Here is a 69,965-nt window from a genome sequence, read left to right on the forward strand (position 1 = left end):
TTTTGAACTCCCGGCAGCAGCCGTATTTGAATCCCTCTGTACCAGCAGCAAAGCTGGGCAAGCCGCTGTAAGGCAACGTCTTTTTCCCCTGCTTACGACAAATTGTTCAACTGATAACATAGCTGTTTTTATCGAAGGGGAAAATCCTAGAATCCCTTTTAAGAGTATTTTTCCAGTATTCCCATGTAATTTCAACGTTGCAAGCACCTTACACTCATTTTGGGGGTGGGGGAAGAACTTCTCAGGCTCTGAATTACTAGCTGAGCATCTCCCCACGAGCAAGTGTGTGTTTCCAGTTTCCAGTTTCCGGGTGGCCATTAAGGAACAAGGCTGCTCGGGAAAACACAGCCTTTCCTACCAATAGAGCGACTGATGGCTGATTGACTTGAAGCAATGCATTGTGTAGCATCATCTCTTCTGTTCTCATCGGACCGATTCTGATAGCTGAGGCCTTAGAATGTGATTATAGTAACTATCAGGATGAGTCTTTTAATCAGCGACCTTTGGACGCACAAACTGTCGTATTTCACGAGCAGGAAGTGACAGCCCCATGCTGTTTCAGCTCATTTGCTTGCTCCTGTGGGGAATATTGCACGGAAAGGGCTATTTGCAGTCATCCTCTATGGTCACCTGTGGCTGGCTTCCAGCCGCGGTGGCTCAGTTAAGAGGGCTTATTTTGTTTTGTTTTACCAGTTTTTGGTCCCTGCGAGCACGGCGAGTGTCCCGTGTGGGACTCTGCAAATGCAAAGAAGAATCAGCGCGTGTGTCTTTGGAAATCCCAAACTGTGCATGCTCCGATACAAGGATGGATGGAAATGAGGCCCTAATCACAGCCATGCCTTGGAAATGATACAAAAGCTGCTAAAATAGCATCGTGAACTCGGCTGCCGCTTCAAGTCCGTGTTTTGTCGGATACACTCAGTTAAAAATCAGCTGCCACAAGGAGATGGGGTCGGGGAGACAGTCGATCCTTTGAGGCTCTGACTGGACGTGTCTGCCAGGGCTGCCCGTTAAAGCTGGGCTGCCCTACAGAAGGCATCCACAGGGCTGGTCGGTAAGCTTCTCAACGGTTATCAAAAAGCGTTAACATTTCTAAAAGAAAACAACATCCGGAAAAGAAGAGCTTCTTGCCATTTTCAAAAGGTGGGCGCTTTGGGTATGAACTGCTCCCGGCTCCCCAAACCTCTCAGTGACTGACCTGGGACGGTCTGCGGCATCCGCCAGGCCTTCGTACAGTAAGGCTGTTGTCAAACACTGTCGTAATCCACACACCCTTCCCCCAAACAGAGACGTTAAATTGTGCAAGAGGTGGGCATTCCAGAACGGTTTCCTGCTGGATCGCAAAACCGTTGTAAGGCGTTCCAGAAACGCAGAGCCCAGCAAAGTGGCCTCCTGCGCGACTTTTGTAAAGGCCCCTTCTCAGCCACCTGGAGGGTAAGAAATCCTCGCGCTCCCCTGCAAGTCAGACCTGCTTTTGGTTCATCGTTCTGCGTGGGACAGAATCCATCAAACTAACCGCCAAGGCTTTGTTCCACCTCCGTGTCCTTACCAGTCTCCAATAGCGGAAGTCTGTCCCGATGCTGGAAAAGAAAGAAATGCCTGCCCTCTTGTGGGGACGACTGTCCCTGCTCCTGCCGCGGAGATGCGCGCACTCGTGGTGCCCTGAGGACCACGTGAGCTTCTCCTTCTGTCGGGGTCTGTCTGGTGGGAGTCTGGGCACACAACCCAGTCAAAGCCAAGCGTACACACTCAGCCCTGAGTAGTATCTATCTCATCCAGACGTGCTGCGCGCAAAACACTGCGGATGACCTAGAAAGTACCATTGAAGTTTTTGATGGTGTTCAGATACTTACCGGGCTTGCGTTCTCGACCATGTTTCTTTCTAAATGAAACAAATTTAATTGTAGTCACATGCACAGTAAAGAAAGAAAAAGATGGGCTCTTCTAGCCATTTCTGTGTGCAGTCCAGTAGTGTTGAGTACATAACATTGTTTTGCAAGAAGTCTCCAGATCCCGATCTCTTACTCTCTTGCAAAGCAGTAACTCCCCATTACACGTGGACTCCCGGTTCCCTCGCTCCAGCCCCCCGGAACCACCATGCTGCTTTCTGTCGCTATGAATGGGATGATTCTGATGACTGCGTGGGCGTGGAATCATGCGGCATTTGCCCTTTGCGTCTGGCTTATCTCACTGCGTGTCGCGTCCTTAAGGTTCATCCCTGTTGTAGCTGGGGCCAGAGTTTCCTTCCTTTTTAAGGCTGAATTATGTTCTACGGTGTGGATAGCTCATATTTTATTTATCTGCTCGTCCATGGATGGACATCCGGGTTGTTTCCACCTTCTGGCTGTCATTCTGCATTGTGGGTCATTCTGCTGAGCCCACGGGGGTACAAGGCTCCCCCTGAGACCCTGCTTTCAGTTCTTATGGGTACATAACCAAATTGCCGGTTCAGATGGTAATTTCGATTTTTAATTTTTTGACGATCCCCACTGCTCTCCGCAGTGGCCGCACCATTTTCCAGTCCCACCCACAGCGCCCAAGGCTCCAAATTCTGCACCTCCTGACCAGGCAAAGGGGACATTTTTTAGACCCATCGTTCACAGAAAACAAAGACAGCAATTTAAGTCATTTCATTTTATTGAGTTATGCAAAACAGCTTCAAACAACAAAGATGGTGTTACAAAAAGTCCAACAGTCACAATAGCATACAATAAACTATAGAATTTAAGCCTCATTATGTGAACTCAGTTAATTGGCTCTGATGAAAAGAATATAATGCCCTTCCAGCCGGAAGGGCCTCTATGTGTTCACTTTACACGGGGCTGCTGGACTTTGAAGATCATCAGATCGGCATTTTAAGAATTTGAGTTTAGTTAACCGGATTGGGGGGTAGTCCTTACACAATGCACCTGTGTAGCAAATCATTGTGACGCACGTGTCTACTGTCTCACAACTTTATTGGTCAATACCATCTCAGTAAAGGCAAAAAACCAGAATTGGGGACCTATGGATGATTTTAAGCTGGGGGAGAGACGTTCAGAACAAACACAACTGCTCTAAGAGGAAAAAGATGGAAAAAATATATCATTATAAAGATGCGTACTAGTTAATTTTAAGTACTCGAGGCATTTTGCATGCTGCTCGGAGCTGAGAAACGTCTCTCCAACTGGCAAAGGAGAAATAACAATTATAGGCCATGACACGCTAAGTGTAATTTCTTCACGAGTAAACATTTCATTATCAGCAACATTTCATTGTGTTTCTTCTCACTCTGCCACTTATATAAAAAAGCATCAACAAAGTAGTTTTAGTGAAAGAAGAGGGAGATGAACTCTACCCTAGGAGGTGACAATGGTATGTCACCAGGAAATTTCATACCTGCCAGAAAACATAATTGAGGAAGACTATAAACTCTAAACGTGAACCTTGCTCATAGACCAAAGTAAAATAATTACGCACCACCATCTAGTCTAATCGAAAGGTTTTCATCTTCCACTCAGCTTTTTTTCCACCACAATAGTAAGATCTTTTTTTTTTTTTGCTGAATTTAGAACTAATTAAGAATATTATGGTAACTTTAAATTTTTATGGAAAATTCATCTGTATTCAAAAACGATATAAAATTCGTTTTTAAAAGGTTTAAAAAATCATATTAGAAATAGAAAGGGTGTGTGCAATTTAACATAAGGTATCTTAGCTTTGGCTGTTGGCTGAAGGACTAAATAGTCTGTACTTACAGCTGAAATAACCAGTGTCCCCCCCCAGATCATTGCCCATTCATGGCAGGTCAACCTGCCAATATCAAGTGAATGAATTCATAGGTTTGAGGTTTTATCCTCAAGATCTGGGCCTCTTATAAAAGACCGACAATGCTTTTTGAACTATCCAGGACCAAAAAAAAAGGCAAACAATTCCTGCACTAACCCCAAACTTTGGAAAAATCGAGACCCTCCAATGTCATGAACTTAGTTGCTTCAAAGACGACTTCACAGACTTCTAACTCGTTGAGCCGGTAACCGCTGCAAACGGGAACTCTCGATCTCCGCTGCTTAGCTGTCACAGGTCACTCCTTCAGGCGCGACGCCTCCGTAGGGGACAGGAACCACCTCTCCCGGGCACTGCTCCAGCCTCACAGCGGACACCTTCTTAGCGGCAACTTCTTGGGGGAAAAGACACAGGGTTTGGGCAAATTTAAAATAAAGATAAGAAATCAATGCACGTACCTTTTGGAAATAATCCCTCAATGTTTAACATAGCAAACATTTTTTTTTAAATTAAATTTATTTTCAGTGTAACAGTACTCATTGTTTTTGCACCACACCCAGTGCTCCATGCAATACGTGCCCTCCCTATTACCCTCCACCTGGGTCCCCAACCTCCCACCCCCCGCCCCTTCAAAACCCTCAGGTGGTTTTTCAGAGTCCATAGTCTCTCATGGTTCACCTCCCCTTCCAGTTTCCCTCAACTCCCTCTCCTCTCCATCTCCCCGTATCCTCCATGTTCTTTGTTATGCTCCACAAATAAGTGAAACCATATGATACTTGAGTCTCTCTGCTTGACTTATTTCACTCAGCATAATCTCTTCCAGTCCCGTCCACGTTGCTACAAAAGTTGGGTATTCATCCTTTCTGATGGAGGCATAATACTCCATAGTGTATATGGACCACATCTTCCTTATCCATTCGTCTGTTGAAGGGCATCTTGGTTCTTTCCACAGTTTGGCGACCGTGGCCATTGCTGCTATAAACATTGGGGTACAGATGGCCCTTCTTTTCACTACATCTGTATCTTTGGGGTAAATACCCAGTAGAACATAGCAAACATTTTAGACAATGATTTTTTTTTCCCATTTACACGACATTTGTATAAATATTCGGACGGCACCTGTGAGCTCCAGAGGATTCTAAACCTCGGCCCTCTATGCTTTTAAGGTTGGATGATTCTCCGCTGGGGTCTGTCCCATGTGTTGTGCAGTGTTTGGAGCAGCTGTGGTCTCTGCCCACTGGATGCCAGAACGTTCCTCCTCACTCGTGACAACCAAGAACGTTTCCAGGCACGGCCGCATGTTTGCTGGGAAGCAGGCTCGCCCCGGCTGAGAACCAGGGCTCTCTGCTGAATGCAGGTCCCACAGAGCTCTACCGTGGCGGAGCCGCTCACCTGTCTTGTTTCGGACCTCGGGGATGACGCCACTGGAATGGGAAAAGCCAGCTGCTCACGGGGCGTTTGTCCCTGCTGCCGGTGAACCCACACAGAGTCGGCTCGGGGTCGCACATGGTGCTGGGCCCACACCGCGGGCCACGCCGGGATCCGTAACCATCCCCTCCCACCCTCCAGCGATTCTTGTCGGCACAATTTTGGAACTTAAAACTAGATGGCTATAAATCTGATTATAGTCGTCCCTCTACCCAGTTCCCAAATGACTCCCCGAGAACACCCAGGGAACGTCACCGGCTGCCCACGAGAAGGGCCGGCACAGAACCCACGCTCACCAGGGCTTCGCCTGTTGGTTCCAGGTTGTCTGAAGGTGGGTTTGCTTGTGGTTTCCTGAAGCATTCTGGGGGGAGGGCGGGGAGAGCACTCAGACCGGGTCTTGCGTACGCAAAGGAACTTGGACTTGGAGAGACCTACCCCGAAAGACCGGGTGACCTACAGCTGACCCACCAGCACAGCAAAGTAGAAGCCAGACCACCATCCAGATAAGACAGGTTAAAACCCCCTGGAATGCAAATCAAGTACGTTTTGCTACTATAAACCGGGTTACTTGTTTCCATTCATCCTTTGCTTAGGAAGCTGACCATCCAAAATATAAGACATGCTTTAATATGCCCATTTTTATTACTGTCCCTTTTTAAACCTATGAGGGCCTTCCCATTTCTGCACTTCTGGAAGGCGAGCATTTGGGGCGGGCAGTGTTCCGCGTGCCCTTCCCGACCAGGTCCGGGTGATGCTCCTGTTTCAAGCGCCAGCATAAGGCCCAGCGGGAGAGGCTGTGGGTCCGGACCCACTTCTCATCCCTCTGATTTTGTTCTTCATTTAGGTCAGGGTCAGCGTCCAGGAAGCTCAGCGTTGACAAGGGCAAGGAGCTGCCACCCAGCCACAAAGGCCATGGCCAGCATGGAAGCAGGTGCACTTGAACTCGGCTTCACGGCCAACAGGTCACCAAGGGTGACATTTTCAAAGACCCTTCCATCCCCGATCATTCTTTCTTCTGGTGAAGAGAGAAGGTGGCCGAAAGTTTTTAGAGGCTTCAACAGATAATCCAAAGAAAATACTGCATTTAGGTGTCAAGTGAGCCGGCAGGTGTCTAGCCAAGAAGTCACACGTTTACATGGACGATCTGCAGTTCAACACAGAGTGTGGATCCGGAAGCCTGGCCCCTGGATCTCTTTAAAGTGGTCGAAAGATTTGAGTTGGGTCTCACTTGTTGCTCTTCTCTGATAAAGGGCTGGGTTCGGTATTTGCCTGTTTGATTAAGTGGGAATGAATGAGCCCTGCCAACGCCAGGCCTGGTGTGGGCTCACGGGCCAGGCTGCCTTAGGGGAGCTCGGCGCAGGTGAGAGCTGGCGCTTGGTAAACAATCAGACGGACGTGACGCCGAGTACCAGGTGGGGATGTGCAAAGCAGGGGCACAGTCCAGGGCCGTACGTGGGGTGGGGCTGACCGGGTCGGGGTCAGAACCGAGATCTCCGGGATCCAAGGTGAGATCTTGGGGATCCATGGGGGGGAGTCAGCAGGAATTCCAGGCAAAGGAAAGGGGGAGTCTGGCCTGGCTGAAACTGGAGGAGCAGTTTGGTTGGGGGTCCTAGACGGTGGGAGCGGCGAGCCAGGCCCGGAGTCCCGGTCTTCAGAACGCTGAGCGCACAGGGAAGGGGTTGAGGTAGTTGATGATGGGTAGCAGGGACAGAGGGAAGAGTCACTGAGATGGGGTTCCGGACATCTTGGGGAGACAGGGTGGACCCGGTCCCACGTCTGTGGCCTTGAGAAGTGGGCGAGGGCGCTGCCAGTGTGTCGCGGCCTCAAACACCAGCACAGATCAGGGTGGCAGGAGAGAACGAGGCTGAGGGTGCGAGGGACAGTGACCCAGTTGGAGACCACAGAGCGGGGATGTGCGCCAGGCAACGGAATATTTGCTCCCGGCCTGGGGAGGCTGCACAGGGGCTGCCGTTCCAGATCACCAGGGATTTGCCATGGGAGAAGGTGAGGGCTGTGCACGCAGGTGGGGGAGGGGGCGCAGGTGCAGAGACGGGCGCAGGGGCGGACACGGTTGCAGGTGCGGACTCGGGCGCAGGTGCGGAAGTGATAGAGGCGTGGCGGTGATGCAGCTGTGGACGCGAGGCGAGGTGGGAGCAGGGGTGGGTAGGAGGAGGAGGAGAAGTGGAGGCGGCTGGGGGAGCGGGAACACACCAGGAGGACGAAGGCATGTGGAGCAAGCAGGAGGGGGCCGGGTCAAGAAGGGGGTGACCCGTCAGCGGTGCCCCGCTGCAGAGCAGGGAGAGGCCGGTGGCTGTGGTAACAGGGAGCCTCAGGGGACTTCTGTGGCGTGAGGGGCAGAAGGCAGATGCAGGGGCCCGGGAGGGGCAGGAGTGAGCCCGCCGTGAACGTGATGGGAGTTTCATGGGCCAGGGAGGGTGGGCATCATGCGGGGGTTCATTTTTCCTTAGGACACCTGAGTGTGTTTAAGACTGGCAGGTGGGGGCAGGCTGGGTTGCGAGCGACAGGCTGGCGGGCAGGGGAGGGGACACGAGGAGGTAGAACAGGGAAGCGGGTGGCAGGCAGAGTCCCCACGGGGGCTCAGACCTCAGACGGGGGCGGGGGGGGGCGGGGGAGACTCCTCCGGAAAGCCATGGAAAGTGGCGTTTTATGACACTGTCAGTGAAAGGACAAATCTGGTCCAGGCTGGCTCCGCCGCTTTTATATCCGTCCTGGGGCGCTCATCTCTCTTCTGAGTGCACCGTGCAAGCACGGCGGGCCGGCCTGTGCCTGCGGACGGAGAAGCCGGGGAGCCGGGGAAGGACGGCCGGAACTCCGGTCCCAGCTCCATCCCGGGTGGCAAGATGCGGGAATGTGGAGGAAGGTCTGAACAGCTCGTAGTGCCCCGTTCAGAAGAACGCCAGTCCGACCACCGGCTTGCCCAGCACGGGGACTGGTCAGTACGAGCAGATCTCAGGTACCCCGTGGGATATACTCACCCTAAACAAGTATCCGTTGCTCATCCGAAATTCAAAGTTAGCTGGACAGCCCCGATTTTATCTGGCAGCTCCGAAGCAAGGAATAGGCTGGCTGCCACCCAGAGGAACATTCGCACTCAAGGACTGGGGCTGGGATCCAGACATAGGGGATTTAAGAATGAGGATGTCGGCCAAACATTTTCCGTTCGCTTTCGCCATAAGGTCGTGTGGTTTCCGGCCACGCTCTTCAGTTCAAAGACTCTCGCGGGACAGGAACGGAGAACATAAGAGATCGTGTCCATAAGAGTTAGGTCTGTCCCCTCGTGGAGCAGAACCTTTCACAGGGAAGACGGGACACAGGCCCCTTTTGCTCTAGCCTGGGAACCCACGTCTGCTCCCCTGAGGCCAGTGATAAAGACTGTGATGCCCACAGTGGCCCCAAAGGACAGAGGTCCACATCCTAACCCCCCCAAACCTGTGACCGTAACCTCATGTGAAACAAAGGTCTGTGATGATCTAATTAGGCTAAGGGTCTCAAGATGAGATCATCGCAGATTTTCCAGGCACTACATCCAGGGACAAGGGAAAAGGAGAGACAGAGAGGGAGGAAGGCTGGAGTGAACTGTCCACAAGCCAAGAGAAGCCCGGAGCCACCAGCAGGAAGAGGCAGGAAAGCATGTCCCCAGAACCTTCAGAGGGAGCACAAGCTCTTCTGACACCTTGAGTTAGGACTTCCAGGCCCCAGAGCTAAGAGAGAGTGAGCCTCCGTTGCTCTAAAGCCACTCAGTCTGTGGCCACCCCCGCAGCAGCCCCAGGACATTTACACGGCACCTGCCAGGTACAGGCAACAGCCCACCGGCTTGAGAGGGGGCAGCCTTCCGCCTTGTGAGCCAGTCCCGCCAGGAGCCCAGGGACGGGCGTGTGGAATCCACCAGGGGGCGCTCTGCAGCTCAGACAGGTGCAGAAGCCAGGGCACCCCCGGACCACTCCCACCTCTGGCAGGGAGGGGTGCAAAACGGAGCTCAAAACCTGCCTGAGGTGGTGGGGGAGGCCACAGAGTGGGCCCAGCACACACTGGTGCGTCCCCTGCACGGTAACACTCAGCGCCCAGGCCCTGCTCCCAAGAAAATCACTCTCATTAGAACCCAGGTTGTTGAAAAAGAGTTACCGTCTTCCTGGGCTGCCTCTTTTCGGACGGCCAGCTTTCTCTTGCTTCTTCTCACTTTCCCCGAGGCAGCCGGCTTTCCTGGCCCCGCGCCACACTTCGCCGAGTGTCTCTGCATGTTACTCTGTTGGAGGAATGACACGGGGCACACAGCGGGTCAGCAGCACGGACAGAATGCCATTTAGAATCCCACGGGTAAAGTCCCAGCCACTGGAAAGCAGGGAAACATGTGCCTGGTATATTCATTCATTCATTCATTCATTCTTCCTTCCTTTCATTCTTTCTTGGTATTTATTTATTCTAAATTGAGAGAGCGAGCGAGTGCGTGCAAGTGGGGAGAGGAGCAGAGAGAAAGGGACAAGCAGACACGACACGGGACTTGATCCCATGACCCTGGGTCACGACCTGAGCCAAAATCAAGAGAGGAAAGCTTAACTGACTGAGCCACCACGTGCCCAATGCCTGGTATATTCTCGTACAAAAAAGGTGGCTTTAAAAAAAGGGGACCCCTCTGTTGTGTTTAGGTCTAGCCAAAAGTGAGCTTATTTAATATATATATATATACACATATATATTTTATAAAATCTATATATTTATAACTATATATAGAAGTCTGTGAGAAGACATTTACTCTTCTGGAATCTGTCTACTCTCCCAAGTGAGGCTTGATGTGGACCCAGAAACTGAACGGACTGTCAGTTTTAGGAAAATCCATCCCACACCATGTGAGTGTCACTGTCCCGCCAGGCTCTCCCGACCTACCGAGCGAGGAGTCGCTGAACGTACACACAGCACTCAGAATCAAGAGGGCAGTCACGGGGCTCCCGGTCAAGACTCTTAACAGTGCATTCTCACACAGGAACACCCACAATGACGTAAGCTAGAGATCTTCACTGTTTGGGAAGTTCACACGGAAAGTGAGATCCTGGTGACGGGTCAGTCCACTTGCCGGTGAAATAACATTTCCCACCTAATTTCCTCCCCGCCCCCGCCCCGCTTCAGTGTGGTGCTCTGCCGGACTGTCCTGGTTTTTCTGGGTAAAAGGGGAAGGATTCACGTGCAAGCGGAGAGGGTTGGTACGGGTTATTGAAAGTTCTTCCATTTTGTGTTGGGAGACGATGGCCCAATGGTCAAATCCAGTCGCCCAACTGGTTTTGAAAAACAAGTTTTCTGGAGGTGCCTGAGTGGCTCAGTGGGTTGAGTGTCGCCTTTGGCTCAAGTCATGATCCCGGGGGCCTGGGATCAAGTCCCGAATCGGGCTTCCTGCTCAGCGGGGCACCTGCTTCTCCCTCTGCCTCTGCGGCTCCCCCCGCTTGTGCTCGCTCTCTCACTCTCTTGCTCTCAGATAAATAAATAAATTACATATGTATGAAATTTTCTGGAACACTGCCATGTCTATTCGTTTATGAGTTGTCCATCTGTGGATGTTTTTCTGTTACAGTGGTAGCTGGGACAGAAACCAGTTTGCGAAGCTGAAAACATTAGTTCCTGGCCCCTACAGGAGGAAGTTTGCCAGTCCCTGACTTAGATGCCGATTCTGCACAAACGAAGCCTTCTGGGACCAAGGATTCTTTGGAGGATAGGACGATCGCAGTGTCCTCTTCCCAGCAAAGCCCGTACTTGTGCCCACACACACACAGTCTCCCTCCCAATTCACGAAGCTCATGGCTAGTGGCTCTGGGCGTCGGCTTTGGAGTAATAAACAACCAAATCACACCCAGCCTTTCCAAGGTAAGTGCGCTAAGATATTAAATAACCCGAGAGGACAACGAGGTTATTTAGGACTCGGGGCAGAGTGATAGGTCAGACAGCCATGTCAGAGGACTGTTTCACAAGAGAGGAGGGACCCGGCATTCGGAGTCCAGAGCTGGGGTCCTCACTGGGGAGGAGGGACGCCCACAGCCCTTTGACATATTCTGGTGTGGAAACCACTGCGTGATGAAGAGTGGCAGCTGCTGAACGATGTACTTGCTAAAAGTTAAATTGCATTCAAGTATCCAGATATGCACATATTTCTTTATTTTTAAAGACCTCATATTTTAGGGCAGTTTTAGGTTCAGAGCATAATTGAGAGGGAGACATAATAAGATTTCCCTTATGCTCCCTGCCCCCCCACATGCACAGCCTCCACCATGATCCGCGCCCCCACCAGAATGGGGGGTACTTTTGTTACAACCGATGAACCTACATGCACACATCACCGTCACCCAAAGCCCGCGGTTTACACCGGGGTTCACTCTTGGTGTTGTTCGTTCCGTGGGTGCGGAAAATGCATGATGACCGTATCCGTCATTCCACAATCACACGGATTAGCATCACTGCCCTCAAACTCCCCCGTGTTCCACCGGCTCATCCCTTCCTCCCAACCCGTGGAAACCACCGTCTTGTTACTGTGTCCGTTGTTCTGCCTTTTCCAGAATGCCCTACGGTTGAAACAGTATATTGCAAACCCTTTTCCCTTAGTAGTAAGCATTTAAGGTTTCTCCATGTCTGCATGGCTTATGGCTCATTTCTTTGCAGCCCTGAATTCTCTTCCATTGTCTGGATGGACCCGTTTATCCACTCACCTGCTGAAGAACGTCTTGGTTGCTTCCAACTTTGGGCGATTATGAATAAAGCGGCTATAGACATCCGGGAACAAGTTTTTATGTGGATGTAAGTTTTCTACTCCTCTGGGCGAACAGGAGTGTGACTGCTGTACCGTATGGTAAGAGTATGTTAAATTTTGTAAGAAATCACCAAACCGTCTTCCAACATGGCTGTGCCATTTTGCACGCCCACCGGCAATGCCCACGCACACCCCGCTGCTCCCCATCCGGGCCGGCGGCTGGTGTCCTCAGCGCTCTGGATTTGGGCCATTGTTGATAGGTGTGTGGTGGGGTCTTGTTTTACGTGCATTTCCGGATGACGTATGACGTGGAGCACGTCTCATGCACTTACTTCACACCCATCCATCTTTGGTGAAGCGTCTGTAAAAGTACTTGCCCATTTTTTAATCGGGTTGTGGGTTTTCTTAGGGTTGTGTTTTAAGAGTTCTTTGTGCGTTCTGGATCCCCGTCCTGTACCAGATGGGAGTTCTGCCCATCTTTCCTCCCTGTCTGGGGCTGGTCTTCTTAGGTGAGAGGTCGTGTACCTTCGTGAAGGTCAGTTTCCGAAGATTTCTGTCCTGGACGGGGCCTTTGGTATTGTCTCTGAAAAGTCCCCGCCCTACCCTCGATTTTCTCTTGTTACCTTCAGGAGTTTTATAGTTTTGCATTTGACATTTCGGTCTGTGATCCATTTTGAATTAATTTTGGGGAAGGGGGTCAGGTCTCCTTCTGGGTTTTTTTCACGCAGATTCGAGTTCTGCCTGCACCATCAGCTGAAAAGACGGTGTTTCCTCCACGGCGCTGTCTTTGCTCCGCGGGCGGGAGGTGTGGGCCTGTGTCTGGGCTCTCTGTCCCACGGACGTGTGCGTCTGTTCTGTCACCGGCACACAGTGCCGTGATCACTCCGGCTTCACGGTGACCTCGAAGGCAGGCAGATCGTCCTGCAGCTTTGTTCTCCTTCCACCCTGCCTTGGCGACGCTCGGTTTTTTGTCTCCCCACGTAACTCTAAAACCATTCTGTCGGTATTGGCAAGATCACGTGCTGAGATTTTTTTTTTTTAGATTTATTTATTTTGGGAGGGCACGGGAGGGGCGGGGGTGGGGGAGACTCTCAAGCAGGCTCCCCGCGGAGTGTGGATTCCCGTGACCCTGAGATCCCGACCCGAGCCGACGTCAAGAGCCGCTCACCCGACTGAGCCACTGGGCGTCCCTAATGCACGGGGGTTTTGAAAGGAATCGCCTGAATCTGTCGATCAAGTTCTAAAGGACTGACACTTTGACATTGTTTTCTTATCCATAAACATGGACCGTTCTTCTCCATTTATAAGGTCTGCCTTTGATTTCATTCATCAGAGCATTTTTCTTTTCCATTGTAGCAATTCCTCGTGGTTCTTTCATAGAATTTCTCTCTCTGCTCACCTCTCGTTGCTCGCCCAGTCTCGTGTACTGTAGACTTCATCCACAAGCGCCCTCAGCGTGTTGATCACGGCTGTTTTAAATTCCGGATGGTCCCGATGCCCCTGCCATGCCCGGTTGCGCTGTTCTGTCTCTCCAGATTGTGACTTTTCTTTTGGGACGACTTGTGATGCTTTCCTGATAGCTGGATTTGACGCCCCGGGGGAAAGGAGCCGCTGTAAACAGGGCTTGGGTAAGCGGAGGGGCGGAGGGGGGAGGGGCGTGTTCTGTAGCCCGAGAGCGGGTCTCCCTGTGTCCGTGAACCTGCCTCTGGACCGTGAACCTCACGAGTGTTTCTCAGCTTTATTTTCCACTTCAGGTGTGACCCGATGTCTCTCCTGTGCTGGAGTCGGGGGTCTCCCTTCCGCCGGGGCACTTAGCTCTGATGATATCCCAGCGGATTAGGCTCTGATGAACTGGTTTCCCCAGAGGGAGACCTTGGTAAGGAGAACAGAATGTTCTGGGGTGTTTGCAGATCCCTTCCTCCCCTTCCTCCTGCTGGAAGGAAGCAGAAGGGGATTCTTTTTCTGATGTTCACTGCAGGAGCCTGGTCGGGCTCCTGGTGGTAAGACTCGCAGGACTGTGGGGCCCCTGTGAGCGGGGCTGTAGTTTCTGACTCTCAGGTGGTCTCCCTGAGCCTCCAGCAAGTCCTCACTCACCGTTCAGGTCTCCCTGCCCCCGTGCAGGTTCCCGTGGAGGCCTCTGCCCGCGAGTCTCCGCTCTGGGCAACCTCGACTGTGTTCACCTGTCCGTCTCCATTCTCTGGGCGGACACTTGGCCCAGTGTCCTCCCCTCTCCTACAGATCCTACAAGAGTTTTTTCAATCTATTCAGGTGGTTACTTGTTGTCAGGACAGAGTGAGAACTTCCAAATGGAACCTAAAATTGATTAATTTTTTAACAGTTTTATTGAGATTTAATTCATATACTGTACAAGTCGTCTACTTAAATTGTGTAACTCAGTGGTTTATTCCTAGCATTGTAAAACCATCACCACCATCAATCTGAGAACATTTCTGAAAGAAACCCTAAGCCCTTAGGGGTCACTCTCCATGTTCCTTCCCACAGCCCCTGGTAACCACTAAGCTACTTTCTGCCTCTGAATATTCTGGACATTTCCTAGAAAGGGAATCATAAAATATATGGCTTCTTTTAAGGTTCACCACGTTGTCACGTGCATGGGGACCTCATTCCTTTTCATGGCTGCGTAATATTCCTCCGTATGGATGTATAGTGTTCTGTCCATTCATCAGCTGATGCACATGCCGGTAGTTTCCACTTTTGGGGGTTGTTTGTGAATGATACGGCTATGAATTTGGTGTACAAGTTTCTACGTGGTCCTGTGTTTTCAGTTCCTTTTTTTTGTTTTTTTTTGTTTTTTTTTTTTTGTTTTCAGTTCTTTTGAGCATACGCTTAGGAGTGGAACGGCTGAATCGTATGCTAACTTTATGTTTCACTTTTTGAGAAACGGCAACTGTCTTCCAAGGTGGCGTCACTGTTTTCAAATCCCACCAGGGCAATAAGAGGGATCGGATTTTTTCACACCTTTTGTCATCTGTCTCCTTTGACTGTAGCCACCCTCCAGGCCGGCTGTAGGTGTTCCCACTGTGATTCTGCTTTGCATTTCCCGAGCAACGAACAACGCTAAGCATCATTTCATGCACTCAAGGGCCATTTGTAGGTCTTGTTTGAAGAAATGTCTGTTTAGACCCTTTGCTGGTTTTTCACTGGGTATTTGTCTCTTCATCTTCAAGCTGTAAGAGGTCTTATATGTAGGCACACCTCAGTTTACCGTACTCTGCTTTACTACACTTTTGGGAACTGCATTTTTTTATAAGTGGAAAGTACGTAGCAGTCTTGCACCGAGCAAGTCTACTGACGCTGTTTACACTTTGATGATTCTCGTGATATTTCAAAATTTTCATCATTATTGTGTTTGTTATGGTGATCTGGGATCAGTGATTACAACTTGCTGAAAGCTCAAAGGATGGTTCACAGTTTTTAGCTGTAAAGTCTTTTTAAATTAAGGTCTATGCTTTTTTTTTTAGACGTAATGCCACTGCATACTTAACGGACCACAGCACAGCATCAACGTCAACTTTCACACGCAACGGGAAACCAAACATTCCTTCGGCTCATTTTATCGTGACACGTGCTCTACCGTGGAACCGAAGCCCACCCTGTCTCCACGGCACGCCCGCATTCTAGAAGCAAGTCCAAATGCACTTTCTTGAACGCAAGAAGAATTTTCAGAACTTCTGATTGTATGTTCCGAGGAATTCTATGAGGCGGACTCATTCTTTCTCTGTTCCCTGGTTCTTCACACTGAAAGGCGGAATCTTTACCATGCTGACGCTTTACAATGTTACCTCGGTATGAACGCGGCTGTTTGGAGGGTGCAACTACTTGTATTTGAAATTTTGAACTTGAGTATTAACGCTCTGGAATTACCCAGAAAAACAAAGGGAAAAGATAAAGCTCTCTCCCCATGAACAGGGTCAACTCCAGATCATTCAAACACTTTTACAAAAGCTAGCCGGGAGCACATACATTGTCTAGGGATCTGGTTCATCATCTGAGCCAGTCTTTCAAAGGCCACAAATTCTTCAACACTCTTCCTTTCAAAAAGGAACCCCATCCCCCACTCTTGAATGTGGGCAGGACTTACTGATTTGTTTCTAATGAATACAGGTAATGGGTCACTTTTAAAACTAGCTGACAAAGGGCCCAGTGGCTTCCCCCTTGCTCTCTCCCCCTTGCTCTGGGTCGTGAGGAACAGCCTGATGGAGAGGTCCATGTGCTGAGGAACTAAGCCTCCTACCAACCGCCATCTAGGAGGGCGCCATCTTGGAAGTGGAACCTCCAGGCCCGCCAGGCCTTGGATGACGCGGCCCCCCCGTGGACAATAACCAGACTCTAACCTCATGAGAGATGCTGAGCCAGACCCACCCAACCAAGCCCCTCTCAAATTCCTGCCCCACAGAAAATGTACAGTAATACATGTCTGTTGTTTTTTTAAGCCACTAAGTTTTGAGATAACTTGTTAGATGGTGACAGATAATGAATACAGCGCCTAAAAACCAAATAAATAACATGGAAGACTAACGGGATTTCTTAGCAGAGTACCAACAACACTTTTCTAAGAACGTCTCTGAGATGTGCTGAAAACTGCATCCTCTCTGTGAAGCAGCCTAAATCTAATTCACAGGAACAATGTTAAAATGTTGCGCCGAAAGCAGGCGTCCTTGCAGATTCTGGGGAGTATGAGAATTCCCTAAAACGATCTGCAAGATTTTCTTTGCAGAACTGTCTTTTTTTTTTTCTCGGGAGGGGAGACCACACTTTCATAAGATTTTCAAGAGCTCGGTGACTCGGAAACGCTAAGAACCACTTCCCTCCGGCAGGACAGACGATGCCTTCAGCCCTGGCAAGTTTCTATAATTGGGTTTAAACTCCCCGAGTTTCAGCGCCTGTGAAACAGATAAACCTCTTCGAGGAGGATTTCCTGGGACTTAAGTAAGCTTACCCAGCGGGAGAAGCCTTTGCCACACTTGGGGCATCCGTAAACGACCGGGATGAAACTGGCATCGTGGTGTTTCTTGAAGTGCGCGTTTAGCAAATGCTTCTGCCGGAAACATTTACTGCACGAGAGGCAGGTGAATGGCTTCTCCCCCGTGTGGATGCGGATGTGAACGGTCATATGACGTTCCTAGGAGGGAAGGTGAGGGAGACAAGCCGCTGAGCGACTCACGTAGATATTTTCGTCCTTGACGTTATTTTATACTTTCCCTCCCTCCCCAGCGAGGAGCTCATGGTGAGGAAAAATGGCAGCGCACACATTCAGGGCGGCATTCCTAGAGTGGGGCACAGTCTGCCCGACCAGGAACCAAACGTGCCCGCATCCCCACTGCCAGGCTACCGGTGAGCTCCCAGCAGGTCCCACAGCCCCTCGTGGCCTGTGGTGGAACATTCCTTGGGGAGTGAAATGATAATCACTAGGACAAATCTTAATATCTATTTAAAAGCATAAAAGTGATCAAAACTGTTCCCAGTGAGGAAATAACCAGAAATTTCAACTAAAATTTACAAGAGTACATAACTGGGAGAAGCAGGACACAAATATGTATAAATTCAAGCAAAAGACCCATTTTATTTGTTTTATTTAAAATGCCCACTTCTAGGTTCCTGTTTGAAACTGAACTGTGTTTCTCCAAGGCTCTCTCTTATGAGTACTGTGTTCCCCACAGGCCTTTCCTCACACCCTCCTTCCCAGACAGTGTGGCCCTGGTGGGACGGAGCGACCCTGTCCCGGGAGGAGGGTGAGAGGAAGGGCGAATGGGGAAGACGGTCCTTTTTGTATCCATTCCAGCCCAGTCCGCTGACCTATCTTATACTGAGAAAATCTTTTACCTACATGAATGATTTTGTAAAATAATGGACTGGTTGGTCATCTGGCAAATCTCAGTTTATTGAGTTATGTGAAGCTTCTAACCGTTGACACATTTCATGAAACCATACGAAGAAATGCTTCCTTAAAATCGCTCCAGTCTCGTTAGAAAAGTCTTCAGTGTTAGCAAGCTGTCAAGCTCCCGGTGGTGGAAATACAAATTTCTAATTGTGTATTTCCTCTTGACAGCTGAAATCATATCTTTGGCAACACATTTTCCTGGAAGTGACGGACTCGTTTTATTTACTTTCAGAAAAAGGGCGGAGTGTTGCCAAACGTCTGAGACGGAAGAGGCAGAGTTTGTCGCTCGTGTTTTCAAGTGGGGACAGTGGTCCAGGGAAGAAGGGGTCCAGGCTAGTTGAGCTAGCAACTCGGACAACCCGCTGGGTGCTTTCCTCCCGACCGCCGCTGGGTTTCAGGAGACTGCAACATCTCGTCAGTACACATATTCAGGGTCAAGACTGAACAAAGCCAGTGACCGTCACTGCCTCCTCAAAAACAGTCTCAGTAGAGGCACCTGGGTGGCTCAGTGGGTTAAAGCCTCTGCCTTTGGCTCAGGTCATGGTCTCAGAGTCTTGGGATCGAGTCCCGCATCGGGTTCTCTGCTCAGCGGGAAGCCCGCTTTCCCCCCTCTCTCTACCTGCCTATCTGCCTACTTGTGATCTCTCTCTCCATCAAATAATAAATAAAATCTTAAAAAAAAAACCAGTCTGGTAAAAATGTCCTCTGTCTTTGCTGCTGGTGCAGGATGGCGAGGAAGACAGAAGAGACCCAACCTGCTTGGTTCTCACGCAGCTCAGCGGCCTCAGCGCCATCAGGGCCACGTCAGTGTAGTGAAAAGGGCAAAGACTGTGTTGGTCTTAGTTAATTAGTTAATGATCATCTTGATCTTATGGCCCTGAATGGTTTCAAGGACGTGCGGGGGTCTGTAAGCCATACTTTTTTTTTTTTTTACTTTATTTATTTTAGAGCAGAAAGAGAGTGAGCAAGGGAGAAAGCATGCACGGGGAGGGAGCGGCGGAGGAAGAGAGATTTCTCGAGCAGACTCCTCGCTGAGCGTGGAGCCCGACTTGGGGCTCGATCCCACGACCCTGAGATCTCGGCCTGAGCTGAAACCAAGAGTCGGACGCCTCACCGACTGAGCCACCCAGGCGCCTCTGTCAACCATACTTTCAAGAACCGTTGCTTTGACATGTTGGCCCACGGCTGCTTCCTGGTTATTCTGTAAGCATGACTGTTCAGTATTTTCCAGGCCACAGAGGACCGCCTGCAACGCTCCCGTCTTGCACACGCTGCGGCCTCCCTCCGCCTCCCCGAGTCGCCCGGAACCTCGTACCTGCTTGCAGGCATAACCGCAGTGTTCACACTTGAACCTCTTCTCATTCTTGTGAGTCTTCTGGTGCTGAATGAGGGCGTAGCGCTCGTGGAAGGCCGCGGAGCAGCAGCGACACTTCATCTCCGTGGCCTTGTACGTGTGCAGGTTGCGCAGGTGGACGCCTGAAACAGAAGGTAAGGGCCGGCGCTGAAACCGGGTGATTTCTGCCGGCTGCTCTCCTGAGCCCTGTGTCGGCGCTTCTCGGTCTCAGCGCTGCTGGCCCTGGGAGCCGGTTTCTTCTCGGGGGAGCTGTCCCGGGCACTGTGGGTTCAGTGGCGTCCCTGGCCTCCACCCAGTAGATACCAGCAGCATCCTTTCCCCCCCGTTGTGACAGCCACAAGGCCTCCAGATATTGCCAACTGCCTCCCAGGGAAGGGAGCTGGACGCTGCTCAGAAGGCACCTTGTCCTGGCGGGTCCACGGAACACCCCTGCACTGGGCGGCGAGGTCCCGCGGAAGCTGCGACACAGCTGACCCAGCGTGGTCACTGAACCAAGCGCCCTGAGAACCTGATCACGGTGTAGGCGGGTTTTCAGGATAATGTTAAGGCAGTTTTGCATAACAAAGATAGGACCTCTCTATCCTAACTTAAAAAAAAATATCAAGATGTTCTGTTGGAAGTCGAAGCCCTATTTCCTTCCTCTGTTGTCACTGACCTAGGACGTGCGGTGAGGTCTGATTGGACGTACTTCAGAATAATTTCTACCGAACCGAGTCTCACGCATGGTGGTCTGTGGTCCTTTGAGGGGAGAGGCCAAACCCCCACAGCTGGAGGAGGTCCACCCGCGATGTGCTGACCCAGTCACTGGGGAGCCTGACCTCCCCGGTGGGGGCAGGCAGGAAGACTTCCGGGGTTTGCAAAGCATCTCACCGGGTCCAGGAGGGACCCCCCGAGATGAGACGTAACCTACATCATTTTGTCGCGCTGGGAACGGACGTGTGGCCCTTGTGCCCTAAAAAGCCCCACGAGGCTATGTTTTGCGGCATGCCGGTAACTATACTAACGTTGACAGAACGTTCCAGATTTTTTTAAAAAAAGGTTTAAGGCTCCAAAAAACCACCCTCACTCTTCCAGAATGTTCCCGAACTGTGCCCCTCATCCCCAGACGTTCTCCGGGCAAATCCGTGACTTGTACTTGTGCTAACGTGTTCTGAGTATCACGGTGTTACACGCTTTGGCAACAGAAGTGAGATCACGGAAAGCGGGAAGCCCAGGAGCCCCGAAACAAAGGGGAGAGGCTCATTCACTCACTGTCGCTCCCCTGCTAAATCCTGCCCGGTTTTCCGTGTGGGCAGGCTCAAACCCTGACTCCTAAATCTGGCATTCATTGTCTCTCACGGTGCGTTCCTTTCTCGCTCCGTGCTGTCTCGTGCCGTGAAGAGAGTGTCCCATGTCACGACAAGGATGTCGGGGCACAGGCTGGCCCCTTTTATTGACGTGAGTCCCCTAAGAGGAGGGCTGTTTGGGTTCTCCCTTTCGCAACCTCAGCTCCCGGAACGTTTTAGGGTCACAGGAGGGGTCTAGGAAAGGTCCGCACAGTACCACTCATGAGAACTTTAAGAGTCAGGCCACCCACCTCTGGGCACCCGGGCCCCTCCTAGCTTAGGGGTCCGTGGGGCAGTTCACGCTGTGTCTCTAAGCCCCATCATCGAAGCCCCTCCACGGCTTGAAGCCCCTCCACCATCTGTAAGACCAGGCTCAATGTGGAACAAAACAGTACCCGAGGAAGTCCTTCAGAGCTAACACACGTGTGACTGACTGCTTAGCAGGTGTACTGGGAAGTGAAGGGGCTTAGAGCCACGGGAAAATAGCCACGAAATTGCACTTCTGCCATTTCGCCACTAGATGGCACCACAGGACCGCTGGGAAAAACCCTCTTCCGCGGCGGGTCCTGCAGACCAGGAGCCTGCCTGTCACCAGGCCCAGGCTCCACGGGTTTCCAGGCTGTGCCCGCTAAGAGCCAACCAGTACTGTCCCTAAAGGAAGTTCATGAAGCCAGACACTCACGCAGGTCACTCTTCCTTGCGATGACGGTGGCGCAGTGCGGACACTGGTACTTGGGGACATTCTCGCTGTGCTTCTGTACGACGTGTATTTTCAAGGTGCCGCTCTGGGTGAAGCGAGTGTGGCACACGTGGCATTCGTACGGCTTCTCGCCTGTGACATGGACGACAAGAGTGACCCTCTGCACGGGGGCTTCGCCCAGCAAGCTGGGATCCCCTCCAGAGGTCCCTGGAGCTGAGCCTTTCTTTCCTCCCGAGGGCCCCGTCTCCACCCCTGCCTTGGACATTTAGCCCCACGACTGGAGCCCGAACAACATTACGTCAAGTGCAGCTGGTGGACGGGGGCTCAGACAGGCGGCTGTCCCACGATCTGGGAGCTGCTGGTCCGCGCCAGCAGCCCCGGTCCCACCCTGGTCTACAGGACTGAGACATACACGTAAACACAGTCTTCGTATAAAGAATATACGTGACGTGCTACAAATACCACCTTATCCACTAGTCCCACTTCTGGGGATTTAGTGATTTGGAAAGATACATGGCCCCTGGGTGTCCTGCAATGTTACTGACAACAGTTCAAACACGGAAGCAGCCTGAGTATCCGAGAGATGAACGGAGATGAAGGAGAAGTGGTGCGCACGTGTGTGTATTTATCTATAAAACGGGACAGTGCTCAGCCACCACAAAAGAATGAGATCTTGCCATTTGCAATGACACGGGTGGGCCTCGTGGGGGTCACACTAAGCGAAAAACTCAGGCAGAGAAAGATACCGCTGGATTTCTCCTAGACGTGGGCTCTGTGGAACCAAACGGACAAAACAGACTCATTGATGCGGAGAACTGGGGGTGGCCAAGGGGAGCGGGGTTGCGGGACCGGCCGACAGGGGAGGGGGACTAAGGGGTATGAAATTTCAATTATAAAATAAACAGGTCACGGGGATGAACCGCTCGGCCCGGGGCGTGCGGTCGGCGGTCCCGTCTTCACGTCGTGCGTGTCAGCTTGTGCGGGGGCAGAAGGGGACTTACGATGAGCATTGAATAAAGTGTGTGACTGGACAGTCCCTCTGTTGTACCCCTGAAACGAGTGTGTGTGTCCACTACAGGCAGGAAAAACAACTGAAAAGTAAAGTAAGTGCATGAAGAGACCAGCGTTCTGCCTTAAAACGGGTCAGTGAAGCAGGGACCGAAATCCTCGACGTAGGCCCGGAGGCAGACACTGGCCGGCGGTCCGCTTCCGCCCACCCCGTGGGCTCCCCAGGGCTAAGCGCACGCAGAGGGGCCGCGCAACTCCCCAGAAAGGATGGAGACGCCTGCTCGGACGTCTGCGCCCCCCGCGGGCCGCCGGGAACGTTCTGTCCGGGCTCCCGTGCCACGGGGACGCTGGCCGAAGCTGCTCGCGCTACCTGAGTGCGTCCGCATGTGCCTCTTCAGCTTGTAGGTGTCCTTGCTGGCGTAGCTGCACAGAAGGCACTGGAAGGGACGCTCCCCCGTGTGCGAGCGGATGTGACGCTTCAGCTTGCTGGCCTGCGGAGCAGAGAGCCTGATGCGGGGCTCGATCCCGGGACCCTGAGATCATGACCTGAGCTGAAGGCAGAGGCTTAACCCACTGAGCCACCCAGGCGTCCCAAAAAGAAACTTTTAAGTAAAAGGAAGCAACTTCTAATTTGATTAATTACACACCCCAGGCACTTAATTAAAAGGCAAACCGCATACTCCCTCCGGTTTAATCATTTTTCTCGTCTGTTTGATCAACTTTGAGAACTGTTCTCCTGTACGCTCTTACTGCCGGGACTTTTCCTGCCTTCAGCAGAACACGGGGCGACCAGCCACCCTTGGGCGACCGCTGTCAGAGAGCTGGTGCCAGCCCTGCCTGCCCTCCCGGGAAAGCTATGCCTGGTCTGGCTCCCGGTATGGGACAAGCGTGCGTAAGCCTGGAGAACCTTTCGAGAACCACAGAAGACGCAGACGGAAAACAAGGTCCGAACGGGGAACTTCAGCTGAGAATTTTAGAAGCAAAGTGGATGTCTTCGAATATATGAGAAGGCAAAAGAGCAAATTTTAACAACTATAGCGGGAAAGGTTTGGTCAGTGAAGAGAGGAGCACAGGCAGCTGCGGGCGGAGATGTCCTCCGTGCCTCCCAAGGGAGCAGGGGACGAGGGGCGTTCACAAGCTTTCAGGAGCCTCATAATCTGCCCACAGCCTGGATACATTCCTGCAGGCCCCAGTGTAAGGGACAGTGCGGGGGGAGCTTAGGTGACTACAATGACACCCCCCGCCCCGCCCTAACAACAGAGCAGCAGGGCAGGGGCAATGGCGGGGGCGAGGGTCCCTACATCGAGGCCGACCTCTCCTCGGGCTGCGTGTGGATGGCCCAGCCCGAGACGGCTCTCTGCCGACACGCAAGCTTGTGCTGAGAACCCGCAGGGCACCAACAAGGGGGCCGTTCGAGTCGGAGTCGCGGATGGCTTTGTGCTTTGAAACCTTCACTGCGTGTTTCGTACACTGCCACCACCTTTCACTCCAACGACAAATAATTTTTAAAAATAGTAATAGTGGGACACAAATTCTTGGAACCAAATCCTGACCCCGTCCGCGAGCTTCCCTCGTTTACGAAATGGGGTTGCGTCATGCATTAAGTTCCAGGCCTCCCCTTGAAGTCCGTTCCCCGCAAGTGTGCGATCCATCCCCAGCTGGGCTCGGACGCAGGACCCAGCGTGCACGGAACGGAGAGCCACGCAGCCCTTCACGGTTCCTCGTAGGGAACTGGCTTGGCAAAGTGGGTGTCGCAGGTCATTTCATTCGGAGCGTGGCTGAGCCACGCAGAAGACATAAATAAAACGACCTGGTTGAAAGGACCATAACACACCCCTGATGTTTGAGGAAGGTGGTCTCCCTGTGCCTGAGAGGGGAAATGGGCCACATCTGATTCTTCCTGCAAGTTGCCTCGTATCTGCCCGGGTTCCACTGAGGAAAGGCCCAAAGGTGCAGAGAAAACGCTGGTTCTGTGTTCCGTTAGAGCAAATACCTTTGGATTTCGTAGAACAGAGTAAACTCCACCAAACACCAGAGAGGACTTTCTAACACATTTGGGAAACATTTCTCAAGTACAAGTAATTTCATTTGTAAATTTGTACACTTTTATTGTACTTTTGTTAATCGGTAATCAAAGAAAAAAATTTAATTTTCTTTCTTCCCTTTTTTTTTTTTTTGAGAGAGAGATCGCGCAGAGCTTGCAAGCAGGGGATGCGTGGAGAGGGAGAGGGAGACGGAGAATCTTAAGCAGACTCCACACCCAGCAGGGCTCCATCATACAACTAAGAGATCGTGACCTGAGCCAAAACCAAGAGCCAGACGCTTGACCTACAGAGGCACCCAGGTGCCCCTCCAACTTTCTATATTACATTCAGAAAACAGAATGAGTATTACTTCCTGCATAGATTTTGTATGAATAATATCTTCAGGGAAACTTACTTTTGTAAGAGATTCTATTAGCGTGAACTTAACTTTCACGTCCACTTCTTACTAAGAGCGCCTTGAAGCTTCAAGTACATGAACAAACTTACTTCCACGCTGGCGTACTTGCACATGGAACATTTGAAGGGCTTCTCGTGAGTGTGTTTGTAGCGTCTGTGTCGGACCAGTTCCCCACTGGTGACAAACGCCATGTCGCAGTCGCTGCACTTGTAGGGCCTGGTTCCTGCAAAATCCCACAGTTTATCCTATTAAACAAGACGCAACCACACGTTCTCTGAGGAACTTATAACCTATAAATTAGACTCAGTTTCAGAATGCTTTAAAAATTAAGAAGAGGCCCTTTAAACCACAAATACTCCAGACATTTAGGAGAAAAACCTTTGCAATATTTGATGTTTTTAGGCATAACTGAAGAAAACTAAATGTAAAACATGTTAACGTGTTAAACCAAACTGGTTATTTTGACATGCCGACAGGTAGATTTCGCATGCGTACATAAACGTTCACACTCATCCTTGACGGGAAATCTCCTCCTCCTCTGGTTTACCTGTGTGGGTGTTGACATGATTCCGCAGAAGAGTGACGGTGCGGAAAGCTTTCAGGCAAAGGTGACACACATGTGGCTTTTCAGTGCTGTGGGTTTTCATGTGACGATTAAAACTCGAAATTCTAGGAGAGGTGAACAAGCAGCTATCACAGTGGAAGGTTCGCTTTACTTCTGCGAGAAGAAGAAGATAAAGAGTTTATGTATTTGTAGAAATCTTCCTTGAGATGTTCACATTTCAGTGAAACACACTGAAGTAACTTGGCGCATCCTTTTTTAAGCATCGTGGGGTAACTCAACAAAACACATTCCATGCAAACGGCACGCAGAAGACCTGGGACGACTCTAGTAATAGACAGAGCAACGTTAAGGCAAAATCTGTTACAAGAGACAAATGAGGATATTATACAACAATAACAGATCCGATCCATCACAAAAGTGGAGCAACTATAAACAGATACACGCCGAATAACACAGCCCTAAAATACCCGAGGCAAAAATGGACAGAGCTGAGGGTAGAAAGAAGCACTTCAATAACAGTGGGAGACTTCAACAACAGAGAAGACAATTAGAGTATCAGCAAGGAAACAGAAGATTTAACGCTATCAGACATGACAGACATCTACAGAACACTTGACTCAACAACAGCACAACGGACATTCTTTGCAGGTACATACAGATCATTTCTCAGGAAAAACCGTGTTTTAGGGCGCAGAACAAATACTAATAAATTAAGGGTGCCTGGGTGGCTCAGTCGGTTGCACATCTGTCTGTCTTCAGCTTGGTCATGGTCTCAGGGTCTTGAGATCGAGCCCCATGTCGGGGTCCTGGGATTGAGTCCCACCTCAGGCTCCCCACTCAGCGGGAGTCTGTTTTGCCTTCTCCCTGCCCCCTACTCGTGTGCTCTCTCTCTCTCTCCCTCAAATAAAATAAAATCTTTTTAAAAAAATCAATATATTAAAAAGCATAGAAATCCTATGCTTTCTGACCATGATGACATGAAATCAAGAATCAATAAAAGAAGAAAATTTGGAAAATTCATAAACATGTGGAAATTAAACAACGCACTCACAAGTGACCAGCGGGTCAAAGAGGGAATCACAAAGTCACTGTGGAATACTCAGCCGAATGGAAGAGAAACACCACATAAAAAGCCTACAGAGTGCAGCCAAAGAAGCCCTCAGAGGGAAACTTTTAGCTGTAAACACCTACACTGAAAAAGAAAAAACATTTCAGATCAACAACCTAACGTGACACCTGGAGGAACTAGACAAATAAAAGAAACCCAAGCTGAAAGCTAGCAGCAGGAAGGAAATCATAAAGACTGGAGTGGATGTAAATGAGATAGAAAACACGAAAACAACAGAACCGATGGCAGCAGAAGTGGGTTCATTTAAAAGATCACCAGTTGCAAATCTTTACCTAGACTTGCAACCAAGAAACAAAAGAGAAAAGTTGAATAAGTAAAATCAGGAAGGGAAGTAGAGACAGGACTATCAACGGTACAGAGGGAGAGAGGTTATAAGAGAGTACTTTGAATGACTGTATGCCAACGAACCAGATAACCCAGTGAAATGGTTTCTAGAAACACACAAACTACCGACATTGACTCAAGAAGCAATAGAAAATCTGAATAGATGTTTAGCAAATAAAAAGATTGAATCATTAATCAAAAAACTACCCACAAAGAAATCCCCAGGACCAGAAGTCTTCATTGGAGAATTCTACCAGATGCTTAAATAATTAACATCAATCTTTTTCAAAGTTCACACACGAAAAAGGAGGGCACTTCCTAATTCATCCCACGAGGACAGTGTTACTCAGATATGAAGCCAAAGACACCAAATGAAAACTATGGACCAATAAGGCTTATAAATATAAATCGAAAAATTACAATAGAATACTAGTAAACCAAACCCAGCAGTTTATTAAAAGGATTATGTACCGAGACCAAGTGGAATTTATTCCAGGAATGGAAGGATGGTTCAACACAGGTAACCCATCAGCACAACACACCATATAAACAAAAAGAAGGGGAAGAAACATACCATCATCTCAACAGATTGAGAAAAAGCACTTCACAAATTCCAGCAGCCTCATGATACAACACCCAACAAACTTGAAAGAGAAGGTTAACGGGTTGAGCTGTGATCCCCCTGAAGATACACTGAAATCCTAATGGCAAATATCCGTAATGGTGACCTTACTTGCAAACAGGGTCTCTGCAGATGTCATCAAGCTTATGATCATATTGGATGAGGGTGGGTATGACTGGTGCCCTTAAAGGAGAGAAGAAACCCAGGGAGAGACACACAGGGAGAGGGAGGATTTTACGTGACAAAGAGGCAGAGTCCAGTGACACATCTACGAGCTAAAAAAATGCCGTGATTGTGACAATGCCAGAAACTAAGAGAAAGTCTGGAACGCATTCCTTCCGGAGCCTCCAACACCGTGATCCCGGACTTCTAGGCACTGAGACAGTGAAGGAACACCTTCCTATCCTCTAAGCCACCTGACCCAGGGTGTTTGTGGCAGCGGTGAAAGGAAACAAAACTGAAAAACGGGCAAAGGATTTCCATAGACCTTTCTCCAGAGAAAACCCATAATGGCCCAGAAGCACATGAAAACAGAACACCTTCAAGTTAACTTCTCACCGCCTTCCTACGCCACAATTAGCACCAGGGAAACGCAAATCAAAGCCACAATGGGGTCGTTCTTTATGGCCACTAGGATGGCTCTAATTTTTTTTTTTAGTGGGAAAGAAGTGCTGGCAAGAGTGTAGAGGCCCGGGAACCCTCCCGCACTCCTGGGGGGAGTGTAAGTCGGTGCAGCTGCTGGGGGAAACCGGGAAGTCCTTAAAAACTGAAACAGAGACTGAAACATAGACTGATCATACGACCCGGCAATTCCATTCCATTCCTCTGCACACGCCCCAAAGAACAGGAAGACGGTGCGCGAACAACAACGCATATGCGCTTGCTCCCAGCGGCACTACTCAGGCTGGCTAAGATGCAGACACCGACCAAATGGTGATGGATGGATGGAAGCGTACACGAAACCTGCGGTGTCCCCACGACCCACGGCCACGCAGGGACGAAGGACCGAAGTGCTGGTAACGCTCAGTGGAGAGATCCGGACCCACAAGACCACGTACTGTGTGTGTGTCTGAGACCACGTACGTGTGTGTCCGAGACGACGTACTATGTGTCCAAAACCACGTAGTCTGTGTGTCCGAGACCACGTACTCTTGTGTGTCCGAGACCACACTGTGAAGCGTGCAGAGATGACTGCTAAGCGGGTACACGTCTCTTACAGTTTTTCTTTAGATTTTATTTGTTGACTTATTTGGGGAGGGCATGAGCAGGCGGAAGGGGCAGAGGTAGAGGGAGAAGCAGACTCCCCACGGAGCAGGGAGCCCGACACGGGGCTCGATCCCAGCACCCCGGGAATCATGACCTTGAATCAAAGGCAGACGCTTAACCCACTGAGGCACCAGGCGTCCCTGCGGCTCACTTTTCTCTGGGGGACGAAAAGCGACTGGAAGTATTGGGGATGGTGGCAGACAACTGTGAGCAGATGAAAAAGAAAATGAGCTGGGGGTTGGGGACTCGGGGGCACGGTCTCTTCATTTAAATACGCAGGGAGGAAACAGCCACAAGTGGCCAGAGATGACTTGGTACGAATGAGCTAGAAACTGAAATTTGGGGGGTGAGCTCTCTTGCTTTAAGTAAGAGAGAAACTAATATTTTCTAAAAAGCTAAAAAATGTAATTTTTGAGGGTCGTCACGCTGTGGGTTGCTGCCACACAATCTTCGTTTTAGTATGACTTGAACTAAGCTTCAGGGTCCGTCCTAACCCGTCCTAATCTCCGTCTCGGAGCACCCACCCGTGGAGCTGCCCACAGACCGCTTCCAGCTGCCCGAGTGGGGATCCCCGGTCTTTACGGCTTCTGAGTCCTCCTCCCTCTCCTCACCTAAACATCCCCTCCCTACAAGGTGCCTCCGCTGCCTTCCGGACGTCACTTCTTCTTCTGGCCCCGACGCCCTTGCCCTCGCCTCCGCCAGGCCCGCACCACTCCCCGCCATCCGGGGGCTGCAAACCAGGGGTGGAGCAGGGCCCCCCTTCTCCGTGTCTACACGGAACATGGCAGGAGCGTCTTTACTCGGCTTTAAGAACATCCGTGTCCAAGACGCCAGCTCTTTTGGGACTGGCTTCACAGCACGGAACATTACTTCAACATTTCTCCCATTTCCTGGCAGCATGAAAGCAACTAAAAGTCAACCACAGATCATCTCAACCACCACCTCGCGCCCCTAAAGAAAACGGCGGCCCCCTCGTGTCCACCGTCTCCTGGGCTACGGACTGGCCTACCCTTCGCCTTTTTTGTTTCTTCAGGAGAGTCGGCCTTGTCAGCATGTCCTCGACCGGATGCGGGCGCATCTTCCTGTCCTTCCACGTGGATGTTGGAAATGGTCAGCACGATTTCGTCTCCTCCTCCATCTCCCGGCCGCGCCTCCACGAGGAAGAGCTGCTCTCCCGCCTGGGGCTCGAACCCGCCTTCCGCCAGCAGCTGGTCCTCGTCCTGGCCTTTTTCAAGCTAACAAACAAAAATGAGCCTTCAGACACCTGCGCTCTCTTAAATGACATTCGATTCGACTCTCTGCCTCGATGAAACCACAGAACACAGAGAAAAACACAAGAACTGAAGCAGCACAGAAGATCACCGATGGCCATCCAAGTGCCGACACCGTAGTTCTTAGGCATCCAGGGCTCGGGGACCGAAACAGAACAGCTTTTTGAAGACACAACGCGCCTTGTAGTGTCCTCCTTGGCATGACTTTTTAAACTCTTAGAAAAGAGCAGGACGTCTTCCAAGTCCTGCTCCAAAAGGCTTCCCGGGGCAGCCTTTTCGCTGTGTGTAACTGAAACTGCGGCTTCTAGCTCCCTCGTCCCTACCTGACCGTGCACAAAGGGCAACCAAGAAAGTTCAAGTTGTCTGAGTCCCACCCTCTACCCCCCACCCCCCCCCACTCTGCCACCCCCCTCTGCTCCCTGAACCCGCCACCCCCCTAACTCCCCCCCCCCATAGGGTCTGTTGCTTCACACCAGCCCTACCTTCAGCAATCCAGGGCTTTCCGCCAGGCTCACCACAAACTTGCTCTCTTCGCTGGCCCCGGCCACGCCGCCTTCCAGAACGTGCAGCTCCGTTACCTGCATCTCCTGCAGCGAGTACGCTTCCTCCTGGAGGCTGATGGCGACGCACGGCGGGGCCCCCTCGCCCAGCCAGAGCAGGGACTGCGGCCCGCCGCCTGCCTGCTGGACGGTCACCTGCACGCCGTCCTGGGGCTGCGGGCTGAGCCAGCTGACGTCTTCGGGGAAGTGCACCGTCTGCAGTGTCAGGATGTGCTTCTCGCTCTCCTCCGGGGGGAGCAGCGGCTCCGGCTCGCCCTCCGGCCCCTTGGCCTGGAGGGGCCCGTAGGGGCACAGGGCCTGCCCGTCTCCGGGCCCCGGGGGCTCCCTCCCTCTGCACGCTCCATCTTCCTCCTCCTCTAGCAGGACTTCTGGGACCAGCTCCGGTGCTTTGATTTTGGTAAACTGCTCGGAAGGGACAGAGATCTCGGTCCCTGCCATGGTGACGTGGCCTGTGTGAGAAACCAGAGAGCAGTCCCGGTAGGGCCCAGTGGGGTCGGACCAAGACATGACAAGGTCCTGGCCTCCCGGGAGTCGATTCCGTCTAGGCCTAGAAGGAACAGAGCCTAAACAGAGCTTAGGGGAAAGCAGGAGTTAGTCCGGAAGATTCTAGAACTACTAAGTTTGGACCTGAGTAGGCTTTTGGCAAATGCACATTTCAGGCCTAGCAAGGTGGGGCGCCAGCGGGGTCTGGGCCGATGCACAAAACCCAGCGGTGCTGGGCCAAAGAAGCTCGGGCCTGAGTGGGTTTTCAGCAAATGCACATGCTAGGACCAGGACTAGCAAGTGGGGGCTGAGCAAACTTTCCAACATTACACAGCTCCAGACTGAGCACCGTGGGCGCCATGCAACTGGGGAGCCTCCGGCCTCCAGCTCCTGCAAACTTAGACCCCGCACGCCCACCATCCGGGCCTGGGGGCGCCCCCACTCCCAGTCCCTCCCTGACCCCATTCCTCCCCGCCCAGCCCAGGGCCTCTCCCCTGGGCCCCATCCGCCCCCGTGGGAGCAGCCTGCATTCTGGAGGGGGCTGGAGTCTAGTCCCTGGGGCGGCCCCTCACCCGGGAGGCGTGGCCTGGGCGCCCAGCCCACCCCGTCTTGGTGGCCGCTGCCTCGTGCCGCGTGCTGCCCGCCACTGCTTGCCGCTCGCGGGCCGCCTGGGGGCGAGGGTCAAGTGCGGCAGTGCGCAAGCGCGGGGCGGGAAAGCTGGGGGGTCGGCGTGTAAGGGGCGGAGCCAGGGAGAGGGGGCAATGGATGATGGGGGAGCTAAAGTGGGAGGGGCACCCTCGGGGTAGCTGAGACCTGGGGGGGACGGCTATGGAGGCGAAATGGGGGACACCTGCCGGGGGTGCACAGAGACCTGGGAGATGGATGTGCAGGAGATTGTAGAGGGGCACCTGCGGGGGTGCTGAGATGGGGGGATGCACGAGGAGGGAAGCGGAGCTGACCTGCACGCGGCGCTGAGACATGGGTGGGAAGGGGGTAGCGGGCGCACCTGCGGGGGTGGGGATGGGGAGGCCTCGCGGGAGGCCAAGGCGGGCTGGGGTAAGAGCCGGGAGCTGCAGGGCCGCTTTCGCCTTTCCAGGTCTGTAGACCTCGCACGCTGCTCTCCCGAACGTCTGAAGGCAGGCAGGAGAAAGGGGGTGGGGGTGGGGAGCCAGGGAGGAACAGGGAAGAGACGGGCACACCGCGAAGCCGGACGTGAGCACACCTGGTGCCCGGGACTGGTCGCGGGAGGGCCTGCGAATAAATACGAATAAAACTGTTGTGCGGATTTCACCGCAATACAGTCTTTGTAATGGAAATCAATAATTTTGGTGGTCTCCAGAAAGAGCTGGGTTGTTGCCGCCAGCTAGATGCAGAATAAATACAAGTCTGGAGCTAAGGGGTGATTAAAATCATTTGCAGTTGACGGATTAATTTTATTTTTAATTTTTCTAATTTAAATTTTTTGGGAAGAGTTTATTTTTGAGAGACAGAGAGAGAGAGAGAGAGGGCATGAGCTAGGTGAGGGGCACAGGGATAAGCAGACTCCCCCTTAGCAGGGAGCCTGATGCCGGGTTCAACCCCAGGACAGTGAGATCATGACCTGAGTGGAAGGCAGACGCTTAACCGACTGAGTCCCCCAGGCGTCGCTGACTTTTTTTCTTTGAAGGTGTGGTTTTACAACTTTCCAGGGAATCATTCTATTCTGTTTTCACCTTTTTTAAAAAAAAGATTTTATTTATTTATTTATTTGACAGAGAGAGATCACAAGCAGGCAGAGAGGCAGGCAGAGAGAGAGGAGGAAGCAGGCTCGCCGCTGAGCAGAGAGCCCGATGCGGGGCTCGATCCCAGGACCCTGGGATCATGACCTGAGCCGAAGGCAGAGGCTTAACCCACTGAGCCACCCAGGTGCCCGTTTTCAGTTTTTTCAAAATTTTAATAAAATGATAGTGGAATTTTCTTGTTTGCCGGTTGTGAATAAATTTATTTTGATGAGGAGGGGGGACCACAAACCCTCCAGGCAATGCAGAGGAGAAAGCAGTCTTGAGGAGGCAGCTGGGACCGGTTTCCAGAGCCTCCCGGGAGAACTGGTTTCCATGTGGCCTGAGAGAGTCTTCCACCAGCTCGGGATGGGTTTCTCCCCAGCCCACAGCCAGAGAACCCTCTCCGTCCACGGAAACACTTTCCGCCTGCCAGCCGCCTTACTCCCCACACTGCTGCTCCTGGTTCTTCGGTTTTTACTTCACATCCTTGTGCATAGTGCAGAAGCCCCCCCCCCCCCCCATTTTTGATGGTACAAAGAGGAACTTAATTCACTTCTTTTTAAAAAGAAACCCATGTACCAGCGGTCATGCATTTGTTTTCTAGATGCTTGGGTCTGTGTCTGGGGTTTCTATTACAATCTGTGTACGATACGGAGATGATAACTATTTGGAGGTCGCTGGGAAAATGGTGTGTTCTAAGAACTTTTAAATCATTTAAATGAGTTTTTCTGCTTGAACAGTCACCCACCTATTTTGTGCCTTCTCTGGTAATTTTGCATTTATGGCTCTAACGCTCGTGCAGCTAGAAAGTTCTGCGGCTATTTATGTTATAAATTTGTGATTAGAAATTTCAACTACCGATTAAAAGCAAATTTGTTAAAGATGATTCGAGGCCGGCGGGAGGATGGACATGGAGAGGGGAAACCAAGGGAGGCTTGGAGGGGAAAAGTAGCGGCTTCAGAGGAGAAAGGGGGAGATGGAGGGGAGGTGCGGCAGGGGACGAGCCGCCTGGGGTCGGGGGGGAGTGACATGGAGGAAGGGGACTGGCAGGAGGTAAAGCAGAGGAGACAGACCTGCAGTTTTCTCAACTTTGCTCCGAAGTGGGAAGTTGCACCACAAACTGTATTTGTTTTCCTTATTCTTAGCTGATGCTCCCGGAGTCATGGGGTCATGGGGAGGGGTCATCTCGGGACCCACTAGGGGGCCTATCACTGAAAGACGTGTCCCTTTGGAGCCTCGGAGGAGCCCTATTTGAGAAGGTGGGGATGGAGGGGACACCCCAGAAGGTCGTCTTCCTTCAAGAGTGTCCAGGCAGCCCCACTGACTGGGGAAAGGAGAGGAGCCTTTACGGGTGGATCACAATGAAGAAAAACCACCTCAGGGCCGCGAGGTGGCCCGCGTGGCGGGCTCCAGGCCGGCTGTGCCAGTGGCTGGGTTAAAAGTTCTGGGCGGCAGTATTTGGAGCCCATGTGTAGGCCGGCCTTGATCCCGAGGCAGCGGGCACATCTGGCAGTCTCTGGAAGGATCTGGAAAGTCGGGGCCTCATTTCGGCACAGCTGGCATCTTCGGGGTGCATCTGGCAGAGAGGAGACGCTGCGTCCAGGCCTCGTTCCCTGTGGAATCTGAACCCACCCTTCCCTCTGGACTCTAGAAGCCTCCCTGGTTCCTAGATAAGAGAACATTTGTGGGATCCAGGAAGGAGACGTTGGCTTTCTGCCAAAGGGCCTGTAGGGCACAGGAGACTAGAGGCGGAAGGGAGCTGATCCCACTGGCCCCTGCGGGGGGACAGTTTCTCCAGGTGAACTGGCCATCCCTGCTGTTAGGGGATCGGGACGGAGCGCAAGGCAGGTTGCCTGCATTTAGTCTAGAATGAAAAAAAAAACAAACCCCCAAAACAAAAAAACCGCAATGAACTCTTGGGCCCACGACCTTCTTGTCACACGCAGACTCCTCAGACACACCTCCGTTCCCTCCTTGATCTGCCCTCCCATGTCCCTCTTTCCAAACCTTTCTCCTGCCATTCCCTGTCCCTGCTCCGTTCCAATTCACCCACCAAGGATCCCAAGGAGCCTTGCGAGATGTAAGCTTTGCGGCGTGTCTGCTGAGCCTTGGACCCAGACCTTCGCTTGGCACGTCATAGGTGTCCCCCAGCGTGCCCATGGCGATGGCGAGGCCCTGCTGAGAGCCCGGAGACCCAGCATCCTCTGCGGAACTGGTCTCCTACCGACGCCCAGGGCGCTGACCTGTCCTACAATTATTGGTCACTTGACTCCTCCAGGCGACATTGACGCTCATGATGACTTTTGTCCTGGGCCAGCTGCCTGCCCCCTGGGTTGCTAAAAGGTTCTCACCGCCCTCTGGAATTGTCATTTCAGCATTTGGGGTGGTAATTTCCTTGCCATCAGCTTTGGTCAGCCTGTAGTGTGGTGTGGTGCATGCCACCAGGGGAATGACTGGGAAGGCCAAGCTAGTGCTTGGCTGCGGAAAGCAGATGTTCTAGTACCTTCTGCTCAGCTCTCTCTGCGACTGGTGTTACCTCTGGGGCACACTTTTGACCCAGTAGCCCTAGGATATGCGTGGGAGAGACAGGATCTATGATACCACTCAGAAATGTAATAGATTTAAACAGAGACAGATAAATGGCCAACATGAAACTCGGAAGTTCAAAGTAAATGCGTCTTCTGCAGGGAAACAGGGAACAAGGGAGGCCAACAGGTGCTTCCGTCTGCTCGGGGCTTCCAAAGTTAAGGGTGATGAGCCCCCCCACTTAACAGATCCTCGGCCCCCTAACTCGCGTGCAAAGTCTTTCTGAGGCGGTGGTAAGCACGTAAGTATTCGAAGCTCCCAAGCGGGAAAGGAGTTCAACAATTAACTAGGGCACGGAGGCCAAAATGGTCAGCGGGTCTACACCAGGGAGCAGGTGTGAGCTAAGTATACTAAGCACTTGGCGTGTTATCTCTCGAATCATCCAGAAAGCCCACGGAGGGGGCAGTTTTCTTTTCACAGAAAGCAGAAAGGCTAAGAGACCTGTTCAGGTGGCAGGAACTGTGATTCAGAGCGTCTCTACCTTAAATACTGCGTAACTGGCTCGTTAGTGTGTGTATTGTTCATTGCTTCGTGGGGGCTGATCTCTCTATCTTCCATCTGTCTGTGATGTTGTTCAAAGGCAGGAGATCTTTGTTTTGCTGACAGTTGTGCCCAAGTGCCTGGGACAGAGAGGGCCCTTGACAACTTTCGGTGGCTTAGTGGGATGGTGGAGTCCATAGCCCTTAACTATTCTTGTTCTTTTGACTTTTTAAAATTTTTAAATTTTTTTAGTGAGAGATAGAGAGAGAGGGAGGGAGAGAACAGGGATGGGCAGGGAGAGGGAGAGAGAGAGAGAGAATCTTAGGCAGCCTCGTGCTCGGTGCAGAGCCCGACATGGAGCTCAGTCTCATAACCCTGGGGTCATGACCCGAACCCAAATCAAGAGTCAGACGCTCAATGGACTGAGCCGCCCTGGCGCCCCTTAACTATTCTTTTTCAGTGCCTCTTGGGCACACAGGAAGGGTGAAGTTGGTTTTTATATCCTAGAGTCTGAAGAAAATGTCACGGCCGTTTTCTCTTGCTGCTTTCCAGTGATATTTATGCAAACAACATCTATGACCTCTTCGTTTTACGGAATCTTCCAGAAACTTTTTACTCCATGCAGCGATTGTTCCTTCGTGATATGGCTAGTTGTAACTAACGCGGCTGCCTCCCCTGTCGGGAAATAGGGGGCTCAGAAGGCCTTTCTACAGGCAATCCAGTGCCCGGAGTTCCCAGCTTGGACCGTGGATGTGGCATTTCCCAGGAGGGGCCACGGGCCTGCTCTACGTGAAAGACAGTTGAGCACAGAATAGAAGGGAGGACCGGGATATGCTGGGCCGGCCCCAGCACAGGCTGCTGTGAGCCGCTTAGTCCTAAGGAAAAGAGCCGGAAGTTAAACACCCCTAGCCACCAGGTGTTCCTTCTACCTGGCTAGTTGGTTTCTATTTATTTATTTGTGTTGCTCTGCCGATAACGGGCACATAAATTGTGACTTAATCCACTCCTAATGATTCGTTGGGTTTCCTCAAGTGTCATAAAGATAACTTGTACCCAAAAAAGTACGCAAACAGCCCAGCGCTCCTGCCTACGGCGTTCTTGCTGTCACTGATTTCAACCAATGGGTGGCAAAGGAGTGTCTGTTTTCAAACACGCCAGTTAACCTGTTGGGTAAACGTTGTTTTTGTACGGATCGTTATACTTTGAACTTTGGTATGAACACAGAACTTTTATTTAATGAGCAATTCAGAATTGCCGGTGGACTTGGCCAAGGTATGAGGAGTTTGGGGACAACGGAGGCCCAGGAAAGAATTCCTAAAATCGTTTAGAATGTTTATGAGAAGGGAAGAGGCAGGGTTCAAACATGGGAATGTGACTATTAAGCAAAAGTCGACCGGGTGTTCCGGAACTTTCCAGAACTTTATCATTATAATCTCTGCCTTGCCCTGTGTCTGCAAGAAGAAGCATTTGGCAAATAAATAGATCATCAATAAAAGCTTTATTACGTTTCGTCTGGTTACATGGAGTCTGAAAACAAGCATCTTGGGGGAGAAATCTGGGTACGTGTACTCCAAACCAGGAGCTGTGGTTAATTTGGGGGCTGGGGTTCTGAAGGAGCCAATGTGAAGGCCTTTCCTTTCTCTGCATAATTTCTTTCAATAGTACAAATAGCTAGTGCAAAACAGAAGGTGATCTATGTTTATGTTGTTGGGAAAAAATCTTGGGGGATCAAGTGTCTATGACAAATTCTGATGGTTTATGGACTGTGTTCCAATTTTCCCTACTTCCCAAGCTTCAGGCTGCCATGTGGCACCAGGGGGCAGTGTGCCAGGGCATAAAAATGGTGCTCAGCTTCCCAGCTGTGTGGCCTTCAATGGGTTACTCACCCTTTCTGAGTCTGTATTTTCTTCTCTGTAATTTGAGCCCAATAATACTACCTTCCCAATGTTACTATTGTGAAGAATAAATCCAGTAATCTGCATCAAGTGCCTAAAAATAACACAGCGTCTGGGATCCAGTAGATGCAAAATAAATGTTAACCTTTTTATTATTATTCTCACTCACTTACGTAGCAATCGTTGTTTATCATAAGATTATTTGGCATCGCTAGAATTCTGCACTGAACTTCACTTTCTAGATATCTTTTCCTGGCTCCAACATTTAATCGTCCTTTTTTTTAAAAAATGGCATTCTTCGATCTTCTGGCACAGGACACATAGAGAGGTATGATGTGACATTTTTTAATTTCTCAAGTGGGTTTAGCACTAGAGAAAGGTCTGGATTCGGGGCCATGGCTAAATAGCTCCCGATTATGTGTTAGCTAGAGGCTGATACCTTGAGAACTTGATAGGGCTGACGCTTGACACTGCCTGGTGCCAAGGACAGTTTGGGGATGTCCTGCTTTTCTGCAGAAGCTGTTCCATTCTTGCCCTTGCCAAGGTCAAAGGTGACTCTGGACTCATGGGTCCATGCTCGGTTCCCAGGCCTCACCTTACTCAACCTTTCAGGGCATTTGATGCTGCTGGCCACTCACCCCCCCCCCCTTTTTTTAAAGAGAGAGTGACTAAGGGAGTGTGTGCGCGTGCACGCAAGGTGGGAAGGTGCAGGGGGGCGAGGGAGGGAGGGAATCTCTAGCAGACTCCATGCCCAGCACCGAGCCCCACACAGGGCTCCATCTCACGACCCTGAGAGCATGACCTGAGCCGAAATCAAGAGTCAGACGATTCGCTGACTGAGTCACCCAAGCGCCCCGCTCACTCCTCTTTCTTTCTTTTTTTTTTTTTTTTTAAAGATTTTATTTATTTATTTGACAGATAGAGATCACAAGTAGGGAGAGAGGCAGGCAGAGAGAGAGAGAGGAGGAAGCAGGCTCCTTGCCAAGCAGAGAGTCCGATGCGGGGCTCGATCCCAGGACCCTGGGATCATGACCTGAGCGAAAGGCAGAGGCTTAACCCACTGAGCCACCCAGGCGCCCCCCACTCACTCCTCTTTCATATACTTCCCGCGCTTGTGCCAATATGTTAGGTTATAGGGCAAAGGGGACTTGGCAGATGTGGTGAAGGCAGGGACGTCAAGATGGGAGCTGTTCCTCGTCTCTGGCTTCGCGTCGTCGCAAGGATCCTTGTGAGAACAAGGCAGGAGAGGCGGAGCCGGAGAAAGGACACACGGTGATGGGGGCTGAGAGAGGGGGGTGGGCGCTGCTGGCTTTGCAGGAGGAGGAGGGGGCCACGAGCTAAGGGATGTGGGCACCTCGGGTTGCTGGAAGAGGCAAGGAGACAGATTCTGCCCAAGAGCCTCCAGAAGGAGGGAGTCCTGCTGACTCATTTTAGACTTCGGACCTCCAGAGCTATACGAGAACAAATGGGTGTTGCCCTAGGCCACTCGGTTTATGACAAACACTCGGTTTGTGACAATGTGTCCCAGCAGTAGCTAGAAACTGCTGCCCCTTGTACCCGGCCTACCCCACCCCTCCGGTCCTCTCCTCTCCAGGGCTACCTCTTGGCCTCCTGGGCTGCTGCCCCCTCCTCCCGACCTCTTAGCAAGAAGCGGGGTCCTAGGACATAGTCACTGGCCTTTTTCTCTCTCTATGTCTTCTGCCCTCGGGGGGGCGGGGGGTCTCCACATTTTCCACGCACCACTAGTGCAAGATGGCTCCCGCGCGTCCGTCTCCAGACAGGAGACCCTTCCCCCACCTGCCTGCTCTCCCTGCCCCCGTCAGATGGGCAAACCTGACTTGTCCAGAGCTAAACTCTCGAGCCCCTTCACCCAAATCCCACTTTGCCTCGTCTTCCCATCGCAGTTAATGGGATCCTTCTAGAAGCTCCCGCCAAAGACCTCAGTGGGGGGTCCTCTTTCTCCCACACCCGCGTGCATTCATCTGCAGATCCTATGGGCCTCAAAATATTCCCAGAATCAGCCCTTTCTTTCCTCCCCAGCCCCTGCCCCAACCCAGGCCGCCACTGCTGTGTCTTATCTCTGCTCAAAACGCCACCAGGCCCCACAGCACCATGAGGGCAGGGACCCCAGCCCTGCTTTCCACTCTCGGACTTCAGACCACTCCGTCTCTTCCGGTCTGCTCCCCTCACATGGCCCCTTGCTGCTCCCCACCCTGCAAGCAGGCTGGTGCCTCAGGAACTTGGCCCTCTGAAGGGTGACGGAAGGTGCCACCCCAAACTACGCCGCTTCGGCACGAGGGTTCTCTGGAGCCGCAGGCACTTGAAAACCAGCAGGGGCGGGAAGGGCCGTCTGATCGCCCCCTTTCTTTCTTTTTTCTTTTTAAAATTTTATTTATTTGACAGAGAGAGAGAGATCACAAGGAGGCTGAGCAGCAGGCAGAGAGAGAGGGAGAAGCAGGCTCCCCACTGAGCAGAGAGCCCGATGCGGGGCTCGATCCCAGGACCCTGGGATCATGACCTGAGCCGAAAGCAGAGGCTTAACCCCCTGAGCCACCCAGGCGCCCCGATCGCCCCCTTTCTTCCTGAAAGCAGGAAGCGGAAGTCCCCCCACGGACGATGGGCTCCAGGTACCAGGAGGCGAGAGACGTTCTTATCCCTGGGGGCAGGTCATCAAGAACAAGAGAAATCCGTCCGCACAGGGCCTGTTGAAACAACCGCTGTCTGCCCGCAGTCTCCCCCAATGAGACGGTGGCTTTTCTACTCTTCCTCGCTCTGCTCAGCTTGGGTTGGAGCCACTCTGGCCGGGTCCCCACGTCCCCTCGGGGGCCGGGCGCGTGTGACAAGCTGCTCGCAAGCCTCCTGTTTGTCCACTCAGATCAACTTCATTCCTAGGTCCGGCCGGAGACCCCCGGAGAGCAAGGAGAAGTGTTGCCTCCCTGAGCCTCGATGTTCCCTTCCCGTGGAATGTTCTTGCCCCTCGCAGTAGGATGGCTGTTCTGCCCCCCAGCCCGGCCCAGGCAGATCTTTGTGCCGCCCGCGCTTCTCTGAGGCCTTCTGACTTCCCGGTGGGAAACCGAAACCTCGGAGTCCCTTGTGAACTCCATCTTCCTCAGCGGTGAAAAGCTGCGGTGCCCCGTCCCCAGACGGAAGGCTCGCGGCTGCTGGTAACCCCTGTAGCTGGAAGGCGAGGCCCCCAGGGAGAGGGTCCTCCCGCTGTGTGCTCCGTCCCCGGGGCCAGATCGATGCCTGCCGCCCGCGAGGCCCTGAGCCCACGTCTTCCGAATGAGGACGCGAGGGAAGACTTGGGCCACGGTTTCACACAACACTTCCCCCGGGGTCCAGGAGCTGAGGGTTCCAAGTAAATGCGCAGTGGGCTCGGCCGACCCTGAGGTCCGGCTGTGTCTAGCGTCTGACGTTTCTTCGGATTCTCCGTTTACAGAACTTGCAAAGGCTCCGTGTTGTCATACTACGGCGTAAGTGGGATCCCCGCGCGAGCTCGGAGTACGTCCAGAGCCGCTCTGGGTTTCGGCGGACACACGGCCCCAGACTCATGTTCTACGGAAGGAAAGTCAGAATCATTGCTCTGCAAAGAGGAAGGACGGTTTTCATGTGGGACAATGTTCTACATTCGGGGTGACAGAGGACACGGGGGAGGTGGCTTTGCCCTTGTCTTTGTGGGCCGCCTGCCAAGAAGCTGCTCTAGGGGGGCTCACAGGCTCCCCTCGACTCTGGGGTCCTCAGGGCTGCACTTGGGAGCAGCCAACCAAGTATTCGTGGGAAGAAGGAAGGAGGGAGGGTGGGAAGAAGCAGTTTGAAAAGCAGACTGGACGCTCCGGATGAGCGACTGGGGGGCTGGCAGAGACCCGGGGGCTCCCAGAGGCTGCCCCGGAGGCCAGGCGCCTGCCTCTGACCCGAGGGGAGAGGACCCTGTGCGGAGCAGCTCATCTCGCACCTGTCCTGAGGGCGGAACGTGCGGACGGAGGCGATCCCCTTGTCAAGCTTCCCGGGGTGCGGACGGGGAGACCCCCTTCCTGCTGTACCAGGACTGCTCTGGTTAGAAAGGAAGGACGCACCTGTTTACTTTTTGCTTTTCACTGTTTATTTGTTTTTGAAGGAGCAGGCCGGGGGAGGCAAAGAGCAGAAAGGAAGGGGGCAGAGGGATGGCAATTCTGCGAAGTGGCTCGGACATCGCCTACAGAGCTGTCTCGGTCAACGACAAGTCCTGTGTGTCTCCTCCCAACCTCCAGTGAGCTCTGTGCGCACACGGAGACCTTGGGGCACGGTGTGCGTGTTATGTGCCGTGTGTGTGTGGTATGGTATGTGGTATGTGTGTGTGTTGTGTGTACGGTAGAGTATGTTGTATGTGTTATATGTGTGTGGTGTGTGTGCTGTGGTGTGTGTGTGTGGGTGTGTGTGGTGTGTGTGGTGTGGTATAGTGTGTTGTGTGTATTGTATATGTATGTGGTGGATGTGTGTGTGGGTGTGTGTGGTGTGGTATGTGATATGTGTGTGTTGTATGTGTTTTGTGTGTGTGGTACAGTGTGTGTGTTGTATATGTGTGTGGTGGATGTGTGTTTGTGGCATGTGTGCTGTGGTGTGTGATGTGTGTGTGGTGTGTGTGTGTGTGTGTGTAAGTCCCGGAGAAGCTGGGTTCTGCATCCGTGTGAGCACAGGGCAGGCATCTGCAGAGTTGGGGGAACGATCCTCCTGTAGAAGCCGGGACACAGAGACCACCATAAGGATTTTGGTTTGGTTTTTAAATTTTTTGTTGAAAATAGTCATAGATTCACAGAACGTTGCAAAGAAATGTGCCCTTTCCCCACCCCCGCCCAAGGGTTCCATCTTACGCGTCTGCCGCACAATATCCAACCCAGCAAACGGCCAGAGGGACAACTCGGGGTTCTCAGATCGTCACCATCACACGCACGCCTCTGGGCACGTGTGAGCACGCCTATCCCACGTGCAGACCTGCGCACCGGCAGCACAGTCAGGACACCGCAGTCCGCTTGCCATGGGGCCCCCTGGTGCTCCCCTCCCAGCCGCGCCCAGCCTCCCGCAGAGAGCACCCGACTCCTCCCCAGGACGCCAGCCAGGCTCCCGCCCTTCTCCTCTCCATATGCAGGCAGCGTGGGCTCTGGTATCACAGCCCGGGAGCCCTGCGGATGGTACCGAGCCCTAACTGGTTCGGATCCCCAGGAGCCCACGCTCCAGGGGCCCCTGGGTTCACAAAATCAGCAGGCGCAGTTCCCCTCTGTGCTGGGAGCAGCCGCTGCCCCCAGAGCAGGGATGGCTCCCGGGGCGAGGGTCTGAGGTCGGGGGTCCCTCCGGACGGGGAACCAAGGCCGCAGGTTGCTGAGACCCACGGAGGCTCCGCATTGTCAGGTTCACTTCCCTGAGCAACTGCTCACACGAGGCCCCCAAGCTTATGGATACATCATGGGTCAATCATGCATTTTTAAAAACGTAGGGAGAGGGTTGTAAGGCCTTTTGCTTTTAGGGACCAGGCAAGTCACTGGCTCTTGGCAGCTGGAGGCAGGACGGATGTCCTCCCCAAGGGGATAGCGCTCCCAGCTTCCCTGCAGCCAGGAACGGGGCACACTTGTCTCAGCTTTCTAGAGAAGCCAGGACCTAGAGGGTCAGGAAAGTCTCCTGAGTTTTCAACAGTGGCAACTAATGAGAAGAAATGTTAAGTCCTCTTGTCAACAGAACAAAATTGATGCTGGGACCAGATTTGGCCCAAGCCAGCTGGTGCCCCTGACTCTGGGACATTTTCCCACTGATTCTCAGTATTCAGTCCCAGAGTGAGAAAACACAAGAGGACTTGGGTGATCGGCGCCCACCTGGAAGCACTTGATTAAGCCATGGTTTTCTTCCAGTGAGAGTTCTGGAATGACGCTAATGAATGTTTGTGTCGTGCTCTGCAGCTCACGAAGCGGTGTCTTGGAATCACCCCCCGCGGGACAGGGCGTGGGGAGCTTGTTGGAGGGCGCAGGGCTGGGAGGCAGATGCACGGAGCCAGGGGGGCACGGGGCACCCAAGGGTCCTCCCCCCCCCGAGCCCCCAGTGGCACGGCAGCTTCCTCACTGGGGCCAACCGAAGACACCATGAGCTTTTCCCACTTGGGAGGGAAGAGCAGTTGATGCTGGCCTCTGGACAGGAGACTAGAGCTCTCGTAGCTTCTTGAGGGACGTTCGTGTGCAATTTAGACTTGACCATTCCAGCTGTGAGCAGAGCCCAAACCCCATTGCTCCCCCAGAGCCATTTTTCCTCGGCACCCCCAAACCAGCCGCACCGTACCTGTTCCCCCCAACTCACACTCACACTCCCGCAGGTATACACACGCACTCCCTGCGTGTTCGTTCACGTGCCCCATCTCTTGGCAAGCTCAGATCCAAAGCAGCCTTCTTTCCGCTCTGACCTGGGGCCACCAGGAGCCTCTGAGCCTCTCCTCCTCCTCCTTCTCTCAGTTGTCAGAACCCCTGAGTGGGTAGGGAGGAGGCTGGGCGGCTCTTGCAGGGCTGGGTGCACGGGCCCCGGGCAGGAGTCGGGCTCTAGCTGGGTTCTCTCGGAAGCCAATGGGGGGGCTCAAGCTGGAGGGGGGGGGGTGACACAATCTAATCAATGTTTTAGAAAGTCCTTTTCTCCCTTTAATTCTTGTCTCGCAGCTCTCCGTCCCTTCTGGAGAGCTAGGAACGGTGCTTTCAACTTCATCTCGGTAACTGCGATCCTCACGCGTGGGGATGTCTGTACTTCCGTCGGCTCCGAGGGACAGCGGAGGGCAAAGAGCCGCTCTGTGGAGGGTGACAGCTGGCCTGGCCGTGGCCCCCGCCTGCAGGTCTGAGGGAGCCCCGATTGCATGCTGGCGGGTTGCACCGCGTATGCAGGTGCTCCCTGGGGACCTATTTAGTCTCGACGATTTTCAACAGCCCAGGCTGAAGCGTAGGGAGATTCGTCTTTGGTTTGCTACCTTGAGCATTTGGTCTAGAAGGAGGCCAAGATGTTGGCTGCTTCTTGTCGGACAGCACGTTCCAGCCTGGCTGGCAGCGTGTCCCCGCCCCGGCCAGCAGCTTCGAGCTCACGCCAGCTCCCCCTCGGCCCCAGGGCGGCCACGCTCCGGCCTCATGCTTCTTCGTCCATCCCGGACAGGGCCCACTATGGAGGCCTCCTCCCTGGGACGTAAGCGTGGCTTCTCCTCTTATCACAGCTGTACTTTCTCCAGTGTAGCCGCGCACCAGAACACTCCCTCCCCAGCACCTGATTCCTAGCACACCCTGTGTTTTTTCATCTCCTTTATCAGAATCGTGGTCATGTGTTGGCTTGCTGACTGTTGGCTTCCCTCTGGGATGCAGCCCCGGAGAGCAGGGCCCCCTCGTTCAGCGCGGCCCCCAGAGCCTTGAACAGTACCTGGCGTTCATCGGCTGGGTGAACAGGGAGGATCCCAATACCAACGTGCTTTTAAGCCCCGAGTCCCTGCCGTGCATTGGAGTCAAGGCGCAGCTGATGCTCTTGACCTTGGCAACAGTCTAACTCACCCAGATCGCTCTTCCCCATCCTGACCCCTGCGCACGCCTTTAGCTCTCGCAAACGAGCCCTCTCTGACGTGCGGAGTTCCAGAGACTTGGGAGCAGGGCCCCACAGTTAACATGAACCTACACGTCTTTTATCCTACGGTTTCAGTGCCTGAGGCCTGCTTTCTTCTGAGAGTCATCTCGGGCCTGGCTCCAGCCATCTGCCAGGAAGTTAGAGACCAAGCACCCCTCAGCCGGGAGACTGGACTTCCCTTGTTTCTGCAACATGAATTCCGATGTGATTTTCCAATTACCAGCAGTGGCCAAAGCGAGGGAGACAAAAGACTGCTGAGTCTTTGCCTTGGCACGAACGGGCCCTCTCGCCAGCAGGAGCTGGGGGTTGTGTCTTAGTGATGAATGCAGGGAATCAGCAGCTTAAAAACCAATTAGCTTTCTGCTTCCTTCGCTCAAGCGGGACGGTGCTGGGCAGGGTTCGGCTGCTGGAGAGTTGAGTTCAAACGGGGCCAGGCGTGGAAGTTAAGCTAGCAGAACTGATGAAAGGAGCAGGTTTCAAGGACGTCCGTGCTCCGAGCAGCCTCGAAATGTTCATCTCGTTTGATGGAACGCTTCTGAGTCGGAATCGTCAGGACAGACGTTAAGGACGGGGCAGACACTGATGCCTGTTGTAGGTCATCACGCCTAAGGACAGCACGGGGCTTTCATCTGTGGGGGGAAGTTTATCTGTACAGTTGCTACCCTCAAAAGTGTCCAACGTGGTCACACTAATATTCATAAGGCCGTGTTTGTGTCTTTTTTGCAGTGGCTTATGGGACATTGGGCTTTGTTAATTGCTGTATTCTGTCTCGGGGTGACGGATGGCTCAGGGTGATGGGGAGGGGGTCATCAGAAGCTGTCATATGGGCTCAGGGCCTGACGTCTAGCCTTGAATGTCCAGAAATTAGATTGTCAAGACTTCATGATGAAATAACCCAGACCCAGAAGGTAACGGTGTGTGGACCAGTGGTGCCAAGGTCTTTATTTACAATAAACGCCCCCTTTTAGGGGGACAGACCCCACATCTGCCATCCAGGGTGTCCCATTCCTCACAGCTCCTGTGAGCAGGGACAGCTGTGATAGGATGGGGGCAGGCTTGGTCCAGAATCCCAGCTCTACTAAGGACCGCAGAAGAGCCAAAACCTTTGTGAGCCTCAGTTTCCTTAATTGTAAGGTAGCCACATGCTTCCCAGTCTCGCGACAGGTGGGAAGGGAGATTACGGGAGAGTATGTGTTCCAGTTTGGGTCGAGGAAGAAGCCCAGAATAGTTTTAATGGGACAACCGGACACCGTGGTGATGACCAGAGACTCGGAAGCCGGGGTGCGGGTTTCCAGCCCAGCTGCTGTCACCTGAAATCAGCTGCTTCGCATTTCTGAGATTCTGTGTCCTCCTCTACACAGCAAGATCTAGAATGTGATCAACCCCACAGACCTGCCGTGGCGTCGAATGAGATGCCGTGTGCCAAGCAGGGAGCATGGTGACCGTGGTGCCCGGATCCGAGGAGACTCGACTGAATGGCGGCCACGGTTCCCGGGAACATCAGTGGCTGCAATGACAGAAATCACAGTAGCTGCCGAGGTCCACAGGCCACAGAAGCAAAACAGCCCAGAGATGAGGTCGCTCAGTGAGAACAAAATCTCATGGAGAGGTAGACGGTCCAGGGCCGAGCTTTCCAACTCTGACGAGACCGATGCTTGGGGCGGGGGTCGACTTTCTTGGGGGGAGGCTGTCCTGGGTGTTACAGACGGCTGGACAGCGTCCCTGACTTCCGCCCACATGAAGCCAGAAGCACCACCCACACAACCAAAGATGTGTCTGGACCCTGCCCAATGCCACCCGCCTGAAAAGCCCTGGGCGAAGCGATCACATCTCCCAGACGCTGGAGAAGCCTGTGGTCCTCCAAGGCTGCCTCGCCCACCCCTGCCCAGACTCCCACCTGCCCGTGCCTCGCATGGCTTCTCCTGCTCTCCCGTCCTCTCCGTTGTCCTCCACTTCCGGGCAAATTCCTGAAGGCTGTGATGAGCCAAGGACCTAGGGGATGGATCAGCGAGCAAGGATCCAGGCTCAGCCTCCGCCCTCAGGGACGTGCCCACAGCCCTTCTACCTCCACTGGCTCCCGCCAGCACTGCCCCTGCTCACGTGCTGCACGATGGCGCCGTCTACACCACAGCAGTCCAAGCCTCCCTGCAGCCTGAGCGAGAGGATCGGCTGAGATTCCCTGGGTTCTCAGCTCTTTCCTCTCCTTCCCGACGACGCTCTCGTTCTAAATTGCAGTGGCGCTTCGTCTAGTCTCCTGATATTTACTGCAAAATGGCCTTTTTAAGGGCATAGTTTAACTTAATGCGTCTAAGCTCCAGTTTTTTGTTCTCCTACCCCAGTGCCTATATTTGTCTGCATTACCGTCCAATTTAAAATGTTCCTTGTCACTGGAACTCAGTGGTTTGTAAATCTCTGTATCGTGACTAGAATAGTCTGTCCCATTTGTAATTTGGATTAATATCTGAGAAGGCCCAGCTCAATGAGTAACATTTTAAATTATTTTCCAATTAAAAGAAGATATTTTATTACTTTCAGACCAGGCAAGAAGCAGCCTAGGAAACCATGACAGTAAACCTCCTTAGGGAAATAACAAGTAAACATTACAAATGACTCGGAACTTCATCCTGGAGCTCCCTGGCAACGGCTCGCTTACGTCCAGGTACAGGACCCACCAGGAGATGCGCGTGTATGGGATCCCTGGTCGGCTTCACGTGTTTGGAAACAGCCTGTGCTCTAAAGTAGCTTCAACAGTGGACAGAAATCTTGCCGACGCTGTTAATTTGCTTAACAACCCTCTTCTTAAGAGAACATAAGTGGAAAACTTTAACCCAGCGTCGTCAGAATTCCTAGGCGAAGTCTAACACTGATGCCGTTCGGTAGCTCACTGCTCGCTAGGGGTGATCATTCCCCATTTCTAAGCTGTGTCATGCTCGTATTGTGGCCCTGTATTTCCAGAGGCTTTGCATCATTTAGGTTGGGGTACCCAGTGTTAATTATGTCCTGTTTTAGCTATTGATCTTTCATTGGAAAAATAAACGAATTTTTGGAAAGACTTATGGAGAGAAAGAGAGAGCGAGAGAGCATGCGCATGAGAGGGAGGCACAGAGGAAGTGGGAGAGACAGAAACTCAAGCAGACTCTGAACCCGACGCAGGGCTCCATCCCAGGACCCTGAGATCATGACCGGAACTGAAACCAGGAGTTGGGTGTTTAACCAGCCATGCTCCCCAGGCGCCCCTGGAAAAGAAATGATTTTTAAAGGAAATTTTTTTTAAGGATTTTATTTATTCATTTGAGAGAGACAGAACGAGAGACAGAAGGGGGACAGGCAGAGGGAGAAGGAGAAGCAGACTCCCCCCTGAGCAGGGAGCCCGATGTGGGGCTCCATCCCAGGGCCCTGAGATCATGACCTGAGCTGAAGGCAGAGGCTTAACCATCTGAGCCACCCAGGCGTCCCTTAAAAGGAAATTTTAATTTTTTTTCACATTTACCAGCCCTCCCTCTGTTCCTGGTGAGTTAAATTTGTTGCCCTGAGGTCTGCTGGGAAGCTCGCTGGACTGGATACCAACAGACCCGGGCCAGATGCTGGTTTTGTCTCTAACGGTCTATGCTAATGTCTTTGATATTCAGCTTCATTATTTTTGCACAATCTTTGATTTTCCTACCTCTCACAGTTGTGAAGATTGGATTCGGGAAGCGAGATGTTCCATACAAAATCCTGTCAACGGGGTCTCAGAGATGTGCAACATGAAAATGGACGGGTGGGCGTATCGGAATTTTAAAAAGATCTTTAAGTGAGTGTACAGAAAGGGAGCTGCAGAGAAAAACAGAAATGTCACCAGAGACATTTCACAAAACACGTTGCCATTTAGAGATAATGTCAAGTTTAAGACGGGAGACGCGGCGCCCGCTAAGGAGGACGGAGGTGGGGGTGGGGTGAGCCCAGGGATGTTCGGTGTCTGGTCAAATCGTGACTTAGGGTCGGACAGGCAAGATTAGGAGCAGGCTGGGCCAGCTGCAGTTACTAAGTAAGCTTATGGAGTTTGGTCAGCACCACGATCATAAAAGCCCCCAGATGGAAGGCAGCCAAGCAGCCATCAGCAGAGGAATGGATAAACACAATATGGCATGTCCATACTCTGAAATACTGTCCAGTCCTACAAAAGCATGACGTACTGCCAATGTGACAACATGAATGGACCTGGAAAATATGATGCCGAGGGAAAGGAGCCAATCACAAAGGACCACGTGTTGTAGGATGACATTGATGGGAAATGTCTAGAATATGCAAATCCACGGAGACAGAGAGTGGTTCGGAGCTGGGGCAAGGTGGGACTGGGGAGGGACTGCTCATGGGGAAGTGGTTCCTTCTTGAGGGATGCAATGTTCTAGAAGTGATCGGGGTGACGGTGACAAAATTCCACCAATACCATAAAAACCACCAAACTGTTTACATTTAATGAATTTCAGGGTGTTTGAATTATATTTCAACAAAGCTGTTACACACAGAGAGGCGGGGGAGAGGACCCATGGACAAATAATTGAGAGAAAGCAAAGCAAGAGAGTGTCATAGGACGTTATGATCACAAAAACGTGAGATAGGAATGAAAGAAAATCTGTAGGATTTCTGCTTTCAGGTGCTGAGTGGCTAGGAAGAGTCTGGGGTTTGGAGCCAGGAGTCCTGGCTCCAGTCATCACACAAGCTTGTCCACCTCCCAGGAACTGTTTCCTCTTCTGAATGCAGGGGAATTGGGGAAGATGATTCATGTGCTCCTTTCCAGCCCTCACTACCCCTCGACCTCCAAGGATCTCTCCTTTTTCTTCCTTAGCATCCCTCCCTCCAAGAAAAATCCCACCTGCCACCTTGTTGCTGACACCCACAGCAAGAGAACCCACCACCTTCCGTCACTGTGATGGTGTATATTTTGGGTCTCCTCTGGGTGGGACGTCCATAAAACAACAAGATTCCTCTTCCTTCTTAAACTGTCACATACGATTCCAAACATAATTAGAAACCCTACACGCACAGATCATGGGGATGGTGACCGTTAGCCTACACTGTCGTGACCCCGAGGTACCATCGGGCAAGTTCAGGCTAAATGCCGGACGTGTCTTGATGTTTGTCTGGGGTCCAATATGTGCCCGTGGGACCCATGGATCACCTTATTTTCCTTCTCCATTCCTGTTTATCTCTTCCAATCTTATTCAACAGGACTTGAAAGTATTAAGTACAGCACTTCATTTGATTAAACTGACTGCTCAGTGAAAAACAAGACTGTCAGCTGGGAGCTGCAGATAAGCCTGTTTTCCAGGCCTTCGCCGAAGCTGTCATCGGCAAGTTAAAGGTTGAGGGGGCTGGTGAGGAGGAAAGAAAGAACAGCAAAGGAATTACGTTACAGTCAGTAAAGGTTAGAAATGAATCACCCGATCAGGGTAGGAAACCAAGTAATAAAATAAGTGCATAATAGCGGGTTGCCAGGCAGACAGTGGGCTAATACCGAGCTGACGGTTGATTGCAGCGGGGGCTGAGCAGGAGAGGGGAGCAGGCGAGATGGAAAACTAGAGGGAGAAAGGCTGAAAGCCAACACAGAGGGGGAGCGCAGAGGAGCTGTCACTCGGTCTTAGGAGAAATGAAGAAGCCAGACAAATTATAAGTGTACTTTCATCTGGAAACATGATCGGAGAGTCTGAGATTGGCACTCCGGGGGGGGGGGGGGACGTGGTGCTGTGGGGTCCTGGGGGTTGCCCCCTCTGACAGCACTTGCGGAGGTTTGCAGGTCTCCATGGAGTGCGGGACGCGGGTGATGTTGGAGGTTCCGCTGGGTCTCCTTGCTTCTCCTCCGGGAGAGAGGAGAGCCCGCAAACGTGGAGACCGCCACCGTGCTGGAGCGCCTCTGTGCTTCCGGTGCCCTAGGGAGCAGGTTCTGCTCTTATCCCTCTTTTTCAGATGAGGACACTGAGGCAGCTTGTCTGCTCATACAACAGGGACTCTGTTCTTCTCGCCTGCCTGGTCTTTCCCTCCCTGGGCATCGTTTTGAAGCCACAGACCAAGTGGTTAAACCTGCCTTTCCCTATGAGGGCTGGAGGGTGGTTCCCAGACACAGGGAGGGGTTTTCATGGATCCCCTAAACTTGGACGACATTGATTCCTTTGGTCATGTCACCAGAAAGGGAATGGCTGGGGCCGCTCTGAACACTTGATCTTCTTTGGCATTTGGTGGCCTTTTGGCTCTCTTCATTGGCAGTGGCTTCATCAGGCTCTTGGTCAAAATAATGCCTTGCAGAGGGTGCCTCGGTGCGTCATGGGGACAAATTGCACAAGGAGCCCTGCTGTGCTCAAACACTGTGGTGCTCAACCAGCCTGGCGGACCTGGCAAAGACCTGATGTGCCTCGGGTTCACAGGAGAGTTTGACTCTCATGTCCTGGCAAGAGTGGGGGTCTGGAGAGATGGGGCTCCTCTGTTAACATGCTCTCGAGCTCACCCCAGATCATGCACCATCGTCAGCCACAGTGGCTCTGCTGATTGAAGAGGGACTCGATCTCCTTCTAGAAGGTTCTCTGCAGTTCTCACAGGTCATGACAAAATGGAGAAAGGGATGCTGACTTCAGAATTATTGCCAGCTTTTGGCCAGCATACTCTGAGAGTGGGCCCGTGTGCTTCCCGGGGTGGGACCCCGCTCAGACCCCTCGCCTGTCTGTCCCTCTGCCCTGAAGCAGGACCTCTGAGCCATTCGGTGGTAGGTCCCCACTGAAGGAAACACACAGCAGAACGAAGGAAGTTCCCAGTGGAATGCTCAGGCAGAGCTAACGTTTCATGAGAATAATAGAAGGGATAATCTATTTTCTGAGTGTAATTTTATTATATCTTAATGCAAAAAAGGTAAGATAAATTCCCTATGATTTTATAATAACCCCATTATTTTTATAATACCATGCTATTATCATAACCATTTTATTGCAAATGATGAAGTAACCGCATTTCTTATATATTCTCATATTATCAATTACCACCAAGACTTTGTTTACTCCCCCCCCCCAATTTTTATACTTTTACTGTTGAAAAACTTTAAAATATTTTTGAAAGTGACTCATTCAGGTCTTATTGAGGAGTAGTTTCTGTAACACACCTATGTTTCTGCAGTCATCTCTCTTTTCAGCTGGTAAATTGCCCTGAAAGTTTTAATGAATAAAGGAATAAATTAATAATGACCAGAAAAACATCCCATTAAAACAGTGTGTGTTTGGGGCGCTGAGCTGACATCGGTGAGTGATGACTGATCATCTCATGATAAAAGACCCCCTTTCTCCCCCCGCTTCCTGACTCATACGAGTTTTTACCAGCATGGTTCTATAAAAGAACAGAGCATAAGGGAAATTACTGTTTAATTTCAAAAACACAAATGAATCACTAATATAAAGTATGCTTTTGCTTCACGCTTTCGAGCCCGAGGTGACTCACAGCACCGTGCTGTGTTTTCAGAGATGAGCTCAGAAGAGGGTTGCAATTCTGCAATGTGACACGATGTAACAGGTATAGACAAATGAAGACTGAAATGTCACATCATTATCAGAGCCAGGAAGGAGACACAATTAGGGGACAGAGCGTTGGTGGGTGCCAGGAAGTGCTGAGCCCTTAGGGAGAAGAAGGCCCAACCATGCACAAACCACAGAGAGTGCTCCGGGCACCAGCGAGAACAGGAGCAAAGGCCGGGAGGTAGGAACAAAGGTGGCTCAAGGCTGCGACCACCTTTAACTCCCAGAAGACCAGCGGACTTTGAAGGGATTACCCTTGGAGCTTCCGAGGACTGATACCGACCCTGGGGTTAGACACTGGAACAGGGCACTAGGACAATGGACTGAGATAGTCAGGATTCTTGTAGTTGTTCTACTGCCTTCCCACGCCCCTCTCTCGGGTCAAATCAGTTAGCCCAGCTGCTGGCCTTGCGGATTGCGCTCAGATACGTAGCGATAGGCGTGCGTCCCAGGCACAGCCAGAGCTACATCGCGACCAGTGGTGGGCACGCCTGCCACAAGTAAGTGGGCTTTTTGTGAAAATGCCTGCCGCCAGAGGTCACGACATCTCTGTGCTCTCGGGAAGGATGTCCGCGCCTCCCTCGCCCTGGTAGGTTTCACCTCTGGCCTTGGACTTTCTTTTTTGGAGGAACAACACATGTCACAGGCAACTTTTTTTTTTTTTTTTTTTGACATGACACTACCTGGAATAATGAGATATGCACAGAACAATGAGGAGCGAAGCATTTCTAAGTTTATTTTGAGCAGCCGTTACCTTCCATCAAATGTCACTTAATGAGTGTTCTCCTGTTTGTAGCGAAGCACAAAACTTCTTCACTGTTCTTCAAAGTATCTGAGAATCTTTTAACTCTGTGCTGAACTATGGCAAGTCGCTACACAATTAAAGCACTCAAAACCTTTATTTTGAAAAGCCTACGAGGTGCCCATCAAAGTAGAGAGCCCCTTCCCTTTTCGGTACACACTGAGCTCGCTCCTCTGAAAATGTCAGCCGTGTCCTCATTTAAATAATGTGACAGCTCGAGAGAAGACATCTGATGGGCGGTTCAGTCAATTGTTAAAAGTACAGCAAAGAAAGTCCAAGAAGTTTCTTCCCCCGCCCCGAAGAATTTATCATTAATAATTCACATGAGCGGGCGCCTGGGGGGCTCAGTGGGTTAAGCCGCTGCCTTCGGCTCAGGTCATGATCTCAGGGTCCTGGGATCGAGTCCCACGTCGGGCTCTCTGCACTGAAGGGAGCCTGCTTCCCTCTCACTCTCTCTGCCTGCCTCTCTGCCTACTTGTGATCTCTCTCTGTCTGTCAAAATTAATAAATAAAATCTTAAAAAAAAAAATTTAAAAAATAAATAAATAAAAATAATTCACATGAGCTACCTCGTAGGTGGTCACCTACTGAAGGCACCGATCTCATTGCTGTCTTCCGGCAGACGGCAGACGGGAACTGTGAAGACTTGTTTGAACGTGAAGGACATCTGGGATTTTTCACCTGAAAGAAAACAACAAAGCCTCAGGACTGCTGAATAGGTTTCACACATTCCAAAACGTATGCAGGAATGTCTAAACACAGAAAGACTTGATATAAATCACCAAACCCGCATATTTTAAAAATGTGTTTTGACCCAAAGCGCCTGAATTTTTCATTTACAACCACAGGGCGGCTCACTGAAAATCCAATCTCACTGGCGCCCGGCACATCACGGTTTTTTTCTGAAAAAAATGCTCAATGCTCAGAATGCTTCTGGAGCTCTTGGAACTTTCATCCTGAGGTTGTAGTTCGTGACATAGAAATAAACATCGATGTTGAAAAGACGTTAGGGTTCGAAGCCGACGGCTAAGAACAAATTCTTGAGATGTCTTTGGTGCAAAAAGGTGGTTTTATTAAAGTGCGGGGACAGGACCCATGGGCGGAAAGAGCTGCACCGGGGTCGTGAGGAGGGGCCCACTGCATACTTACGAGTGGGGAGGGGGTTAGGGATAGTGTAAGCCTCCCAGGTATTTTGGAAACAAGGTCTCCAGCATCCTGAAGGGGCTGGTTATTGTTAGGAAAGGTCATTTATTATTGTTTGGTAAAAACTCAGTCCTGAGACCCTTCAGATGTCTATCGGTGGGCCACATGCTTGATGGGGGGCGGTGAGGGGTGGTGATTGCCAGCTTAGGGGGATAGAGATAAAGGAAGTTTCCAAAGGAATTTTTATATGTTAAAGTAGACTTACAGGATCCTGGGGGTTGGGCTAAGATTGCCTTTTGCCCTTAGCGAAGTATCCACAGTGAGGCAGTTGAGTCCCTGGGGAAGGTCACTCTGCCTTTTTCAAGGACTTGTCAATGGGCTGTAGATAGTAAAGAAACGGAATCTTTGTCTTCCGCCTTTGTAGCCCACATCAAACAGGATTCTTTAGGGGGTACTGCAGCCGCCAGGCTCTTGTTCCCAAGATGCTACAGGTCTGGGGAGACAAACCCTTGGCTTTCCAGCGGGCTGTGTTCAGGTTGGGTGGGAGAAGCGGGTTTCTGGGCAGGGAACCCGGAGACATGTGGGACAGAAGAGCCTGCTCGGGTTCCTGGAGGTTAGGCTTTCCTGCATCCCTATCTTCTGTTCCTTTGCTCTCTACCCTTGGGCAACAAGGTAGAGCCCAAGTTGCAAAAGGCCCACCTCACTGTCAAGTGAATTCTTGAGACCCCCCCATAGACTCCGCCCCCACCCCGCCCCCGCCCAACCCCCACCTTCTTGGCAACCCAGTCCCCGGGGGCTTCGGCTACCGCCCGGCTTCTAAGGGCGGGGGTGGGATATGGAGAAACCGGTATTAGCAGGTTGATTAAGGTTGAGCCTTAATTAAGCAGTTTCTGCACTGCCGGATGGAGGCCGCGACTCTCTGAAGGAGAAAGTGTCCTCTGTGGGCGGAAGTCACGTCGGGCCAGCCTGAGTCACCGCGCGCGCTGGCGGCCGCGGCCGGTGCGGCACAATCCACCGGGGAGGGCCCCGTAATGAGCTGCCGTGCTTCCTCTCGCCAGGCTTAAATTAATTTCTTCAAATGTTCCCATTAGTTAACAATGATTGATAGAGCGAAGATATTATTAATAAAAATTAGGTACCCAGCTCGGGAATGGACTTTGGTTCGTGCCTCAGCACTTAGCAAAGGGCAAGCGAGAAAGGGTATTTTCAGCAGCTTGCGGGTGCAGGAGTCGGGCGGGTGGAAACGATGCCAGCCGTTCATCAAGGCCGGCAGGACCGACTCCCGCCCCGAGTGTTTACGGCGCTTCACCAGGAGCTCCCGCGCTCTGCTAACAGGAGCCCGTGGGGCCTCACTCAGGACTCCTGCCCCGCGCAGGCCGGCGGGTGCACCTGCCTCCTGGGAGGCGCGCCCGGCCCCGCCGCCCGGGGCGCAATTAGGAGAGAGCGCCGGGGACTTCCGAAAAGTCAACAAAGCGGCTCCGAAACCCGCCTGCTGGGGTGGCCTCATAGCGGGGTGGCCTCCAATGAGTCCCAGCCCTGTGCGCTGGGGGGAGCTGATGGGGTGGGGGGGAGCGGCAGCCTCAGAGTGAAAAATGAGCCGGTGCTTCCGCACATGTAATAACATAAATCTGATTCAAGGAAATGAGAGAGAAGACGAGCAGACAGGACAGCGTATGGAAAAAGTGAAATAGAGACCAGAGGAGACACTGCCGGATTCCGTGGTTAGGGATTTACCAGGGAGCGGGTACACTCCTGGGGTGCATTTCCTGCCGGCGGAGTGCACTGGGGACTTCGTCATCCGGGCCTCCCATGGGTGCAGAATTTGTTCCCCCACAGGGACGAGGGGGTTATCTAGCAGACGTTAGCTGAGCACCTACTGCATGCCGGGCGTGGCTCAAGGTGTGGAGGGCGCTGAAAGAAAGGAGAACCCAGACTCCTAGAAGTCGGGGACTCTGCCTTTGTTTTCCTGTCCCCTCCCTCCCACGCCCCGCACCCCATAGGATTCAATTGTTAAGCAAATAAGAGAATTGGCCCCCGTAAAATATGGCTCTTTGTTCCTTCCAGCATTTATGAGCGTTGGCTCAATGGTGCCAACCCCGTGGTTGAGTTACCAGATCCGATCCTCGTAATTACCGTAGCAAGCAAGTCCGGTGTTGTTCTTCGCTAACAACAGAGGGACCTGCGGAAGCAGACAGGGTATAAGTTAACTAGGGCCACGTGGTCAAGAAACGAATGCAAGTATTTGCCTCGCCTGCGTGTCGTGGGCTCCATTTCACTACCTCCCGCAGGACACCGGGACCCTATCTGCAGATCCAAGTGTGGAGCCGGTCCCGGTTTCTGGTGGCCTTAATGGCCAGGTAGCATCAATTGCTCGGTGAGGTTGATCCTCATTTGTCTGGAAGTGGGCGTCTGGAAGCCCGGCCCTGCCACCCCTCTCCAGCCCCGGACAGTGGGCCGTGTTGCCTGCAGAGTGAGCCCACAGGGCTGGGCAGCTGAGGCCTGGCCCCAACATGTGACCAGGTCCTAACCCTGCCAGTCCTGGCCCACGCCAGCTCTGGCCGAGGCAGAGAAGGGCTCAGAAAGAGGGCTCTTTCTTACCTCACAGCTTCCCTGCTCAAGCCAGGGAAAGAAAATGGGCATAATCTCGCCCGATTTCAGCAGAACTGCGGGACAGAAGTCAACTGATTGGAAATGAAAGAATCAGAGTCCAGTGGGTACGGAGGGTCCCCTACCCACGGCTTCCCAGGCTACTGCCTCAGACACCGACTTCCTAACAAGATGAATTGTCCCCATCCCTGTGGGCTCGTGACCCCTCCCGGATTTCTCATGCCTCCAACAATCACACTTTTTCTTTAAATATCCAAAACACAAAAACAAAAGCTGCTCAGCTGCTTTTCTCCCTTTAGCACGTGGTTTACTTGGCTATCTCTTCAAAGCAATGCAGGCGAGTTTGGGGAAGGGGGCTGGGACAGACGTCTTTTCCCACCAGACTCTGGTCCTTATTCAGACAAACATGGAGTTTTCTGCATGTGAGATGGGCTTTGCTTCTGTACCAGGATATGAGGAAAATAGTCCTGAGGGGCCTCAATTTCTATATAATTCAACTTGGAAAGATTTTAAGGTTCCACATCTAAGTTAGAAGACCCCCCCACCAGCCCCTGCCGAGACGGGTTGGTTGGACCCCCCCCCCCACGCACCCCGGGGACTGTGTCATCGAGTCTCCGTGGTATGAATCCTCCCCCCTTGGGAGCTGAGATTGTGTTAAGATTTACTGAGTTTCAGGAATTATTCCCAGCATGGACCAGAAAAGGCATTTTCGTTCTGAGCCGCCACGTTCCAGGCAAGTGGAAGAATTTGCATAGTTATCAGCGAACACAAGGGGAGGGTGGCGTTCAGTCCCAGAGGGACTATCATTATTTCCAATAGAGTTAACTGCCATGCACAGTGGTATCCATTTTCTTGCAGCAAAATAAGTGCGTTGGATTGTTTTCGTGGTAACTGTGCAATTAGTTCTTCTCCCCGCCCCGCTTTGCCGCGCCGCTGTCTTTCCTCGGTGAGTGTGCGGGGAACCATATTTCACTGCGAACCTGTTCTCACTCCGCGTGCTGCGGACTCGGGACAGGGGCTGGCTTCCTCTGTATTGCCCCAAATCCGGGGCCCTGGGAGGCAGAAGGGCCATCTCCGTTTAGAAATGGGGAAATGGAGATCATCAAGGAGGAGCGACTCATCCGGAGACATCTGTCCCTTTGGTCATCTAGAATGAGCTCTTACGTGGGTCATTCTGGAGAATGGACTAGAGTACACAGACCCCCGGGGGCCTTGCTGCACGGCTAGGATCCTCCACCCTAGAAGTCCTATGCAAACGAAACTCCGGAACAAAGGGGATGATGGGACGTTGGTGGTTTGGACCGAAACCTGGGTCTGTGCTGTCTACAGCGTGCAGCCTGATGGGGAGAGCTAAGGCAGGGCTGTAGACACTTAGGGCCAATGTGAGTTTTTAATTTTGTCTCATCCATATAAGCTGTGTTTTCCCACCCAATGTAGTTGGGTACCTATACCACCTGGCCTCTGACCGTAGACTTCCCATTTTAGCGAACAAAGCCTCCGACAAGATAGGAGGCTTAGGAAACACAGGGTGACCAGCCTCCCAAAGTAGGTGCGAGGGAAATGAGAGGAGACCATAGCCACTGTGGGCCTCAGAATCCGTGGTGGCCAATGTGAGCGGCAACAACCCGACAGGACTTTATGGCCAGAAATGGCCTTGGTGCGTGTCTTACCCACCTACATGCTGGGCCGGCGAAGAGAGTGGTCCGATTCCGGGGGAGCCGCTGGGTTCTGGGCTGCCTGGGAGTGGGATCTTTATCTCACTGAGGACGTGCTGGGCTACAAACTGCAGGACCCCCGACCCCAGTGACGTAGGCAAAACGGTGTCTTTGTCTCACACGACGCTGGGTAGAAGCAAAGGGAGGCATGGCATGCGGGTAGTTCTAGAATCTGTCTGTCCTGACTTTGAGGGGGACTCTCCTGTCATGGTGCGGTGCCGCAGCCTCCGTCCCAGCTGTCGGGGTCCCACAGAGGTGACGCGGCTCTCTGAAGGGCGAAATCATTCATGGGATGGATGTGTCGTCTCACGCTGGAGTCCATCCTGTGCCTCCTTTCTGCATGGCCGGAGCGCCTTTATGCCTCTCCATAAACCCGACAGGTAGCTCCAAAGAAAATAAACAAGATTTTATGGAATCACTATTTCCATGGGTCACTAATGATTGAAGCAGGAGATAACCAGCCCTCTAAAAGGGTTCGAACACCTGGTTATTAACATTCATTGAACACGTCTTGTGGGCACATCTTTGCCGCAAAAATCATGCTTTATTCACATGCACCCAGCACCATGCTTTACCTCTAGATTCATTCATCTCCTCGCTGCGGAAAGAACATGCGAACAACGCCATGACCCTCCCGAGGGAAGATTCCCGGATGATACAAATTGTCATCTCTGCTGGGTGAGGGCGCATGCAGCCCACGATCAAGGTGTTAAGACATGGTGAGGCCATTAGGCTCAGGTCATGGAGCGATGGCTGGGTGGAGGCTGTTGGATACCTGCCTGCCTCCTGAGAGGGCTTCTGATGACCTTCCCCCATACCTGCTCCCTACACCTGTTCATTGTTCCCACATCTTCAAAATAGAAAAGATTGGGCTACAGAATCTTTTTTGTTTCTTAATTGAGGTAAAATGCACACAACAGAAACCCAACCATCTGAAAGTGTACAATTCGGTGGTATTTTGGACACTTACCATCTGCCACCTCTGTCTAGTTCCAAGACACTCTAATCACCCCCAGAAAAGACCCCCTAACCGTGAAGCTGGATGAACACGACGTTTTAAGGACCCTTTCAATTACATAATTCTGAGGCTCCAAACTAGAAACTCAACTCATTCAACTGTAAAAGTACCCTTCAGACAGCAAAGACATCAGGATTGCCCCATACGTGGAGAACGTGTAAATATTTGTCCCTAACAAACACACCTGGGATTGCCCTGGCAAATGGTTCCATGGCAGACGGTTGCCCAGCTGAACATGTTTACTTGCTGTTTGGAAACTCCCGCGGTTGGGCCAGTCCATGCCCATGGAGAGGCATCCTGGCATCGGAGACCAGCATTGACTTGCGCGTATAACTTTGGCTCTAGTGCAAGACGCATGAGTGATACTGCTAGCTTATCACCCTCTGGAAAACTGTCCCTTTCCGTCTTTACCAAGAAAGGGTCCTGCTTTCCTGTGAGTTCAGATTCCTGAACCGAGGGGCATTTTTGCGGTCATCCCGATCGGTGGTGGCGTGGAGACCCGAGGTCATGGTCTTGCAGTTCAGAGCCTCAGCTTGGGAAAATGCTCTATTTGCATCATCTGGGTCTCAGCTGTCTCACTTCCCCATGGAAGGAACGGCTTGTGATTGGTGGATTTCCAGTGTGTTTTGGCTGTGGAATTTCTTGTTCAAACAAAGATCCAATATGGAAGCCTGATGCACACCACAGATGATGTCAGGAATGCTGTGTGTGAGAAGGCTCCGACCACGTCTCACGGGGCCTCCCCCACTGTGCTCTGGGGTGGCTCAGTGGAATCCCCCCAGATCTCTCAGCGCACACTGTGGAAGCCATCTCTTAGCTCTGCAGTCCGTCCACACATGGTGTTGATGGTCTTGAGTATTTCTGGGTTTTTTTTTTTTGTTGTTGTTGTTGTTGCCTTTTATTTTTGGCTCTCAGTTAATGAAAAAAACCACCAATCTGTGTCTCAGTCAAACTGTCCTCAGCATCCTTTGTGAGACCCCGCCTGAGTTCATGGCTTCCTTTCCATGGTTTACCTGGAAGGCAGCCGTTCCCCACCCCGATCCTCACCTGCTCACACCATTTGAGTCTTGGCAGCTCTAGACTGCCGTTGGGTTTCCATGCTGCCTCCTCGGCCGCCCCACTCTGCACAGGCTTTCCAGAGTCCTGTTCGCGCCCTCCTCGGACCCTGAGGGCAGCCAGCCTGCGGCTTCAGCAGCGACAAGGGTGTGCGGAAACTCACAAGCAGAAGTGAAGACGTTAACTTGGGTTTGAAACTATTTTTTTTTTTCCAGTATCTATTGCTTCCTTCTCCTTCTTCCAACAAAAGCAGTTGTGTCTGGTTCCACTTTTTGCACGTTGCTCAAAAGAGGAGCAGTCCTGCACTTTCAGCCACCGTTGAAAAAATTAGGGGGTCCCCATGGCATTTGCTCCAGAAATGACAAATGCAGCTCACACCCGGAGACCATCACAATTTGCATAGTTCCCTCTGGGACAGGGACCCTTCCCTGCAGCCTCGACAACAGAGGGCTGAGTGAACTTTGTCCAGACTTCTGCCCTGTGTCCTCAACGCCCTCCGCTCCGTCTGCATCACTCTCCTCTAACAAATTCCGTACTTTCAGGTGAATCTGCAACCCAGTGTTTGCCTTTTCACGTTATTTTGATGAGGGACAGTTGCAAGGGAATCCTGCCAGCCTTCCCCGAGGTCAGGGTGGTAATTAAGCAATTGGCCAGGGGCGGTGGTGGTCCGCTTCTCCTGCATTTTAAATGAGCTGGCTGGTTCTCTCCAGGAAGACGCCGAACATAAACACCTAGAATTTACGGGTAGCATTTAGAACGACAAATAAGTTCGGGTTCCTCATTTTTGTTTCCAATCTGTGTGCTCTTCGAGGGAACGAAACCTATCACAGTTTTATCTGCAAAATGGGAATCTCTACCCATTTGGTGAGAAGGACGGCGCGGGCCTGCATGCGTGCGTTGCATGTTTATGGCCGTGCATTTGAATGGCTAATTTCACTGGTGTCAGACGCTGAGAACGTGCCCCTCGGCAACTGGGCCTTACGTCGTGGTTGAATTTAGACACGACACAAATTGATATGGTTGGCAGCACCACTAAGAATGAATTCCAGTGACCTAAATGGGGAATAATTTTGAACTAAATGTAAACCTCTCATATGCTGTTTACCCTAAGAGATTCGTTTGGTTGAATGAGAATCGGAGTAAACGAGACGTGGCAATGGGTTGATAACTCTGGTGGGAAATGGGGACATGTGTACACCCACCGCTGCAGTGGGAGCCACACCTTACTGGGTAGTCCCTTAGATACTCCTGGTCTGAGATTGCCATTCCCAGAAACTTGTATTTCTACAGCTCCTTAAAGACACAGTCACAGAATTATCTCTGCAGTAGTGTGGTGGAGGCAGGCAAGTCCCTCCTCACCCCCTCCGAGGGACAGGGTGCCCACTGACTGCACTGTTGGGTTGCCTGCAGAGACGGGGGCTTGGCCCTGTGCTCCTGACTTCTTACCCAGTGCTCTCGAAATGCCAGCGAGCAGCTCCAGAGCTCATTAAATTGGACTGGAGTTCTCATCGCTTGCAACGTGAATTTTTTACAGCCGGCATAAAGGTCTCATTGCGCCAGTGTAATTCCTTGGAACCGCCAAGCCCCCTTCGCTCCCCAGACAGTCAGACTTGGGGAGGCAGTGAGAAGTGTGCGGTCATCTCAGCGGGTACCTGCATCCAGGCCAGAAACTGCTTAGAGGATATGTAGAAAATTCCAGAAAAGGAAATGGTACCTCACAAGGGACAGTAGGGTGGGGTGATCCAGAGCCCCGCGGGCTTATGTCCCAATCTTCCCTCTATTGCCCTACAACCAGGAGCTGGGAGTAGCCACTTGGCCTTCCTGTGCCTCAGTTTCCTTGTCTGTTCATAGGTTCTGGCTCAGAACGATGCTTGGCATTCACTCATTCTATGCTTACTCTTATGCTGGGAACTCTACATACAAGAATTAGCAAAATAGGCAGAGATTCCTGCCCTCGCAGAGTTTATTTTTGGGGTGGGGGGGCCCACGGGGGACATTCAGTAAGGTTATTAGCCCCCAGCGAAGTCTGACTTTTGCCAATGAGCCATGTAGTCACCTACACTTGGGGACCTGCTTTCCATACGCTTTGCATGGTGACACCTCACCACAGTGGTGTTCTGCCACCCAGCAGCCAGCGGGACACAAAACGTGCTGCCAACAACCCCTGGGGTCCAGGAGGGCCACCCGTCAGCCTTGTGGGATCCAGCCCGCCTGTCAGTGGGAGGACGGAGCGTTTTACATCAGCAGTCAACTGGGTCAAAGTTTGGTCAATCGCAAGTTGTGTAAGAACTTGCTGTGGCTGGTCTGGGGACAAAGGCCTCCCAGCACTCATTAACAACTATCTGTTCAATGATTATCTCCCTGGGGCTTATTGTGGTGAGCCCGTCCAGAAGCTCGACCGACTGTGGCCTCGATCCAAAGTCCGGCCCCTGACGTCAGAGACGAGCCTCCCTGGGTGTAGCCGCGGGGTGGGGCCTTTCTCCTCGAGGGGATTTAAGGCCAGGAGCTTCTGCCCCCAGCCGGCAAACGCGGCCTTCCCCTTGGGAACTCGGGTTCACCAACGGGAAGAACCTCGAAAGACCCTCTCAGATCTCCGATCGGGATCATCGGAGAAGAAGAAAGGTAGGTCGAGATTTTTAACTGCCGTTTCTGGAGATAACGTGGACTCATTTCCTTCTGTCCTCAGAGCTCTGGCTGTCTGGTGAGATGCTGCCCAAAGAAGTACGTTGCGTTTCCTTGAGGGTGTGTGTTCTTTTGGTCAAGAAGGCTGTGTTTTCTCTTTCAGGGAATCTTGGCACCCGTGGCCCTAAGCACAACCCCGCGGAGATGCCTCCTCAGCTCCAAAACGGCCTCAACGTCTCAGCCAAAGTCATCCAGGGCACCCTTGACAGCCTGCCCCAGGCGGTGAGAGCTTTCGTGGAGAGCAGCGTCAGGCTGTGTCAGCCCGACCACATCCACATCTGTGATGGCTCTGAGGAGGAGAACCAGCAGCTGCTGGACCAGATGGAAGGAGAGGGCATGATCCGGAAGCTGCGGAAACTCAACAACTGGTAAGCCGGCCCCCAGCCCCCAGCCCCCAGCTACACACCCTGCCTGCCACCGCGGGTCTGCACCTGCCGGAGATGGGCCTCCACCCAGCAGGGGATGGGTGGGGTAGGTTGTCAACTCTAGAAAAACTTAGTGAAGGGGCGGAACCATATAGCCTTTGATGGGACAACCGTTGTGGAGCAGCTCAAGTCTGCAGTGAGATGGTGCAGACGCACAGTCCTTGCAAACGGAGTCCCTGATAGAAGTGACGGTCAGACCTGCTCTGTCCTAGAAGACAAGAGCCTAGTCCAGTAACTGTCTCCTTGACAGCGCCCCAGCTGGTGCAGTTGTCCACAGTTATGGGACATCATCAGTGTGCCCGGCCTCTGCTAGGTGTGGGAAGAAAGCACAGTAAAGAAGGGGACTGACCCATTCCAACAGGACGCTTGGCTGAATCCCGGGCACAGATCCAATGCAAGATGGCGGCACTTCCTTTCCATTCCTAACCTGTGTGTGTTGTATATCTGCAGCTGGTTGGCTCTCACCGACCCCAGGGATGTGGCCAGAATTGAAAGCAAGACAGTCATCATTACCCAAGAGCAAAGAGATACTGTGCCCATCCCCAAAACTGGCCCCAGCCAACTAGGTCGCTGGATGTCGGAGGAGGACTTTGAGAAAGCGTTCAAAGCCCGATTTCCAGGGTGCATGAAAGGTGAGTGAGATGTTTGTTTGACTGGGAAAAATTCAGGAAAAGCAAAGGCAAACCTCTTATTATGTCTTCCTCATGCAATTAGGATAGCCCTGAACACTCCTGTGGCCTCAGATAGCTTTAAATTCATGTATGAAACTCGCAGCGTATTGAAAATGTCTGGCTCCTTTCTGGGATTCAGGAGAGCTTGGCAGAACCTGGTTGCATGTTTAGGAAAATGCTTTCATTTTGGCATTCTGTTCGATTTCCAGTGGAGTTTTCAAAATTAGTGGGGTTGGGGGGGCGCGGGTTGCTGGTAGCAAGAGTGTGATGCGACAGCGGGGACCCTGAGACCAGGCTCTCCTGCTCTGTGACTGCGGGATCATTTCTCACTGGTTCGCACGGACTGGCCCCTGCAGGTCGCACCATGTACGTCATCCCATTCAGCATGGGGCCCCTGGGCTCACCGCTGTCGAAGATTGGCGTCGAGCTGACGGATTCGCCCTACGTGGTAACCAGCATGCGTATCATGACACGGATGGGCACGGCTGTCCTGGAAGCCCTGGGGGACGGCGAATTCGTCAAGTGCCTCCATTCGGTGGGATGCCCTTTGCCTTTAAAAAGTAAGCATATTATTTCAGAAACGAAAGTGCAAACAACAAATACACTGAACCTTCAACCCTGGACCTTTGCCCTGGGGAATCCCTGGGTGGGGGTGTGACACGCTCACCCGGGATGTGTCCTCCTGTGCAGAGCCGTTGGTGAACAATTGGCCGTGTAACCCGGAGCTGACGCTCATTGCGCACCTGCCTGACCGCAGGGAAATCATCTCCTTCGGGAGCGGGTACGGCGGGAACTCGCTCCTTGGGAAGAAGTGCTTTGCCCTCAGGATGGCCAGCCGGCTGGCGAAGGAAGAGGGTTGGCTTGCGGAGCACATGCTGGTAAGACGTAGCAAGTTCTGCAGGTGCATGGTGGGGTCTTGGGCATGGGGTTGGGGGGGGCGCACGGAGGTCCAAGTGTATACAGAAATGCATCTCCCATGGGGGAGACCAAACTCGCCCCCAGGAGGACAGACTTAGAAATTCCACCGATGATGGTTCATGCCTCCGATGATGGTTCATGCCTCCGATGATGCTTCATGCCTCTCTCGGAGACTTGCAGTGCAATGGGACCAGTAACTCCTTTAGTTTGTTATTTCAGGTGTTCATTTTGATACCTGAAGACATAGATCTTGGGAATCTCTTTTTTGGGGGGCTTCTGAGCATTCTCCTAGACTGAGCACTGACCACCGGGGGGGGGGGGACACGAAGGAACAGATTAAGGAGGAATCTTGTCGCCAACAGATCCTGGGCATCACCAACCCCAAGGGCCAGAAGAAGTACTTTGCAGCGGCCTTTCCCAGTGCCTGCGGGAAGACCAACCTGGCCATGATGAACCCCAGCCTCCCCGGGTGGAAAATAGAGTGTGTGGGTGATGACATCGCCTGGATGAAATTTGACCAACAAGGTGACTCTTTCAGGCCCAACGGCTGACGGTAGTCATTGGAGCTAAGCGAACTTTCGGCTTTTAAAGCGTGCCAGATCCTCCCAAATCGTGTTTGGATCTTTTAAGTTATTTCTACATCTTGCAAAGCCTTAGGAATATGTATTCTGTAAGCATTCTTTAATTTAATATAGAATCTGGATTGAAATCAAACCATATGTTGTTGCTTGTTGACACAATAAATTTGTTAAAATAGTACTGGTGGAAAAGGGACGAGGAAGAAAGGGTTGTAAAAGTGTCAAAGTGGGAAATAATGCTTGGATGAGAAAAGAGAAATCTCTTCCAGGAATGAGGCAGAGGAAAGAAGTAAAGACTTGAGAATTTGGTGCAAAAATGAGCCTGGCCAGAGCTGAGAATGTATGTTGGGCTTTCTTCAGCACGCACTTCCTACTTCTCTGGTTTAAAACTTTGCAGGTAACTTAAGGGCTATCAATCCAGAAAATGGCTTTTTTGGTGTGGCTCCCGGAACCTCTGTGAAGACCAACCCCAACGCCATCAAGACCATCCAGAAGAACACCATCTTCACCAATGTGGCTGAGACCAGCGATGGGGACATTTACTGGGAAGGTATCGACCAGCCGCTGGCCCCAGGCATCAGGATCACATCGTGGAAGAACAAGGAGTGGACGCCTCAGGATGGTGAGCCCTGCCTCGAGGCCCCGGGGCTCTAGCTTACAAACACTACTTGTTTGGACCAGATACTAAAGCCTCTCCTCTCTTGCTATTGTAGGAGAACCTTGTGCCCATCCCAACTCGCGATTCTGCACCCCAGCCAGCCAGTGCCCCATCATCGACCCTGCCTGGGAGTCTCCAGAAGGGGTGCCCATCGAGGGCATCATCTTTGGGGGTCGCCGACCTGCCGGTGAGGCTCTCCTTCGTTCAGCCTGGGAACGTGGGTCTGTTGGCTCCCAGGGGACATCTGTGGAATCTCTCCTTTCTCATGACCGTGTCAGAGGGTGCTAGAGATCTCCAGGTTCCAAAAAGCCAGGATAATTGGCAAGGCACCGAGAGCCTTTCTGGATCCTTGACCTAAGGGAGCTCCATCCAGTTTAACTTTCTGTTGCGTGGCCTCAGTGGCGTGAGGCTGACAGCGGTTTTGTGCCCTTTCGCTTTGAGGGGGGCCAAAGTCAGCTCAGGTAGACATCATTCGGCTGTGTCTTTCCAGCCGGAGAGATGCCACCGCCAGCCAAAGGTTCTGTGTCAGAGCGTTTAAGGGACATTTCTTTTCTTCCACTGCAGGTGTCCCGCTGGTGTATGAAGCTGTCAGCTGGCAACACGGAGTTTTCGTGGGGGCGGCCATGCGATCAGAGGCCACAGCGGCTGCCGAACACAAAGGTAAAGCAGAGGGGAAATCACAACCACAGAGAGTGACCGGTGTGCTCTGTCTCTGCCTCTGCCTGTCTGTAGCTTAGTGCGAGACAGAACTGCATGAGCTGATGTCAACAATAATGTCAACAATATTATGTCACCGGTAAATGGTGCAGACATTGTCCTATGAGAACGTTGACTGGCATCACCCCCCTTTCTGTTAACAGGCAAGGTCATCATGCACGACCCCTTTGCCATGCGGCCATTCTTCGGCTACAACTTCGGCAGATACCTGGCCCACTGGCTCAGCATGGCCCAGCGCCCGGGAGCCAAGCTGCCCAAGATCTTCCACGTCAACTGGTTCCGGAAAGACAAGGATGGCAGATTCCTCTGGCCGGGTTTTGGAGAGAACTCCAGGGTGCTGGAGTGGATGTTCAACCGCATCAGTGGGGAAGCGGGCGCCAAGCTCACGCCCATTGGTTTCATCCCTGAGGAGGGGGCCCTGAACCTGACAGGCCTGGGGGACATCAACACGGAGGAGCTCTTCCACATCTCCAAGGAGTTCTGGGAGAAGGAGCTGGAAGACGTCCAGCAGTACCTGGAAGAGCAGGTTAACGCCGACCTCCCCGCTGACATCGAGAGAGAGATCCTGGCCCTGAGGCAGAGGGTCAGCCAGATGTAATCAGACCTGAGGGCTTCGCCTGTGAAATCGCCCCCTTTCCAGTCCAGGAGGGGGTGCCGGGAGCAAGAACAAGCGGGGGTGTCCCAGACCCACACCACCTACCCTACTGTAATGAGCAGATTCGTTTTCCAGTAAGACTGTAAAGTACGGGCTAGTAACTGTGAGATCAGGGAGGGAAATCTCAGCAGGTCTCTAAATCCACTCTTCAACCCTGAGGACGCTAGGCAGTTAGGCTTCACTGTTCTTATCACTGTGGCTCTCAGTGAGCTGGAATGCACCGGTAACGTATTTGAGTTGTATATACGGGTGTGTGAGTGTATGTGTCTGTGTCCAGGTGTGTCTGTATTTCTTGTTATCTGAGATGTACATAATACCTTTAGAAAAATCTTGGGCAAGATTCTCTACCAGTTGTTGCTAGAAAGAAAAAAAGAAAAAAAGGTTGCTTTATTATTGATATGTATGTTTAAATTATTTTTATATACCCTTGTTACTTACCTGGATGTGATTCCAATTTTCCCCCCTAACTCTTCTTGGAAAAATTTAAAAAATAAATTTTGTAGAAAAGATGGATTTGTTTGCTTGGTTTTTCTTACCTGAGCCCCCGGGAAACAAGGAACGCTGATGAAACATTGTGTGGTTGGAACCCTGTCCAGAGGAGGAGGAGACACCAGGATCATCCCCAAGAAGGGAGTGGGGGGGGGATGGAGGATCAGAGAGGAGACCCATGGGAGGTGGGAGCAGAGAGAATGTCACCAGGGGGTACCATGGCACCATGGTTGGGTTTTCTGAATTAACCACTGGTTAGAGTCTAGAAGCCACTAGTTAGTGTCATGAAATGGTAGGTCTTGCATCACTGAGTGGGAGAATTTAAAATGTGCTTTTTGACAAAAGTATGGGCCTGGGGGCTCTGCACCCCACATGGAGGAAATGGAGGCCAATTTTATGGGCTTTTGTCCATAAACGGTTTTCGACCAATGCTTTTCTTAACTGTCATCCACAAGGGAGGGGAAGAGAGAAAGACAAGTGGAGTTCAGGGTACAAGCATTCATTGAGTGCCTTCTGTATACCGAGCAGTGTGCCAACAGTGGGCTACCCTGAGAGAAGCAGGTGGCATGGTTTGGCCTCAAGCCCTCACCTGGTCCCTGGGCTCACAGTGTTTATTGGGTGATCAGTGCAAATGAACCCGAAGCTGGTTTGGCACATTCTGCAGATAAACACAGTGTCCTCCACTTGCTGTCTCCCCGTCTGGGCACGGGTGGTGAGAGCCGCGTGACCCCCCACGCCTGCAGCGAGCTCCGTGTTCTCCCCTTCATCGCCGCGCCCCGGCATCTCGGCTTTCCTCGCTTCCACCGCCTGCAACCTCGCTCATTCCCCGGGCTCCTTGGTACCTTGCTCTGCGTGGAAGGTGAAGCCGAGATCACCTCAATCTTAGAGATGGGGAAACTGAGGCCCGGAGCATCCGTTGGAGCTGGGAAATGGCAATCCGAGCTTTCTTTCCCTTTAAAGGGCTGAGCGCTGACCCAGCTCTCCCAAGAAAGCGTCATGTTCTGATGCCAAAACCACTGATGGGGAAAACCCATTTAATGGAATTAAACGTTATCTGCTGTATTAATTTAAATTGAGGGCTTTC

General features: G+C 52.1%; 2 protein-coding genes and 1 long non-coding RNA gene across 3 annotated transcripts; 1 reads left to right on the forward strand and 2 right to left on the reverse strand.

The window, feature by feature from the left end:
- Window positions 1-16,655: 16,655 nt before the first annotated feature.
- Window positions 16,656-30,847, reverse strand: CTCFL (CCCTC-binding factor like). Its single transcript, XM_045981272.1, has 8 exons — window positions 30,332-30,847; window positions 29,580-29,813; window positions 25,220-25,382; window positions 24,762-24,895; window positions 22,601-22,721; window positions 21,205-21,354; window positions 19,159-19,319; window positions 16,656-17,084 (listed from the first exon to the last, which is right to left on the reverse strand). Exons 1-8 carry the CDS (start codon window positions 30,845-30,847, stop codon window positions 16,839-16,841), a joined length of 1,725 nt encoding a protein of 574 aa, XP_045837228.1. The 3' UTR covers window positions 16,656-16,838.
- A 23,268-nt stretch (window positions 30,848-54,115) lies between these two features.
- Window positions 54,116-57,457, reverse strand: LOC123926991. The gene is made up of 3 exons (XR_006815344.1): window positions 57,291-57,457; window positions 56,826-56,871; window positions 54,116-54,230 (listed from the first exon to the last, which is right to left on the reverse strand). It is a non-coding gene; the product is annotated as an uncharacterized LOC123926991 (long non-coding RNA).
- A 6,108-nt stretch (window positions 57,458-63,565) lies between these two features.
- PCK1 (phosphoenolpyruvate carboxykinase 1) lies at window positions 63,566-68,874 on the forward strand. Its single transcript, XM_045981572.1, has 10 exons — window positions 63,566-63,710; window positions 63,874-64,138; window positions 64,646-64,827; window positions 65,223-65,426; window positions 65,557-65,744; window positions 66,147-66,309; window positions 66,760-66,984; window positions 67,076-67,207; window positions 67,585-67,680; window positions 67,881-68,874. Exons 2-10 carry the CDS (start codon window positions 63,915-63,917, stop codon window positions 68,333-68,335), a joined length of 1,869 nt encoding a protein of 622 aa, XP_045837528.1. The 5' UTR covers window positions 63,566-63,710; window positions 63,874-63,914; the 3' UTR covers window positions 68,336-68,874.
- The last annotated feature ends 1,091 nt before the right edge of the window (window positions 68,875-69,965 follow it).

This window comes from Meles meles, chromosome 16 (assembly GCF_922984935.1).
Source record: "Meles meles chromosome 16, mMelMel3.1 paternal haplotype, whole genome shotgun sequence".
Taxonomy (NCBI): domain Eukaryota; kingdom Metazoa; phylum Chordata; class Mammalia; order Carnivora; family Mustelidae; genus Meles; species Meles meles.

Coding starts and splice junctions, on each gene's coding strand:
- CTCFL (XM_045981272.1), bottom strand. CDS start 30,847: ATGGCAGGGACCGAGATCTCTGTCCCTTCCGAGCAGTTTACCAAAATC. Junction 29,814..30,331: donor AAAGCCCTGGATTGCTGAAG/GTAGGGCTGGTG, acceptor TTTGTTTGTTAG/CTTGAAAAAGGCCAGGACGA. Junction 24,896..25,219: donor TCATGTCAACACCCACACAG/GTAAACCAGAGG, acceptor GGGATTTTGCAG/GAACCAGGCCCTACAAGTGC.
- PCK1 (XM_045981572.1), top strand. CDS start 63,915: ATGCCTCCTCAGCTCCAAAACGGCCTCAACGTCTCAGCCAAAGTCATC. Junction 65,745..66,146: donor GGCTTGCGGAGCACATGCTG/GTAAGACGTAGC, acceptor TGTCGCCAACAG/ATCCTGGGCATCACCAACCC. Junction 66,310..66,759: donor GATGAAATTTGACCAACAAG/GTGACTCTTTCA, acceptor AAAACTTTGCAG/GTAACTTAAGGGCTATCAAT.